This window comes from Salmo salar, chromosome 08, assembly GCF_965601325.2.
Source record: "Salmo salar chromosome 08, fSalSal1, whole genome shotgun sequence".
Classification (NCBI taxonomy): domain Eukaryota; kingdom Metazoa; phylum Chordata; class Actinopteri; order Salmoniformes; family Salmonidae; genus Salmo; species Salmo salar.
The window spans coordinates 9,715,704-9,787,792 of NC_138298.1; the positions used below are offsets into that span (position 1 = coordinate 9,715,704).

General features: G+C 42.1%; 3 protein-coding genes across 6 annotated transcripts; 2 read left to right on the forward strand and 1 right to left on the reverse strand.

Annotated features, from left to right (window-relative positions):
• Positions 1 to 8,175: 8,175 nt before the first annotated feature.
• On the forward strand, positions 8,176 to 16,923 carry LOC106609950 (N-acyl-aromatic-L-amino acid amidohydrolase (carboxylate-forming) B). Of its 3 annotated transcripts, none has more exons than XM_014209015.3 (7): positions 8,176 to 8,333; positions 8,989 to 9,218; positions 9,899 to 10,094; positions 11,491 to 11,584; positions 11,731 to 11,838; positions 13,596 to 13,711; positions 16,498 to 16,923. In XM_014209015.3, exons 2-7 carry the CDS (start codon positions 8,992 to 8,994, stop codon positions 16,693 to 16,695), a joined length of 939 nt encoding a protein of 312 aa, XP_014064490.1. In that variant the 5' UTR covers positions 8,176 to 8,333; positions 8,989 to 8,991; the 3' UTR covers positions 16,696 to 16,923. The 3 variants fall into 3 exon arrangements, with proteins under 3 accessions (XP_014064490.1, XP_045578620.1, XP_045578621.1); XM_045722664.2 differs by having other exon boundaries at positions 8,189 to 8,333; positions 8,992 to 9,218; XM_045722665.2 differs by lacking the exon at positions 8,176 to 8,333 and adding an exon at positions 8,428 to 8,726.
• On the reverse strand, positions 16,790 to 28,630 carry LOC106609951 (claudin domain-containing protein 1). Of its 2 annotated transcripts, XR_001329804.3 has the most exons (6): positions 28,495 to 28,630; positions 27,383 to 27,968; positions 26,746 to 26,853; positions 20,322 to 20,459; positions 19,703 to 20,033; positions 16,790 to 17,349 (listed from the first exon to the last, which is right to left on the reverse strand). XR_001329804.3 is itself a non-coding variant. In XM_014209016.3 (5 exons), the coding sequence occupies exons 2-5, from the start codon at positions 27,666 to 27,668 to the stop codon at positions 19,813 to 19,815; spliced, it is 753 nt and encodes a 250-aa protein (XP_014064491.1). In that variant the 5' UTR covers positions 27,669 to 27,968; positions 28,495 to 28,630; the 3' UTR covers positions 17,608 to 19,812. The 2 variants fall into 2 exon arrangements, 1 of the variants encoding a protein (XP_014064491.1); XM_014209016.3 differs by lacking the exon at positions 16,790 to 17,349 and having other exon boundaries at positions 17,608 to 20,033.
• A 22,876-nt stretch (positions 28,631 to 51,506) lies between these two features.
• LOC106609985 (uncharacterized) lies at positions 51,507 to 53,497 on the forward strand. Its single transcript, XM_082978365.1, has 3 exons — positions 51,507 to 51,802; positions 52,312 to 52,731; positions 52,936 to 53,497. The coding sequence occupies exons 1-2, from the start codon at positions 51,773 to 51,775 to the stop codon at positions 52,678 to 52,680; spliced, it is 399 nt and encodes a 132-aa protein (XP_082834491.1). The 5' UTR covers positions 51,507 to 51,772; the 3' UTR covers positions 52,681 to 52,731; positions 52,936 to 53,497.
• Positions 53,498 to 72,089: the final 18,592 nt, after the last annotated feature.

Consider the following 72,089-nt stretch of genomic DNA (forward strand, 5'->3'; position numbering starts at 1 on the left):
CTTGTGAGGTGTCTGTTTCTCAAACTAGACACTCTAATGTACTTGTCCTCTTGCTCAGTTGTGCACCGGGGCCTCCCAATCATCTTTCTATTCTGGTTAGAGCCAGTTTGCGCTGTTCTGTGAAGGGAGTAGTACACAGCCTTGTATGAGATCTTCAGTTTCTTGGTGATTTCTCGCATGGAATAATCTTTATTTCTCAGAACAAGAATAGACTGACAAGTTTCAGAAGAAAGTTCTTTGTTTCTGGACATTTTGAGCCTGTAATCAAACCCACAAATGCTGATGCTCCAGATACTCAATTAGTCTAAAGAAGGCCAGTTTTATTTCTTCTTTAATCAGGACAACAGTTTTCAGCTGTGCTAACATAATTGCAAAAGGGTTTTCTAATGATAAATTTGCATTTTAAAATGATAAACTTGGATTAGGTAACATAATGTGCCATTGGAACACAGGAGTGATGGTTGCTGATAACGGGCCTCCGTACACCAATGTAGATATTCCATTAAAAAGTTTTGAACGGTAGTGTATATATATTATAATAAATGTCACCATTCCATTTTATTGGTCCCCAGAAAACACTTTGATCTTTGCAGCTCTACTGCCCCCATATGGTTTAAAGTAGCATCACTACAAAAGAGTGCACAGTATCAATCCAGTATATCTTCTTATCTCTCCAAATCTGGGCTGCAGCCAAACACGTGGTGAGCAGGCATTTGCCAGTGTGGCTGAAGTGACTTTACTCAGCAGGCTAGGAGAACTAACACAGCAGGTTAGGAGAACTAACACAGCAGGCTACGAGAACTAACACAGCAGGTTAGGAGAACTAACACAGCAGGTTAGGAGAACTAACACAGCAGGTTAGGAGAACTAACACAGCAGGTTAGGAGAACTAACACAGCAGGCTACGAGAACTAACATAGCAGGTTTGGAGAACTAACACAGCAGGTTAGGAGAACTAACACAACAGGCTAGGAGAACTAACGCAGCAGGCTAGGAGAACTAACGCAGCAGGCTAGGAGAACTAACGCAGCAGGTTAGGAGAACTAACGCAGCAGGTTAGGAGAACTAACGCAGCAGGTTAGGAGAAATAACGCAGCAGGCTAGGAGAACTAACGCAGTAGGTTATGACAACTAACGCAGCAGGTAAGGAGAATGAGGTTAAGGTTAGGAAAAGGGTTAGTTTTAGTCTTAGCTGAAATGCTACAGTTGTCCCCAACTCAACAACTACATGGAGCTATACTCCATCAAGCCACAACTGTAGAAGCCATCAGTTCCGAGAAACCATCAGTATCATAACACCCCAACATTTTGGGGCAGTGCCCCAAATATTTTTTGGGGTTGTATTCTTTTATAGACTGACTTGCATTGCCTTGTGATTAGTCAACTAATGCACAATTAGTAGCCTATGTCTTTCTCATCAGAGTGCTGCAGGTTGTGTGTGTGAGGCACCGTCCTCAACCGCAGGGCTCTCCAGAGGGTGGTGGGGTCAGCCCAACGCATCATCGGAGGAACACTGCCTGTCCTCCGGGACATCTACAGCACCCGGTGTCACAGGAAGGTCAATAAGTTCATCAAGGACCTCAGCCACCAGAGGCACGGCCTGTTCACTGAGTCACCCACGGCACGCCCTGTTCACCCCGCTACCATCTAGAAGGAGGAGACAGTACTGGTACATCAAAGCTGGGACTGAGAGACTGAAAAACAGCTTCTATCGCCCAGTACCCTGCCCTGAACCTTGGTCACTGTTACTAGCCGACTACCACCCAGTACTCTACCCTGATAAGCTTGCTGCCAGCTCTTAGCAAACTGTTGGAAAAAATGGTGTTTGACCAATACAAATATATTTCTCTGTAAACAAATTAACAACAGACTTTCAGCATGCTTATAGAGAAGGGCACTCAACATGTACTGCACTGACACAAATTACATGATTGGTTGAAAGAAATCGATAATAATAAGATTGTGGGAGCTGTACTGTTAGATTTCAGTGCCACCATTTGATATTATTGACCATAACCTGTTGTTGAAAAAACTTATGTGCTATGGCTTTTCAACCTTTGCCATAATGTGGATTGAGAGCTACAGTTGAAGTCAGAAGTTTACATACACTTAGGTTGGAGTCATTAAAACTTGTTTTTCAACCACTCCTCAAATTTCTTGATAACAAACTATAGTTTTGGCAAGTCGGTTAGGACATCTACTTTGTGCATGACACAAGTAATTTTTCCAACAATTGTTTACAAACAGATTATTTCACTTATAATTCACTGTATCACAATTCCAGTGGGTCAGAAGTTTACATACACTAAGTTGACTGTGACTTTAAACAGCTTGGAAAATTCCAGAAAATTATGTCATGGCTTTAGGCTAATTGACATCATTTGAGTCAATTGGAGGTGTACCTGTGGATGTATTTCAAGGCCTACCTTCAAACTCAGTGCCTCTTTGCTTGACATCATGGGGAAAAAAAGAAATTAGCCAAGACCACACGTCTGGTTCATCCTTGGGAGCAATTTCCAAACGCCTGACGGTACCACGTTCATCTGTACAAACAATAGCACGCAAGTATAAACACCATGGGACCACGCAGCCGTCATACCGCTCATGAAGGAAACGCGTTCTGTCTCCAAGAGATGAACGTACTGGTGCAAACCGAAGAACACTATCCCAACCGTGAAGCACGGGGGTGGCAGCATCAGGTTGTGGGTGTGCTTTGCTGCAGGAGGGACTGGTGCACTTCACAAAATAGATGGCATTATGAGGCAGGAAAATTATGTGGATATATTGAAGCAACATCTCAAGACATCAGTCAGGAAGTTAAAGCTTGGTCGCAAATGGGTCTTCCAAATGGACAATGACCCCAAGCATACTTCCAAAGTTGTGTCAAAATGTCTTAAGGACAACAAAGTCAAGGTATTGGAGTGGCCATCACAAAGCCCTGACCTCAATCCTATAGAAAATATGTGGGCAGAGCTGAAAAAGTGTGTGCAAGCAAGGAGGCCTACAAACCTGATTCAGTTACACCAGCTCTGTCAGGAGGAATGTGCCAAAATTCACCCAACTTATAGTGGGAAGCTTGTGGAAGGCTACCTGAAACCTTTGACCCAAGTTAAACAATTTAAAGGCAATGCTACCAAATACTATTTGAGTGTATGTAAACTTCTGACCCACTGCGAATGTGATGAAAGAAATACAAGCTGAAATAAATCATTCTCTCTACTATTATTCTGACATTTCCCATTCTTAAAATGAAGTGGTGATCCTAACTGACCTAAAACAGGGAATTATTACTAGGATTAAATGTCAGGAATTGTGAAAATCTGAGTTTAAATATATTTAGCTAAGGTGTATGTAAACTTCCGACTTCAACTGTATCTATGTAATAGAACTCAAAGGGTTTTCTTTAATGGAAGCTTCTCCAATGTCAAACATGTAAAGTGTGGTGTACCGCAGGACAGCTCTGTAGGCCTCTACTCTTTTCTATGTTTAGCAATAACCTGCCACTGGCATTAAACAAAGCATGTGTGGCCATGTATGCTGATGATTCAACCATATGTACATCGTCGACCAAAGCTAATAAAGTCACTGAAACCCTTAACAAAGTGTTGCAGTCTGTTTTGGAATGAGTGGCCAGTAATAAGCTGGTCCAGAACATCTCTAAAACTAAGAGCATTGTATTTGGTACAAATCATTCCTTAAAACCTCTTGCATCCAGACGTTCTGCTAGCGGAACCCCTAGCCAACAGCCAATGGGATCGCATGGCGCGAAATACAAAAACAACTAAAATACCACAATTCAATTTTCTCAAACATACGACTATTTTACACCATTTGAAAGATAAACCTCTCCTGAATCCAACCACGTTGTCCGATTTCAAAAAGGCTTTACAGTCGAAAGCAAAACATTAGATTATGTTAGGATACAACCACAGCAAAAAACAACAACACAGCCATTTTCTTAGCAAGGACAGCCATTTTCAAAGCAAGGTTAGCCATCCAAAAGCACAAAACCAGCTAAAATTATGCACTAACCTTTGACGATCTTTATCAGATGACACTCCTAGGACATTATGTTAGACAATACATGCATTTTTTGTTCCATCAAGTTCATATTTATATTAAAAAAAAAACATTTTACATTGGCGCGTGACGTTCAGAAAATGTATTCACCCCAAAATTTCCGGTGAATTTACAAAAATACTCATCATAAACGTTGACAAAATACATAACAATTATTTTAAGAATTATAGATACAGTACTCTTTTATGCACCCGCTGTGTCAGATTTCAAAATAACTTTACGTAGAAAGCACATTGTTCAATATTCTGAGTACTGAGCACCATGCTATTCAGTTAGCCGTCCAGCCACGGCATCCCCAAAATGCTGAAATATGTTCAAAATATTATCTTACCTTTGCTGATCTTCGGCTGAATGCACTCGGAAGGTCTCCCACTTCCACAAGAAATGTTCATTTGTTCGATAAAGTCCATAATTTATGTCGAAATAAATCCTTTTTGATGGCGCGTCCAGATCCCCATTCCAAAATGTATCTATCCACCGTCAACGAAAAGGTATAAAGTTCCATCAGCGTTTGTAGTAACATGTCAAACCATGTTCACAATCAATCTTTAGGGTGTTATAATCGTAGAATTGCGATACTATTCCAACCGGACAATAGCAGATTCATTACAAAATAAAAATAAAAATGGCTAATCCTTCGTGAGCGCGCGCGAGGTAAGGCAATGACCCCAGCCCGACCACATACTCTTCCGGGTTTATTCAATCAAATTGTATTCTAGAAGCCTCAAACAAGGTTCTAATGACTGTTGACATCTAGTGGAAGCCTTAGGAAGTGCAATTTGACATCACAGACACTGTATTTTAGATAGAACTTCATTTGAAATGACTACAACCCTCTGAGGTCCAACTTCCTGGTTGGATTTTTCTCAGGTTTTTGCCTGCTATATGAGTTCTGTTATACTCACAGACATCATTCAAACAGTTTTAGAAACTTCAGAGTGTTTTCTATCCAAATCTACTAATATGCATATCCTACGTTCTGAGTCTGAGTAGGAGGCAGTTTAATTCGGGTACGTTTTTCATCCGGCCATGAAAATACTGCCCCCCATAGTGAAGAGGTTTTAAGTGGTAGACCTCAGCTGAATCTGGTAATGAATGGTGTGGCTGTTGAACAAGTTGAGGAGACTACATTTCTTGATGTTATCTTAGATTGTAAACTGTCATGGTCAAAACATATAGATTCAATGGTTGTAAAGATGGGGAGAGGTCCGGCCGTAATAAAGAGATGCTCTGCTTTTTTGACACCACACTCCAAAAAGCAAGTTCTGCAGGCTCTAGTTTTGTCTAATCTTGATTAGTGTCCTTTCATGTGGTCCAGTGCTGCAAGGAAAAACCTAGTTAAGATGCAGCTGGCCCAGAACAGAGCGGCATGTTTTGCTCTTATTTGTAGTCAGAGGGCTGATATAAATACCATGCATGCCAGTCTCTCTTGGCTAAGAGTTGAGGAGAGACTGACTGCATCACTTTTCTTTTTAGAAGAAACATTAATGTTTTGAAAATCCCAAATTGTTTGCATAGTCAACTTACACACAGCTCTGAAACTCACATTTATCCCACCAGACATGCCACCAGGGGTCTTTTCACAGTCTCCAAATCCAGAACAAATTCAAGAAAGCGTACAGTTTTATATAGAGCCCTTATTGCATGGAACTTCCATCTCATATTGCTAAAATAAACAGCAAACCTGGTTTAAAAAACCCCCCAGATAAAGCAACTGTCATGACTTCTGCCAAAGTCGGCTCCTCTCCTTGTTCGGGCGGCGTTCGGCTATCGACGTCACCGGCTTTCGAGCCACCGACGCTCCATTTTTCATTGATCCATTTGTTTTGTCTTGTTTTGCACACCTGGTTTGCATTTCCCAATCACAATGCATGTATTTATTCCTCTGTTCCCCCTCATGTCTTTGTGTGATATTGTTTTTTGACATTTTTTGATGTGCCAGACTGGTGTTCATATATTCCGTGTTTTGTCACGAGGTATGTTTATTTGTTTGAACATAATTATTGTGACTGTTTGCACGTTTTGCACTTTTGCCAATTGGCTGGAGGTTTTGACACAGTGGCGTCCGTCTGTTGGTTTCTCCTGCCTTAATAAAGTGTGCGCCTGTTCACAACTCTCTGCTCTTCTGCACCTGACTCCGCTACCAGTAGCACACCGTTGACAGCAACACCTCGTGGCACAATGCCTCTCCCCTATTTGACCTAGATAGTTTGTGTGTATGCATTGATACGTGTGCCTTTTTAAAACATTTATGTAGTTTTGTCCTTGAGCTGTTCTTGTCTATTGATGTTCTGTATTATGTCATTCTGTATTATGTTTCATGTTTTGTGTGGACCCCAGAAAGAGTAGCTGCTGCTTTTGCAACAGCTAATTGGGATCCTAATAAAATACCAAATACCAAATCTGTTCTGTAATGTAATGAAATGTTTTAATTGTATATAGTGTATATTCCAGACTCTGAAATGGCTCCTTCTGATATTTCTTTCTTTTTACCTTTTGGATTATGTGTGTATTTCTTTGTATTGGTCGGTATTATTACTGCACTGTTGGAGCTAGAAACATGAGCATTTCACTGCACCTGCGATAACATCTGCAAATCTGTGTATGCAACCATTAAACGTTGATTTGTGTGTGTGTGTTTGTCCAGACCAATTTGATTCACGGAAGTCACATGCCTGCCGGGCATGACGCACGTCTACAAAGAAAGCAGAGTGCTTTCCATGAGGCAACCAAAGTTTCAATGGGGCAACCACACTTCTTCACTTTCCATGGGGCAACCACAGAATAAGAAGAAGAAGAAGAAGAAGAAGAAGAAATCTCCACCACTCTGGTACATGTGGTGCCACCTCAGCTCCTAATCTCTCCTGTCCTGTTTGAGTCCTATGTGTGATTGACTAACCCAACAGGATTAGTGGGCTAATTACAGCTTTGGAGGAAGAGTGAGAGAGAGGGGTGGAGACAAAAGGAAGATAGAAAAGGAGGACAAAACAGGCAAAGAGGGAGGGCAATGAGGAAGAAAATGAAGAAAGCATTAGAGGTACAACACACCCACTTTAGAATGCTATTAGTTGACACAGGGAAAGTATATGTTTTGGTAGCACTTTATTGTACGGTACAGATATTACGAAGTATTTACTCAAAATGACACTAAAAAGCTAATTACACAGTAACAAACTATGAATTACAAGCACCACTAGACACCAATTGTGTTGATAAAGATGTGTTGATTGCTGAATTTGCATTTTGCTCTGGGACCGTTGTTGGGAGTTTCCTCCCTAGCCGCAGTCGTCCAAGAAACTGCTCTTTCTCATCCATTCCTTCCTTTCCCACACCCCCCCCACAAACCTTCTCTTTCACATCCATTCCTTCTTTTCCCGCACCCCCCCACAAACCTTCTCTTTCTCATCCATTCCTTCCTTTCCCGCACCCCCCAACAAACCTTCTCTTTCTCATCCATTCCTTCCTTTCCCGCACCGCCCCACAAACCTCTTTCTCATCCATTCCGTCCTTTCCCACACCCCCCCACAAACCTTCTCTTTCTCATCCATTCCTTCCTTTCCCACCCCCCCCCCACAAACCTTCTCTTTCTCATCCATTCCTTTCTTTCCCACACCCCCCACAAATCTTCTCTTTCTCGTCCATCGCTTCCTTTCCCCCACCCCCAACAAACCTTCTCCTTCTCATCCATTCCTTCCTTTCCCGCACCCCCCCACAAACCTTCTCTTTCTCATCCATTCCTTCCTTTCCCACACCCCCCCACAAACCTTCTCTTTCTCATCCATTCCTTCCTTTCCCACACCCCCCACAAACCTTCTCTTTCTCATCCATTCCTTCCTTTCCCACACCCCCCACAAACCTTCTCTTTCTCATCCATACCTTCCTTTCCCCCACCCCCCACAAACCTTGCACCTAACAACTTATGAAAAATGAATGAATGATGGCTAAGATCACGACCAATGTCTTACCCCTCTCTTTCTCTATCTCTCAGATCAAAGAAAGTTCAGTCTGTGAAAATTGGGGGTTTGTGCTTGTTTGTGTGTGTGTGTGGTGTGTCTGGTGTGTGTGTGTCGGGTCTTTCTTGCCTCTGGCATTGAAAGGTCCTGGTGTAGGTTACAGATTGTGAAATTTGGCTCACACGTGTTCGGGCTAGTAAAAATGTTCAAAGGTTGCTGACTGCTCAGCATGACTTCGTCAGACAGGACCAGGGAGACTGTAGTCCCAGCCAGGGAAGGAACTTTCACCTACACCGCAAGGTAAGACTGCTAGCCTTACACTTTTCCGAGTGGCTGGAAAACACATACTGGTATATCAGCTGTTACATTTCCTGCTAGCCTGTTTCTCTGGAATGTTGATTTCCCCTGCTTTCTGACACAGTGAAGACAAACAAAGTGGGTCTGTTTATATGACAGAGTGTTAAAGTTCAGTATACGTTATTGTGACATGGTGAGGTTGGATCCCGGTGAGGAGAAGAGACCAGACGACAAATCAGTGGTTAAGGATAAACATAAATACCTTACTGATTAACAGTAGCCACAGGATCACACTTGAAGAAAAAAAGTCTTGAAAACTCACTCAGGAAACAAACGCACAGGTTAAGAATTCAAGCCTCTGCAAAGGACAACAGAAAACACACCAGTTAGATTTGGGTATGTCATTTTAGGAGAAAATTTAAAAAAAGGGTCAGACCCTTAAACTAAATCAGAGGTGGTGAAAAGTGCTGAGGCAAATGCCTGCTCACCACGTGTTTGCCGGCAGCCCTGGAAATGAGTGATGTGATAGAGAGCTCAAAGATTACTATGTGGATACACTTTGGCTATTATTTTACTATATGTGTCTCTCCCTTTAACCCCCCCCCCCTCTCTCTCTCTCTCTCTCTCTCTCTCTCTCTCTCTCTCTCTCTCTCTCCAGCAGATGGAGCCAGTCTCTCTCCCAGCTCTGTCCCGTGTCGCCCTCTGCGGCGGTACCCATGGCAACGAGATGTCGGGCGTGTACCTGGTGAGGGAGCTGCAGAGGCAGAAGCTGGAGAAGGCAGGGTCAGCGACCTTGACCACTATCATATCCAACCCGCGTGCTGTCCAAGTGTGCAAAAGATACACCGACATGGACCTCAACCGCTGTTTCACTGACGCCATACTCAGGTAAACGTTGCCATAAGCACAAATGAAACTGTACATGCAATCAGTGTGATCCATAAAGGGATTGTTCACCTCATCTCCAAATGTATCATATCTGTACTATTCAGGTGTGAACTGTATGAATCAGAAATGAGATCTTACAACTATGTAAAGAAGCCAATAATTACACAATGCGTTGTAAAGAGACATAGAAGCATACACAATATAGCTTTAATGTAATATATCCATCCACCGTGGAGTCCGTAAATTAACAATGTGGTCATGGCAACATTTCCAGATAACTTTGGATATTGTTTTGGAACATTCTGAACCTTGCAGCCTGGCCTGGTATGTACCTGACCACCAAGGCCACTACTTATCTGAACAGTCTATTCCAGTTTTTGCATAAATGGGACTATATCATAATTCATATTCATTCTTGGTACTTAATTGATACTCCAGATTTACTCAACCCTACAGAGCTAAGGGATGGCATCCCAAAGAGTTGGTGGCATTTACTTCCTCATCTCAGTCTCTCACCAGAAAAGATGAGTAGTTTGCATTCTCCCATGCCAAGGCGATACACCTTTCTTCTTGTATGCACACTCGTTCACTCTCTCTTTCTCCCTTTCCCACTCTCTCTTTCTTTTTCTCCCTTCTCTCTCACTCTCTCCATATCCCTCCCCCTCTCTCTCCCTCCCTAGTTCACCTGTGACGGACGCCACCCCGTACGAGGTGAGGCGAGCCCAGGAGCTGAACACACTACTTGGGCCCAAGGGCAACGTGGGGGCCATGGACCTGGTGTGTGACCTCCACAACACCACAGCCAACATGGGCCTCAGCCTCATCTCCTACTCTGTCCAAGACTGGGTCATCATGCACATCTATAGACAAATCCAGGTGACCACAGGTTCAGTTCAATTCAATAAAATAAAGGAAAATAATTAAGGACAAGGGAAACTGATCCAAGACCTGAACTTCGAAACATCGTCCCCTTGTCCTTAGTACTGCCAGCCCCCAATGTGGGCCATCGAATATGCTCTCTAGGGTCAAAAGTGTATCTTATTCTGTTTTGGTGTGAGAGCATTAGATTAAAATGTCCTGTGTGGCTCAGTTGGTAGAGCATGGTGTTTGCAATGCCAGTGTTGTGGGTTCAATTCCCATGGTGGACCAGTATGGAGAAAAATGTCTGAAATGTATGCATTCACTACTGTAATTCTCTCTGGATAAGAACGACTGCTAAATGACTAAAATGTTTTAAAAAAAATCTGCTTTAAAGGGGAAGTGGATGGTTCATCGGACTGTTGCTGTCATTGAGACAACATGCTGGTTGGAAGCATTGCTGTCTGGAAGGGGAAGAAAATGATTCTGTCTGTTGCTGTCTCTAACCATGTTTCCATCCACAGTTTTTATGCGAGTAAAGTCACACTGTGTGAACAAAAATCATGACAGCTGTGATGGAAAAAGGAAGTTTCAGTACAACTTAGAAATGCCGGCAGATCATTTGTTCCTTCAATATGATGGGATCTGATGGGATCACCTTTATTGATATATTAACCATCATGTCTAAGTAAGATTGGAGTCACACGGTGATATGGTGTGTGGTCCTCCCACTACGACTCGGAAAACTATGCAGATGATGAACTTCACAGGGTGGTGAAAGTGCACCGTGATGAGCTTGATGCTCCTTTCCAATAAATATAGAGTCTTTATCTAGTGACGTGATGATCGATGCTTGACTGCCATTTGACAAATAAAAAATATTCTCGCTCTTATCCATTATAATCTCATATAATGTAGACTAGCCTACAGTTTGTATCTGTATCTGCGAGCTGTTGTGCAGTGCTGTTGGCTAGAGCGCAAGTGCCAAGAACAGAGTAGGTACATTTGCTATTTTACAGATAGTTTTGTCACAAAAAAAACTATCTGTAGAGTTGAAAATGTGATGGAAACACTTTGCGAAAAAGTAAAATTTGTCTGCGCTATGTCATCACACACAAATTTCTATCTGCAACAAGTCTGTTTGGTGGAAAATTGGCATAGTTTCTTTATGCGGATTTTAGAATATTCGTATGAAAATCTGTTGCCAATTGGATGGAAATTTAGCTACAGATACAATGCTGGTTGGACTTTAATAATCTGATTGGAGTGTATAATTTCAACATGACTCGATTGCTGTCTTAAAGGGGAAGTGCATGCACCATCTGACCCAGTTTCTATGAGGAGAAGGGCATCATCTGACTGCTATAATCTGGGTTCTACTGGAGTGTAAAGTGTTAATGTGTTGTGTTCTCAGAGGAAGATAACCTCAGCGCCCGTGAGGTTTATCCTGCTGGATCTACCCCTAGCTGATGCCTACTCTCAGGACTCCCTGGGCAAGCATGGCTTCAGTAAGTGTTTGTGCTTGTGCTTGTGCCGTGTGTTCATTGGAAACACACCATGCAATCTTCTTCCTGTCATAAGAAACCACTGTATTTTCAGTATGTTTTCCCATTTACATGACAAATGTATTCATTCTGATGGTGTCACTCCACAGCGATAGAGGTGGGACCTCAACCCCATGGTGTGGTCAGAGCTGACATCTTCAACATCATGAAGGAGGCGGTCGACCAGACACTAGATTGGGTCCAGTGCTTTAACTCAGGTACTTGAACTCCCATCAAAGATAAACATTGCTGACCCCTCACATCCTCTACACACAGAATACATAACCCTCGATCATCGCTACCAAGTCTACTGCCTTGGTCAACAACAAGAATAGCTTAAACATAATTCATACCTACAAGCATCTAGCTCCCCTGTACCAGGAACAGATCAATGAGATTTTCTTTATGTATATGGGCCAACCATTCAACACTATTTTGTTGGTCTTCACTGCATTTATGGTTATTGTATTTTGCGTATTTTTTCCTATCTTTTGTACTGTAACTGTCCTGTGCTCTTTTATATAATGTATATGTACAGTACCAGTCAAAGGTTTGGACATACCTACTCATTCAAGGGTTTTTCTTCATTTTTACTATTTTCTACATTGTAGAATAATAGTGAAGACATCAAAACTATGAAATAACACATATGGAATCATGTAGTAACCACATAAGTGTTAAACAAATCAAAATATATTTGAGATTTGAGATTCTTCAATGTAGCCACCCTTTACCCTGATGACAGCTTTGCACAATCTTGGCATTCTCTCAACCAGCTTCATGAGGTAGTCACCTGGAATGCATTTCAATTAACAGGTGTGCCTTGTTAAAAGTAAATTTGTGGAATTTCTTCCCTTCTTAATGCGTTTGAGCCAATCAGTTGTGTTGTGACAAGGTAGGGGTGGTATACAGAAGGTAGCCCTATTTGGTAAAATACCAAGCCCATATTATGGCAAGAACAGCTCAAATAAGCAAAGAGAAAGAACAGTCTGCCACAGGAAAGGAAGACCCAGAGTTACCTCTGCTGCAGAGGATAAGTTCATTAGAGTTAACTGCACCTATAAATGCTTCACGGAGTTCAAGTAACAGACACATCTCAACATCAACTATTCAGAGGAGACTGCGTGAATCAGGCCTTCATGGTCGAATTGCTGCAAAGAAATCACTACTAAAGGACACCAATAAGAAGAAGAGACTTGGTGGGCTAAGAAACATGAGCAATGGACATTAGACTGGTGGAAATCTGTCCTTTGGTCTGATGAGTCCAAATTTGACATTTTTGTTTCCAACCGCCGTGTCTTTGTGAGACGCCGAGTAAGTGACCGTATGATCTCCGTGTGGTTCCCACTGTGAAGCATGGAGGAGGAGGTGTGATTGTGTGGGGGTGCTTTGCTCTTGACACTGTCACTTATTTATTTAGAATTCAAGGCACACTTAACCAGCATGGCTACCACAGCATTCTGCAGCGATACACCATCCCATCTGGTTTGCTCTTAGTGGGACTATCATTGGTTTTTCAACAGGACAATGACCCAAAACACACCTCCAGGCTGTGTAAGGGCTATTTGACCAAGAAGGAGAGTGTTGGAGTGCTGCATCAAATAACCTGTCCTCCACAATCACCTGACCTCAACCCAATTGAGATGGTTTGGGATGAGTTGGACCGCAGAGTGAAGGAAAAGCAGCCAACAAGTGCTCAGCATATGTGGGAACTCCTTCAAGACTGTTGGAAAAGCATTCCTCATGAAGCTGGTTGAGAGAATGCCAAGAGTGTGCAAAGATGTCATCAAGGCAAAGGGTTGCTACTTTGAAGAAACCAAAATATAAAATATATATTTTGATTTGATTAACACTTTTTTTGGTTACTTCATGATTCCATATTAAGACAAGTTTCCCAACCAAGAGAAATTACATTTTAGATTCTATTCTAGTCATTAACCAATTACAAACCTTCTCGTATCTTTATCTCTACCAGGAAGTGCCTTTGAAGGTGGCGAGGTGGACGATGTGTACTCCTTTGTGAAGAGTGTATACTATCCAAGAGACCCAGAGACCAATCAAATCACTGCTGCCATACATCCCCAACTACAGGTTCAGGAACATTCTGTCCTTGTATATAATTTAATCCAGCTTCAGTCGGTTAAAGTCCTGTACATGAACCCTTCAATGCATAGCTGCGGGAAGTAGGGGTGCCTGGGGTGCTGCAGCACCCTCTGATAAATTGAAATCATTTAGCCATAATTAAGCAACCAACAAAAACAATATATTACTCCTGTCTGGACAGACATAAATTAAATTATTCAAAATATTAAATCAGAGAGCATAATTTAGCTACAGAGGATAAATAGCTTCTAAAAAAATAGCTGTGGATTAAGTTTTATCACAAGCACCTACAGTTGGGAGGTATGCAATTTGGGCAGCATGCGAGCCAAGTATAAAACAACTTTTGGAGGCCATACTGTAGATATAATCCATAGAAGGATTTTGGAACCTCTAACCATGGCACTTTGACTGTTAAACACATAGGTACACCAGCAATGACTGCCAGTCCTGACATGAATGGGAACTGTCATTTTTGGATTATATTTCTATGGTTGGTTACAGCTGCCAGTTTGCCTTTCACAAATTTCAAAATATAATCTTGAGAAAAACATAGGTCTACCGTTCGAAAAGAAAATGCCTACTGTTGAAAAATTCCTAACAATTTTTGAGTGATTCTGAGTGAACAGCACTGTTTTTCAAAGTAGCTAATCTTGAGATATTGGCACGAGCTCATCAGCCATCACCAGTGAGAAGCCTCTGCTTCATCTTCATCTTTGGGTGAATCAGTGTCACTGGGAAGTTTATTTTGTAGCCTACTGTAGCCTATACTATATACTGTATACAGTATACTACATATCAGGGTTTCCGATTATGAGAATTTGGCGCCGGACAAGTAATTGGGAAGATTTTTATTTATCGGACATTTGAGAAATTTACCGGTCATTCATATGCATTGGGTGCTTAACGCATTAGATCGTCTACCCACGCAGCCAGCGCCATCAATAAACGATGGATATTGGCCAAATGAGCCACATTACATGTACTTAAAAACGGCCTATAACAAATTACAAAAACACTAGTCCTTGTGTTTCCATGTTTAGCAAAATGCTAAACTTTATAGCATGTTGTTTTATAGCATGTATATTTATTTAACTTTCCTAAAACAATAATTGTCCACCTCACGGTTCAGCTGTCAGAGATTTGTGCACTAAATGCATCAGAGCATTGCATAGGCTTAGGTGTCCACTGTATGATATAACATAAAAAAAAACTAGTTTAAACCTTCACAGTAGATTTGAACAGTCTATATCGCAGAAATGACCAAGAAAGGCTAGTGCCTACCATACTCAACACATGACAGCAATAGGCTGATTTAGCCAACATAAATGTCTCAACAGAATGAAACAAAACACATTTAGCATATTTTAAAGAACTGGTTTAGATTAATACATAAGCCTACAATAATAACGATGATATACAATAATGATAAAAGAAATTCTTATAAATACAATTTCTTTTATAAAGTTCCAAAATTGCATCCTACCTGAATAGTGCGTTGCACAGTAGCCTGAATTTGGACATTTGTGGGGTATTAAAGAAATATTCTGCTAATGTATTCTATCATGAAAATTATTTAGAATTGCATTAAATGCATTTATAAAAGGCAATTTTTTTCAGATCCTGCTAAAAAATAGCCCCATGTGTGGACATCCTAAAACTGTCTGCTCAACAGTATGCTGGTACACAAATGTGATTATAGGTGCATGAAATGCTTTATTATGAAGGGGACCCCCCCATTCCAGCACCCCCAACTAAAAATATCTTCCCACAGTTAAGCTTCATTGGTACATAGGTCTGTAGGGAATTATTGAAATGTAACGCTATGAACTTCAGGACACTGCCATACACCCACAATGACAGGTAGGCGACGGGGTACAACGTTCTTTACATATTTAACTGATTCCCCCTCAGGAGACTGAAAAGATTTGGCATGGGTCCTCAGATCCTCAAAAGGTTTTACAGCTGCACCATCGAGAGCATCCTGACGGGTTGCATCACTGCCTGGTATGGCAACTGCTCGGGCTCCGACCGAAAGGCAGTACAGAGGGTAGTGTGTACGGCCCAATACATCACCGGGGCCAAGCTTCCTGCCATCCAGGATCTTAATACCAGGCGGTGTCAGAGGAAGGCTCTAAAAATTGTTAAAGACTCCAGCACCCCTAGTCATTGACGGTTCTCTCTGTTACCGCACGGCAAGCGGTACCGGAGTGCCAAATCTAGGTCCAAGAGGCTTCTAAACAGCTTCTACACCCAAGCCATAAGACTCCTGAACAGCTAATCAAATGGCAACCCAGACTATTTGCACACACCCCCCCCCACACACTGCTGCTACTCTCTGTTATTATCTATGCATAGCCACTTTAATAACCCTACCTGCATGTACGTAATTATCTTAATTACCTCGACACCGGTGCCCCCGTACATTGACACATTGACTCTGTACACTGTATATAGCCCCGCTATTGTTATTTACTGCTGCTCCTTAATTATTTGTTTTTCTTATCTTTTACTTTTTTTGTATTTTCTTAAAACTGCATTGTGCTGGTTAAGGGCTTGTAAGTAAGCATTTGACTGTAAGGTCTACACCTGTTGTATTCAGTGCATGTGACAAATAACATTTGATTTGATTATGGTCTATAGATGACCAAACTATCAACTGCAACAGCTTGTTAGGGTAAGAGTAAGGGAACAGTGAGCATTTGGTTAGTGAAAATTAGCATAGACCTAGTCATTATCAAAATGCAAAGCATGCTGATGTGAATCTTTCTCTCCAGGACCGTGACTTCTGCCTTCTCCATCCAGGAGATCCCATGTTCCTGATGTTTTCTGGGGAGATAGTTAAGTACGAAGGGGAAGAAGTCCTCCATCCCTTCTTTGTGAACGAGTGTGCATACTATGAGAAGAGTATTGCCTTCCACCTGGCACGAAAGATGACAGTCACTATACCCCCCTTGCAAGTGAAGAGAGATTGATGAAGGGAGAGGGGGAGGAAGAGAGAATTTAAAGAGTGGGAGAATTAAAGGGAAAACACACACAGAACCTTAAGAAGCACTAACTAGTCTAACCTGATTTTCATATGATTTTTAATTCCATTGTTTTTTATCATCACCAAATAACCTCAGGAATACTGTATGTGAAATTATGCACAGTTCAATGCAATAATCTAGTATGTCAATTAAACATTTACATTTTTTGTTTAATTAGTTGTCTTCATAGTGATGTAATGTCGCTTTCACTGCTCCATTTTCTAGCAGTGAAAGCGTAATTTTCTAGGTAGATGACACCTTTGAGATACTTTAATACAGGAAACGGTATGAATACAGAATGACGTCATGCAGAAATGAGCTCGAGTTTGCCATGAAGTTGGATGATTGATAGGTGGTTGTAGAATGGATCTTGGCAGGCATCGTCAGAGGTGGTGTAGCAGCATCGAGAGGAACCCTGGATGATTAAAGGAGCTTAATGGTTTGCAGTGGTTGAAAGGGCATTATGGTTCAGGATGGTTGATGGGAAGTGATGGTTCGGGAGGATGACTGCTTGGTCGTCAAGGTATCGTCAGATGAAGACTGAGTGTTTGGGGTGGGAGTCCTGGAGGCATCTTCTTCTTGGTGCAGAGTTAATGTATCCTGGAAAAAAACAAGAAGAGCAGAGAGGAGAGGAGACAGGGGTGGTGGAGGGATTTGAAATGCTACAGATCACGAATATATACAGCCAGTGGGTTGGCGAATGAAGTTGTAAATTGTTTGATTGTCAGAAGGGAAAGAGATGTAAATTGTTTCAGGTGTGGTCTTTCCTCCTGAACTTTAGATATGTTACACACAACACCATTTTACTATCTAAAACACACTCCCACACACATACAATATTAACACTCAGACAGAAGGTCAGCATAGGTGAACTTTACTCTTACAGAAACAGGTATGTAGTGTGCTTTAGGTATAGTCACATAAAAACACTTCCAAAAGCCACAAGTTGTTTCAACACATTTAGACACCCTTCATAAAATGTGTCCCAGTAAACAATATCTGTTGAGTGCTCATTTACCAAGTGTACTTGGAGTTAGTGCCAGTTGTCTTGTCATTGGTAGTTTAAAGCTGGCTTCAAACACTGTAGGCTTCAGAAAAGATAAGTATTGGAACTAAATTTACTTCAACATAACCAAAAAAATATCATGAGCATAAAGAGGAAGATCAAAACACAGGTTAGCTATAGTGGTGTCAAAACAACCCAGGATAACGTCTTTACATTCAAATAAATGTCAATAAATATGGATGACAATGGCAAAGAAGTGGTTACATTCCAAAAGGTGACATTCAATCAACATATGACACAAAATTAAACTGAACATTCTCATCAGCTGAAATAAAAAAAGGGAAATGTAGGCAAACGGGGTCAAAAGTCACTAAAACGCTCTATAGATAACATAACACAAAACTTTAAAAGCAAAAAAAAAAAACAACAAACCATTTAGTTTAGGAAAAACTAGAAAAAAAGGCTAGGATTGCAAAAAGCGTTCATTCATAAATGGTAGAGATGGCAACAGAAGCAAAGGCAAAATATGACTCCAACCGTTGTTAACTTGAATAAAAAAAGCATCGCTAAAGATTCACATACAAACAGGTTTCAAGAAAAACAAACGCACCTCACCTTCTCATAATCAACCACAGGTGTTGTTAAACATTATACACATACAGTACGTGCTGCTGGGGACAAATTCATCTTAAAGTAAAATCAAATTAAACACTTGCCTCTAGGACAGTGAGAAGCTCTTAGGATATGTTTATACAGGCGAAGTCTCGTTTGTGGTTATATTGGCTAGTGTGAGCTGTTGAACAGTTGTGCTTCAGGAGGAGAGATTGTTTAGGCCACCCCGGGGGGTGTAGTTAAGGTGTCGAAGGTTTAGTCACCCTAAAATCTGTCAATCAGGTATAGTAATGGGGAAGATTGTCATGACGACAACAATGTAAAGGCGTAGTTGTTACAGAGTGAATCATTGGGCCACCCTGTGCTCTTCATGCCTCGTTCTGGCGAGGCCACGGAGTGCAGGTTTTGTCCCAGCCCAGCACTAAATCACTTGAGTTGTGTTCAGTAGGGCAAAACGTTGTGGAGCCTTCAGAAACTCTGACATGACGAGTAAGAAATCTCAGCTCTAATTATCACATTTCTATTAGCAATGTTTCAGTACGTTGCACCCCTCTGAACGTGACCCAGATTCTACTTACCAACAGGATGTTTAACAGCTTCGGTGCTGGGCTAAGACAGACGCAAACACACGTAGGCCTTTCAAGAGCAGAGGAGTATCCTAGGAAGCAAGCTAAAACTACTCAGGGTTTCACAAAATGAACCAACCGTCTTTATTTTATTACTTCTCATGAATGCTGACTTTGGTGTGCTTATCAATGCACAAGCACTTTCTACCCACTCCTATCAATATTTTTTTTACTTATTAAGTTATACAAAAGTGTTACATTGAGTGACGCTTAAAATGCATTCTGTCATTACTAAATGTGTAAATAATTTATTTTAGACAAACAAAACATTTGATTAAATTAAATAATATTTTTTTATATTGAATCATTAATCTTCCTCAAATGAAAGGGATGACGACGCAATCTTTGATAGAAAGGTATCGGATTTCATTGGTCCTCAACTCACGGCTCAGTAATTTTATTCAGGGTAAGTGGCGTTAGCTGCAAGTTAGCCCGCCCCGGAGCATGTTAGTTCTGATGGATTCGTTGCCATAGAAATGAACTTGGCTAAAAGGTGAGCCCCTTTCGTATGACTGGTACCCCGAATTGAACTCCGAGTTGACCAAAGTCCCCTTGCTAACTACTCAAACCTGCTTCGTAGGATACCCCTCAGGAGTATAGATCATTGTTGTGTAGACTGCCATTTAGGATTAGTTTAGGGTCACATTCAGTTAAACATGCCGTTTGTAAAATGTTTAGAAACGTAGCCATTTCATAGAAACAATCTCACCTTTTTCAAATTGGAGTCTGCATGTTACTGGAAACACTCTACATCTTCCATTTCAAAACGTTATGCTCTTACTGAATGCAACCCTGACGTATAAAAGAAACCCAGTCTATTTAGGCCACCCGGTAGGCCGTCATGCGGGTGTAGTTCTGGCGGTGGCTCCGGGCGGCCCACAGGAAGAGAGCGGCCGCCATCATCTGCAGTGGCGAGGAGATGAGGGCCAGGTAGAGGGACCAGCCCAGGGAGCCGTCCACACCGTCGGGAAGCACCGACACCCTGTGGAGGAGATCCATGCCAGCCAGGAAGCAGCACACTGTGCCTAGGGAACACAGACCTGGATGGGAAAGACAACAATGAATGTAACTTTATGCAATTGTACATTTTACTTAATTGAAAACCCTTCTGCTTTGGCAAAACGTTCATGTGCATTTCATGCCAATAAAGCACAATTGAATTTCATTGAGAGAAATCGAGATGTGGAAGGCGGCATGAATCATGAATCCCTTAGCTTTCATTCATACCTTTACATGTTGTTGGGTGTAAAGTTTGTGTGTGTGTTCGTGTGTGGTGGGAGGGTTAAGGGAGTTGAGAGGCACTGTGATTATCCATGTAGTTCTCAAACCTGCCAGCAGGTGAAGCACTCCAACGCCCAGGGTGGGGGTGATGCTGCGGCAGAGGCAGGCGCAAACGCCGATGAGTCCGCTGAGGAACACAAAGGCTAGGGACACCAGAGGCAGCAGGAACTGGCACATCCACAGGTCTGCTCAGACACCGAGAGAAACCAACTTAGAGATGTCAGAAAAGTGCAGTACAAATAAAGTTATTTTTATAGTTTCGTAGACGGATAAACACTATCTGAAGAAAGAGCTTTATAATGCCAAACCAATGTTTCTTTATTATGAACGTGTGGCTGTGTGTCTCTGTGCGTGTTTGCCAGAGAGAGAAAGGGAAAGAGATGAGGTCACATGACTGTCAGTAACAATAAAAAACAACAGTGGAAATCACATTTCCAAACCTCATCTCTATTAAACACAAGCTTAGTTTGAACCAAGGTTATTATAGTAAATGAAAACAAATCTGGATTTTTTTCCCCCCCGTAAACTTAAGTAAAATCATTAACAAACCTGTTTAAAAACAAAAAAACTAAATGTTTAGTTTGTTTTTCCTCTCTAAATATTTGGAGAAAAAAAATCTAACAGGGTTTTCAAGCTTCTGAATCTGGCGGGCCACACAGATTGGGTTTGAGTGGTAAGGTTCAAGCAACCGACTGTAGACGAAAGTCCAGGAGTGAAGTCGGCAGAGGTGCAACTGCAGAACAGGGGATTCAAATCAAATTGATGAGACCTCTCTAACTAATTCATTGTAAATGTTAAGCCTATGTTTTCTGTTTGTGAGTGTGATATGGGGGTTTAGAAAAGTTTATTTCAACATTAATAAAGAATTTTTTTTTATAAACAATGGTGGCTATGTTGACACTGCCATCATGTTGATCTGAGCCTTGCTGTTTGAAAACCACTAATGTCACAGATGCACCTCCCCAGACTTCTCTCAAAGACTTTCGTCAACAGTCGGCTTTGTTAGCCTTACTACTCGATCACATCCAATGAAAGAAGCGTGATGCATGACTTTGCTCTAACACAGAGTAGCTGTGCATGTGCACAGGTGTGCTTCGCACTTCTACAACGTGGTAGCTACAGGGCTAAACAGCTGAGAAGTTGAGCCTGGCGCTTTAATGCTGCTGCTTGTTGAGGAAATTTACCCAGTACTACCGTTTACTTCGTGCATCTACACCATCTCACCTGACCACATCATCACCTGACCCATCACCTGATGCATTACTGCCCCACAGTGGCAAGACGTGACATCTCAAAATAAACAAACTATACAACACATAAATGTATCCTAGCCTCCAACGCATAGGCTACTTTCTGTCCCTAAAACTAAAACTGATTCTAAATAACATAAAAATGAAAAACACATGTTTTCATAAAACAAACTAAATAAAAACTAGTGAACCTTGTTTGAACTACAGTGTGTTTATACATTGTGTGTATGTACAGTGCCTTCAGAAAATATTCAGACCCCTTGACCTTTTCCACATTTTGTTAGGTTACATCCTTAATAAAATGTTGGCTAATTAATTAAAAAATATATCACATTTACATAAGTATTCAGACCCTTTACTCAGTACTTTGTTGAAGCACCTTTGGCATCAATTACAGGCTCTGGTCTTCTTTGGTATGACGCTACAAGCTTAGTTTCTCCCATTCTTCTCTGCAGATCCTCTCAAGCTCTGTCACATTGGATGGGGAGCGTTGCTGCAGGTCTCTCCAGAGATGTTTGATCAGGCTCTATCCAGGTTCTGGCTGAGCCACTCAAGGACATTTAGAGACTTGTCCCGAAGCCACTCCTGTGTTGTCTTGGCTGTGTGCTTAGAGTCGCTGTCCTGTTGGAAGGTGAACCATCGCCCCAGTCTGAGGTCCTGAGTGCTCTGGAGCAGGTTTTCATCAAGGATCTCTCTGTGCATTGCTCTGTTCATCTTTCCCTCGATCCTGACAAGTCTCCCAGTCCCTGCTGCTGAAAAACACCCCCACAGCATGATGCTGCCACCAACAGGCTTCACCGTAGGGATGGTGCCAGGTTTCCTCCAGACGTGATGCTTGGCATTCAGGCCAAAGAGTTCAATCTTGGTTTCATCACAGCAGAGAAGCTTGCTCTTCATGTTCTGAGAGTCTTCAGGTGCATTTTGGCAAACTCCAAGTGGGCCGTCATGTGCCTTTTACTGAAGAGTGCCTTCCGTCTGGCCACTCCACCATAAAGGTCTGATTGGTGGTGTGCTGCAGAGATGGTTGTTCTTCTGGAAGGTTCTCCCATCTCCACAGAGTAACTCTGTCAGAGTGACCATCAGGTTCTTGGTCACCTCCCTGACCAAGGCCCTTGTCCCCCGATTACTCAGTTTGGCCGGGCGGCCAGCTCTAGGAAGAGTCTTGGTGGTTCCAAACTTCTTCCATTTAAGAAAGGCTACGGTGTTCTTGGGGACCTTCAATGCTGCAGGAATATTTTTGGTACCCTTGCCCAGATCTGTGCCTCGACATAATCCTGTCTCTGAGCTCTATTCCTTCGACAATTCCTTCGACCTCATGGCTTGGTTTTTGCTCTGACATGCACTGTCAGCTGTGGGACCTTATCTAATCAAATTTTATTGGTCACATACACGTTTAGCAGATGTTAATGCAGTGGCTTGGGTGGTTGATGTCCTTGATCTGTTTGGCCTTCCTGTGATAACGGGTGCTGTAGGTGTCCTGGAGGGCAGTTAGTTTGCCACCGGGGATGCGTTCTGCAGACTGCACCACCCTCTGGAGAGCCCTGCGGTTGTGAGCGGTTCAGTTGCCGTACCAGGCAGTGATACATAGGGTTGCACATTTTGGGGAATATTCAGAGGTGGAAACTTTCAGTGGGAATTAATGGGAATATATGGGAATTAACGGAAATATATGCAAATTAATACCATTTAAATGTAGATGTTTTTTTGCATTGGGTATACCATATCATATGGAGACAGAAACATAAACCTTTTACCTTATCATAAGTAGATATAATTGCAAATGATTAAATCCTTCCAATAAAAAAAATATATAATAATTTTGTTACGAATTGAACTTTAATTAAATGAGTTGACTCTTCACATGGGACAATCCACATGGTCCCGTGTGGCTCAGTTGGTAGAGCATGGTGTTTGCAATGCCAGGGTTGTGGGTTCGATTCCCATGGGGGACCAGTACGAAGAAAAAAAATTTAAAGAAAAAAAAAGATGAGATGTATGCGTTCACTACTGTAAGTCGCTCTGGATAAGAGCGTCTGCTAAATGACTAAAATGTAAATGATTTCAATGAACAACAAAAGAAAGGGAATATTGAATGATCCCCAATGATCCATTGCATCTCCCAAAAACATTTTCAACATACATCTGTAAAATGATAGTCTAGAAACTAAAGCTTTGGTTTTCTTCCTCTCTGGCTTCCATGTCTGGATCTCCTCAATGTCCACCTCTTGAACATCAGACTCATCTTCACTGTCACATTCCAACCTTGTTGAGGATGGCTCATTGTCAGGCTCAAAAAGCCTCAAATTTGCCAGGATGGCCACCAATTTCTCAACCCTTGTATTGGTCAGCCTGTTGCGTGCTTTGGTGTGTGTGTTCCCAAAAAAGGACCAATTGCGCTCTGAGGCGGCTGATGTTGGTGGGATTTGGAGGATGATGGAGGCAACAGGGGAAAGAGCCTCAGATCTACAAAGTCCCTTCCACCAGGTTGCTGATGAGATATGTTGGCATGACTGCCATTTTACATCTCCATGCCAAAGCCCTTGCTTGGAAGTGTACTTCACCAGACTGCCAAGAACCTCGCCCTCATCCTGTCCAAGGTGGCGAGACACGGTAGTGATGACACCACAGGCCTTGTTGATCTGTGCACCAGACAGGATGCTTGTGCCAGCATACTCGAGGTCCAACATGTACACTGCGGCGTGTATGGGCTTCAGACAGAAGTCTTCACGCTTTTTGATGTATTTCAGAACTGCAGTTTCCTCTGCTTGGAGCAACAGTGAAGTGGGATTTCTTCTCTTACATCTGCAAGCAGAGTCTGAACATCAGACAGGATGGCATTGTCTCCCTCAATCCGTGCAATGGCTACAGCTATAGGTTTCTGGAGTTTCAGGCTGCTTACCACTCTCTCCCAAAATACATAATTCAGGAGTATCCTCTTGGTGGGGCTGTCCATATCGGCAGACTGTGACATGGCCATTTCTTGGAGAGAATCCTTCCCCTACAGGAGACAGTCAAACATGACACCACCACCCCAACGGGTGTTGCTGGGCAGCTTCAATGTGGTGCTCTTATTCTTCTCACTTTGCTTGGTGAGGTAGATTGCTGCTATAACTTGATGATCCTTCACATACCTAACCATTTCCTTGGCTCTCTTGTAGAGTGTATCCATTGTTTTCAGTGCCATGATGTCCTTGAGGAGCAGATTCAATGCATGAGCAGCACAGCCAATGGGTGTGATGTGAGGGTAGGACTCCTCCACTTTAGACCAAGCAGCCTTCATGTTCGCAGCATTGTCTGTCACTAGTGCAAATACCTTCTGTGGTCCAAGGTCATTGATGACTGCCTTCAGCTCATCTGCAATGTAGAGATCGGTGTGTCTGTTGTCTCTTGTGTCTGTGCTCTTGTAAAATACTGGTTGAGGGGTGGAGATGATGTAGTTAATTATTCCTTGCCCACGAACATTCGACCACCCATCAGAGATGATTGCAATAGTCTGCTTTCTCTATGATTTGCTTGACCTTCACTTGAACTTTGCATCCAGCAGTGTGAGTAGATAAAGCATGTCTGGTTGGAGCGGTGTATGCTGGGCGAAGAACATTCAGAAATCTCTTCCAATACATATTGCCTGTGAGCATCAGAAGTGAACCAGTTGCATACACAGCTCGAGCAAGACATTCATCAGCATTTCTCTGACTACATTCCTCCATTGAGTCAAAAACACTTCTGATTCCAGGAGGACCATCAGCTGTTGCTATCGATAAGGTATCTGATTCATAATTTTCACCTCGAATAGAAGTAGAGGGACTTTTGTCAGAGGTTGATTGTTGTGAGTGCTGAGGGAACTTTATGCACTTGGCCAGATGATTCTGCATCTTTGTTGCATTCTTCACATATGATTTGGCACAGTATTTGCAAATGTACACAGCTTTTCCTTCTACATTAGCTGCAGTGAAATGTCTCCACACATCAGATAGTGCCCGTGGCATTTTCCTGTAAAGATTAGAAAAAAAGGACTAAAAAAAATAAATATAGAATTCCATGTACAGATAAATAGTTAAGCAGTTAGATTAAACAACTCCTTTGTTAGATAAATGTTTTAAAATGAAACATGTATGGAAACAGGTGAAATAACACTCAGTTTTAGCTTGCTTGAGCCTGCTAACTAGCAGAAATTGTTAACAAGTTAGAAATGATTTAAACACACTTTGATGTAGGCTATTATTTACTAGTTAACAAAAAATAATGTATGTCATATAAAATATATTCTCCCCACACAGTATTGTAATCAAAACTTACCAGAGAGCATGTAGTCCTTGGCTCAGACAGTGTAGTAGTGTGGGCTCAATAGCATCTCATTAGTGAGGAAGATCTTGAGAATCAGCTGTACATGTGATGGAAGAATGCACTGTGCATGCAGAGGGTTGCAATTCCATTGAATTGGGGATAGTTTAACCAATATATGCCACAAGACCTAGAATTGCCTTATGTGTATCCCACAAAAAAGGTTCACTGTTATAAGCTAACATTTTTGATGAATTTAAGCAAAATTCATCAAATTCCCGGGCTTAACTTCCCATGGAAAGTTTCGGAAATTTAACGGAAAGTTACCGACCCTTTGCAACCCTAGTGATATAGCCCTACAGGATGATCTCAATTGTGCATCTGTAAACGTTTGTGAGGGATTTAGGTGACAAGCTGTTGCGCCTTCTTCACCACAATGTCTGTATTGGGTGGACCATTTCAGTATGTCTATGATGTGTACGTGGAGGAACTTAAAACTTTCCACCTTCCCCACTACTGTCCCGTCGATGTGGATAGGGGAGTGCTGAGTTATATAGACAGGTGTGGGCCTTTCCAAATCATGCCCAATCAATTGAATTTACCACAGGTGGACTCCGATCAAGTTGTAGAATCATCTCAAGGATGATCAATGGAAACAGGATGCACCTGAGCTCAATTTCAAGTCTCGTAGCAAAGGGTCGGAATTCTTATGCAAATATGGTATTTCTGTTTTTTATTTTAATACATTTGCAAAAAATTCAAAATACCTTTTTCACTTTGTTATTATGGGGTATTGTGTGTAGATTGCTGAGGATTTTTTATTTAAATACATTTTAGAATAAGGCTGTAACGTAACAACATTTGGAAAAAGTCAAGGGGTCTGAATACTTTCCAAAGGCACTGTATGTATGTGTGTGAGTGGCTGCAAGGCAAGACTCACATGTCCGAAGCAGGTCCTCCCCAGTGTTGTGATTCCCTGGTTCTTTGTACTTGGGTAAAAACTGCTGAGGCAGAGTGAAGCTCACACACTGCGTCACCATCTTAGGATCTGAGAGAACAAGAGACAGACAGACAGAGCGTTAGGCCGGGATTCAATCTGATGTGGGTTGTCGACATTGCAGCTTTTAAAGGCAATGTTCACATGTTCGCATTCATGGTTAAACACCGCAGATGTCCGCTCAATCAGAAATTGCCTTTAAAAGCTGCATTGTCGACAACCTGTGATCATACTGAACCCCAAACTCATTGGCAGTAAGCACCAAATATTTATACTAATAGCAAACCCAGTGTTGCTTCTCTGTGGGTATCAGAAAAAAGGAGGCTTTGCTTTATAATACAATATTAACATGGTGTATAACACTGATGGGCACAGCGATGTATAACTGGTGCACCTGTGTATCCAGTACACCCTTTCTGTACCAACACCTGCAATGAATGCTGTAAAATATATATATAATATATATATATATATATATATATATATATATTCATCATAATATGCCATTTAGCAGATGCTTTAAACAAATGCAATTGAGTCATGTGTTCGGTGACCCACTCTAGCGTGTGTAGGTTCTTACCAGGCTCTTTGAACCAGTGTGACTGGCCCGGCGCCTGCACACACCTCCACCACAGCCCCAGTGTGCCGTTGAGGCGGAACAGAGTGTCGCTGTAAGCCTTTTCATCAAACTCCCCGTTGATGAAGTCCTCGCGCAGCTCCGAAGCGTTGCTGGCCTCATGGTTGCCGGGCGGACTTCGGTACTGGTACCAGTGCTGTGTTCCCACGGCAACGGAGAGATAGACTGTGGCCAGCAGACTCAGAACAGAACCAATGACCAGGGCCGTAGCATAGCGGTTATCCACCATGGTTTGCAATTCAAGAGCGTCTGTTAGCGGGTAAAAATCTATTCACTCTAACTGCATTTGTTAGTGTGTCTACTCATGCCCTCCTATGAAGGGAAGTTGAAAAGTAGGGGATAAGGGCACTCACTATAAGAGGTCAGATAGTCAGTGAGCACTTAACGGCCTTGCAGTAATGTCCTTAACACTGACAGTGCAGTTCCTGAGCATGATGGTTGTTTCAGTGCTTCCAAGCCTGTTCTCTGTGCCTTCCTTGTAGTCCAGGTCCTCACAACCACTCCCTCACCAAGCAGGCCAGCTTCACTGCTTTGAAGGAGAACAAAACAAAAGAAAATGCATTTGCAAACTGTCATTCAACTAAATTTTTATTCAGATCTTAGACTGGCACATTTTGGCTCTGATAGCAAGATCCTGTAACGTTAACAAGCAGCAAAGTTACCGGTAAGCACAGACGAAAGGGGGTTAGCTAGCTGTCAGTATCTTGTTAAGGCGAATGCAAGTAAATAAGCATTTGGTAATAATTATTAAGAAATGACATGCATCTAACTAGCTCACTAAACAGAAAGCTATTTCCCTGCTATGAGAAAATAATCAAAGTGGCAAGAATTACACATATTGCATTTTATCTACCGACTGTCATCAAACGCTAATAACGCTAACTGGTGCAAAACCGCCACGACAGAGTGGCATGTTTCTTGAAAAAAATATATATTTGTTGTGAATGAAGAAAGCCTCCATGCATTTAAATCGATCAATGTAATGGCTTTCAGATTAATTTAAACGATACTAACGTTTATAGCAAATACTATGAACATGTAACTATTCAACTCACTCGATAGTGTTCCTTTTCTGTATGATTTAGGGGTTTTCACTAGTTACCACAGCCACAAAGTCACAAGGCTATGGTAAAAATTAATGAAAACAAAAATCGTATTTTTGGTCTTAATTTAAGGTGAGGCATACGGTTGGCAGTGTGGTTAGGTTTAAAATAAGATTTTATGAATATTGTAGAAATAGAGGGGTTTATGACTTTGTGGCTGTGGTAACTATTGAGGGGTGTGGCTTTTTTTGTCAAAGCGGCATCATCAGACAGCGTCTTGTGTAACACTACCATATGGGCTTTGTAGTTTTTGGCTACACATTCGCCTTTCAATACACTGAGGTGGTTCTATGAATGGCCAACGAATGGCGTCTCTTTGTAGGCACTAACACAGCCATGGTTCGATTGGCAAAGCCTATATGGAAATTAATAGCGTGTTAACACAGGCCTTCAGGCTCCCAAGTGGCACAGCGGTCTAATGCACTGCATCTCAGTGCAAGAGGAGTCACAATAGTATCTGGTTCGAATCCAGGCTGTATCATATACGGCCGTGATTAAGAGTACCATAGGGTGGTGCACGATTGCCCCAGTGTTGTCAGGAATATCTTATACTTTGTTCTATGACATAATATTCATCATCTAACATCAATTTTGAATTTTTAAGCATTTATGTAATCAATAAAAGCACACAAAGTCTTCATAATTCATTAAGTTCCTGTTAACTGACTGATATTTTCTCACAGAACAAAACGTATAAGATCTCCTAAGCCTGTGTTAAATAACCTCAGACCTTAACATCAGCATTTATCCCAAAACCCTATGCTTTCCCAATAGGAATGGCTGAACGAACCATAACTCATTTCTGTTTTTTAGGACTACAAACGGGAAAGCGCTATAGCTGTCAGTTAATAACATATGTATTTGTTATTTCCTGTTCATAACATTTTGATATCACTATCTAGTAGTTTCATGCTGTTAGTCCACAATATGATTCTGACATTCTTCAAAACAAGACAATTTCTAAGGAGGGGAGACTGAAGTGGACGCTGACCTAGAGTTGCCTCCCTCCTCCCGTTGTGACACAAACTCGCAGCGGACGCAGAGTACTTCTTGACTCCGAAGTGCCAAAAACGTAAACTCGTCGGAACAAGGAAATCTGTCCCCCTGGAGTCGATGTCCGCACCTGTCAGAACAGAAACTACAAGGTTATGTTAATATTCTAGGTTGCATTAGTATTTTTGTACAAGCAAGCAGTAAATTAACTAGAGACAGATATTTGGCGCCATGTAAATCTTGATGTCTGTTGCATGAGAGCATAATGTGCCTTTGTATAAATTCTCTCATCTGTGATTTGTCATGAACATCCAGGAGGACAGACTTTTCTATAAAATGCTGTGGCTCCCTAGCTGATGTTATTATTCGTGTAATCACCAGAGCCATTTGCTTTTCTTGTTAGAGGCTAATTGTAACGGTCGTCGTATATACTGGACCAAGGTGCAGCGGGTTGAGTGCTCATTTTATCTTTTATTTAGAACACTTAATTAAGAAAACAAGAAAACGTACGAACGAACAGTATTGCAGGCTAACACAGCAGTGCAACAACAACTTCCCACAAGGGACATGTGAAAACAGGGCTACCTAAGTATGACTCCCAATCAGCAACAACGATGTACAGCTGTTCCTGATTGAGAGCCATACCAGGCCAACACAAAGAAACACACAACATAGACAGATCATAGAAATACAAAACATAGAACATAACCAAAACCCCGGAATACTCTAAACAAACACCCCTCTGCATAAACACATATCCCAACAAACCCCGAACCACATAAAACAAACACCCCCCTGCCACATCCTGACCAAACTACAATAACAAATAACCCCCTTTACTGGTCAGGACGTGACAGTACCCCCCCCAAAGGTGCAGACCCCGGATGCACCTTACACAAAAAATAAACACAAAAATAAACCCCCCCAAACTAAAGGGAGGGAAGGGAGGGTGGCTGCCGTCACCGACGGTTCCCGTGCTACACCCCCCCTCCCCAATCCTCCTACTGTGGAGGTGGCTCAGGCTCTGGCCTTAGTCCCCCACCTAACCTGTCCACCCCCGCTGAATACCTCGGGCTGAAGCGCGTCGCTGTAGACCTCGGGCTGAAGCGCTTCGCTGTACACCTCGGGCAGAAGGGAGACTCTGTGAGCTCCGGACTGTAGGGCGACTCTGGGAGCTCCGGACTGTAGGGCGACTCTGGGAGCTCCGGACTGTAGGGCGACTCTGGGAGCTCCGGACTGTAGGGCGACTCTGGGAGCTCCGGACTGTAGGGCGACTCTGGCTGCGCCTGTTCCGGACTGTAGGGCGACTCTGGCTGCGCCAGTTCCGGACTGTAGGGCGACTCTGGCTGCGCCAGTTCCGGACTGTAGGGCGACTCTGGCTGCGCCAGTTCCGGACTGTAGGGCGACTCTGGCTGCGCCAGTTCCGGACTGTAGGGCGACTCTGGCTGCGCCAGTTCCGGACTGTAGGGCGACTCTGGTTGCGCCGGTTCCGGACTGTAGGGCGACTCTCTCGGTTCTGGACTGTAGAGCGACTCAAGCTGTGCCGGTTCCGGACTGTAGGGCGACTCTGGCTGCGCCGGTTCCGGACTGTAGGGCGACTCTGGCTGCGCCGGTTCTGGACTGTAGGCCGTCTCACTAGGTTCCGGACTGTAGGCCGTCTCACTCGGTTCCGGACTGTAGGCCGTCTCACTCGGTTCCGGACTGTAGGCCATCTCACTGGGTCCCAGACTGTAGACCGTCTCACTCAGTTCTGGACTGTAGGCCGTCTCACTCGGTTTGGGACTGTGGGCCATCTCTAGACGGGGCACTGTCGCCCGACACTCTGGACGGGGCACTGTCGCTGGACACTCTGGACGGGGCACTGTTGCCGGACACTCTGGACGGGGCACTGTTGCCGGAAGCTCTGGACGAGGCACTATTGCCGGACACTCTGGACGGGGTACTGTCGTCGGAAGCTCTGGACAGGGACTGCGCACTGGAAGCCTGGTGCGTGGGGCTGGTACTGGAGGTACCAGACTGGAGACATGCACCCCAAGTCTAGTGCGAGGAGCAGGAACAGGACGAGTTGGACTGGGCTGACGCACAGGAGGCCTGGTGCGTGGGGCTGGTACTGGAGATGCCAGACTGGATACACGCACCCCAAGGCTAGTGCAAGGAGCGGGAACAGGATACACTGGGCCGTGAAGGCGCACTGACGGTCTCGAGTGCAGTACTGGCACCACCCTTACTGGCTGGATGCCCGCTTCCCACTGGCAAATGTGGGGCGCTGGCACCGCGCACACCGGCCTATGAATGCTCAGCCTCGACGCCGTGCGCATCACCCCATAGCACCGGCCTGACCAGTAACATGCTGCCTCCGGTAAGCACGGGGAGTTGGCTTGGGGCTTAACCCTGGCCCAGCCAAACTACCCGTGTGCCCCACCAAAAAATGTCTTGGAGCTGCCTCTCAGGCTTAAATGCCAACTGTGTACCAATATAACAGTCCCGATCCACTCCAGCCTTCCTCCATGGCCCAGCCCCAGCTAAAATCTCCTCCCAGGTCCACGACTCCCGATAGCCTTTCTCCAGCTCCTTACCCCGCTGCTTGGTCCATTGTTGGTGGGAAGTTCTGTAACGGTCGTCGTATATACTGGACCAAGGCGCAGCGGGTTGAGTGCTCATTTTATCTTTTATTTAGAACACTTAATTAACAAATAAACCCCTTCACTGGTCAGGACGTGACACTAATGTTAGCTAGCTAACATTGAACCTGGTTGCTTAGCTCCCAGCACTGTGGCATTGTTGGCACTGTTCATTGTTGTTTAACTAGAAGAAAAAGAATCGCACACCTATTAAGGCGAGGTGCTGGCTAGCGGAGTAGAAAACTTGAAAATAAGGGAGAGCCGCACACTCTAGGAGCTCAGATGCAAAAATGTAATATCCAACGTTTCGACAGCCAAGCTGTCTTCATCAGGGTATGATCACAAACACTGCGAGATGACTCGTTTATATAGTGTCAAAAGACACACAGGTGTCTGTAATCATGGCCAAGTCTGGCCTAATATCATTGGTTAATTCTCAAATATAAAAATGGCATACAAAGAACAGCATACAAAAAACAAATGGATATCATACGATCATAGATTCATTTTAAACTACACAAGCTTACAAACAATTACAATGGCAAAGTGATGTACCACCCCAAGATATTCCTGAACAACGTCTATTTGCGCCCCTACTGGATGGAAATTACAAGTGTAATGGCTGTGCTCAATGCAATGGCACTTATAAATGTAGATCCTTCAAACACCCACAAACAGGGAAATCGATCCCAATCAAAGGTGTTATTACGTGCTCCACTAAGGCAGTTATTTATCTTATAACTTGTCCTTGTGGTAAAAATTATGTGGGTAAAACAAAGCGTGAATTAAAAGTTCGTATCTCAGAGCATCGTAGCACCATTAGGTGCAAAAACTTGACTTACCCAGTTGCGGCCCACTTTTTGGAAGCAAACCACTCGATTTAGTCTCTGCGCTATCTTTAATTTAAAGACCCTTGCACCCTTCGGTCTAAACATAGACTTTGATCTGAAGCCATTCTTGTGATTATTGTGACTTTGCCATTGTAATTGCGGCTCTCCCTTATTTTCATTGTTGTTTAACTAGCTAACGTTAGCTGGCTGGCTCGTTAGCTAACGTTACATGACGTGTGTACAACACCCGTTGAATATGGCTGGTGTCAGTAAACGTCTGCAAAAAACTGTAAGGAAATTGTTGCCAGTAGAGCTAGTTAGGCTGTTTTCATGTTATCCAGAGGTAAACAAATCATCGGCCAGAGTGTCAAGTGTGCCCTCCGAGAGCGAGATGAGATGGGTTGGGCTAAAGCTTAAGAGGGTGTGAATGATGCTGAATGGGTGTAGACAAAGAAGAGCTCTTCAGTAGATACCAAAACGTTCAAAGGCCATTTTCTCAAAAGTGACTTTACAAGTTGATCAACTTTCAAAGCAGAATTACTTTCACATTGTTCTTTAAATGCAGTGTATGATATACCATTTTGTAGCTCAGAGTCTCTACTTTTATCCAATGTAAAAAACACAATTTCAAATTTTGCTACATAAGACCGAATCCAGGTGGTGAGTCAGAAATAGGTTGCATAAATGATGCAATACGCCAGGGAGATATGTATACTGTAGCTAAGAAAGTAATACTTAGTGTATGTTGTGTAGTAAGCTGTTAGTAGCCCATGTGTCTCACTCTAAGAATTTGGTCCCTCTCCACCTCAGAACTTAGCCTACTGTTCTGACTTGGTGCTGCACATGTAGCCTATAGCCTGTTTTAGAGAAATGTCATCATCGAATATTGTAAGAGCTTTCATTGTCTGCTTATATGGCCCCTTTATTTATCCTACGATTCTGACCATGTTCTGAATTCTGTCACTGTACATTTCAAAAGTGCTGAACAAATAGTTATATTGACTACATCCATTCTAGCTCGCTCATTAATGTCTTCATCGAAATGACGGATTGCCTCTTATACTCTCGTCGTCCCCTTATGCCATAGTTTGTACATCTCATTTGTCAGTAGAAACCACATTTGTTTAAGCAAGTCAGCCATATCAGCTATGTTTTTTAAAAAGGCAGTAAATGGGGCTGAATGAACTGTTTCGCTGCCAGACAAGGCTCCGCTGATAGTCATGTTTAGAGGTGGTAAGGATTCACTCCATGGTGCTGAAAATACATCTCTGCTGCTCAGCTTTATGTAGGCTCTAACAGTTTGTGGGTACCGTTTGTCACCGTTATAAGGCAATTCATGTATTGTTTAGTGTTATGTGGTGGCTTTGCTGGAATGCGTCTTGCCCCACCAAGATTTACATGCTAACATCGCCACTGACAATCATACATCACTCCAGTATTTACACAAAACATTTCTTTACAACATTCAAGTGCTAATTGTATTTATTCCACTGCTGAAGAAGCATGACTCCAATCATCATATCTGCTCACATTTCAAACATCCAGCCTGACAAAATATAAATGTGTATTATTCCATGACTCACAGTTAAGTCAATTACTGCCTATACATATTTACAAATGGGTTTCCATTCGGTTTTGATGTTTAATATTTACATTTCATGTAACATTTAGTAATAAGAATTATCTATGCAACCAACTGATTTTATCTTCTTCTCACAATTATTGTTTACAAACAATGGAGTAAAATAAGCTTATATTTTGGATTGGACATTGCATCCTATTCTTACTCTTCTAATCAATGGCATCAACATATTGCAAAACCAATCAAATGACTTGCAAAACCAATGAACAATTATGTGCAAAAGCAACACATATCTTGGTCTATCTTAGCATGAAAAACAGTATACTTTCAGTATGTATCTTCCACTATGTCCTTTTTAAGTAAGTCTAGTATATCTTTTCAACCCATCCAGTGCATTTTAGTTTTTTTTTAAATCGACAATATGTCAAAGGATTCAACTGAAAACTGAAGCAAACAAATGGATCAAACAAAGACAAACAGATCAATCCCACTTTTCAAGCCTGCTGAAGGTGTGGTGGTCTATGGTAAACTACAGTGGTAAACACCCCTATGGTAAACTACAGTGGTAAACACCCCTATGGTAGGCTACAGTGGTAAACACCACCCTATGGTAGGCTACAGTGGTAAACACCCCTACGGTAGGCTACAGTGGTAAACACCCCTACGGTAGGCTACAGTGGTAAACACCCCTACGGTAGGCTACAGTGGTAAACACCACCCTACGGTAGGCTACAGTGGTAAAGACCCCTATGGTAGGCTACAGTGGTAAACACTCCTACGGTAGGCTACAGTGGTAAACACTACCCTACGGTAGGCTACAGTGGTAAAGACCCCTATGGTAGGCTACAGTGGTAAACACTCCTACGGTAGGCTACAGTGGTAAACACCACCCTACGGTAGGCTACAGAGGTAAACACCACCCTATGGTAGACTACAGTGGTAAACACCACCCTATGTTAGGCTACAGTGGTAAACACCACCCTATGGTAGGCTACAGTGGTAAACACCACCCTACGGTAGGCTACAGAGGTAAAGACCACTATGGTAGACTACAGTGGTAAACACCACCCTATGGTAGGCTACAGTGGTAAACACCACCCTATGGTAGGCTATAGTGGTAAACACCACCCTATGGTAGGCTATAGTGGTAAATACCCCTATGGTAGGCTACAGTGGTAAACACCCCTATGGTAGGCTACAGTGGTAAACACCCCTATGGTAGACTACAGTGGTAAACACCCCTACGGTAGGCTACAGTGGTAAACACCACCCTATGGTAGGCTACAGTGGTAAACACCACCCTATGGTAGGCTACAGTGGAAAACACCACCCTATGGTAGGCTACAGTGGTAAACACCACCCTATGGTAGGCTATAGTGGTAAACACCCCTATGGTAGGCTACAGTGGTAAACACCCCTATGGTAGACTACAGTGGTAAACACCCCTACGGTAGACTACAGTGGTAAACACCCCTATGGTAGGCTACAGTGGTAAATACCCCTATGGTAGGCTACAGTGGTAAACACCCCTACGGTAGACTACAGTGGTAAACACCCCTATGGTAGGCTACAGTGGTAAACACCACCCTACGGTAGGCTACAGTGGTAAACACCACCCTACGGTAGACTACAGTGGTAAACACCACCCTATGGTAGGCTACAGTGGAAAACACCACCCTATGGTAGGCTACAGTGGTAAACACCACCCTATGGTAGGCTATAGTGGTAAACACCACCCTATGGTAGGCTATAGTGGTAAATACCCCTATGGTAGGCTACAGTGGTAAACACCCCTATGGTAGGCTACAGTGGTAAACACCCCTATGGTAGACTACAGTGGTAAACACCCCTACGGTAGGCTACAGTGGTAAACACCACCCTATGGTAGGCTACAGTGGTAAACACCACCCTATGGTAGGCTACAGTGGAAAACACCACCCTATGGTAGGCTACAGTGGTAAACACCACCCTATGGTAGGCTATAGTGGTAAACACCCCTATGGTAGGCTACAGTGGTAAACACCCCTATGGTAGACTACAGTGGTAAACACCCCTACGGTAGACTACAGTGGTAAACACCCCTATGGTAGGCTACAGTGGTAAATACCCCTATGGTAGGCTGGAGTGGTAAACACCCCTACGGTAGACTACAGTGGTAAACACCCCTATGGTAGGCTACAGTGGTAAACACCACCCTACGGTAGGCTACAGTGGTAAACACCACCCTACGGTAGGCTACAGTGGTAAACACCACCCTATGGTAGGCTACAGTGGTAAAGACCCCTATGGTAGGCTACAGTGGTAAACACCCCTATGGTAGGCTACAGTGGTAAACACCACCCTACGGTAGGCTACAGTGGTAAACACCACCCTATGGTAGGCTACAGTGGTAAACACCACCCTATGGTAGGCTACAGTGGTAAAGACCCCTATGGTAGGCTACAGTGCTAAACACCACCCTACGGTAGGCTACAGTGGTAAACACCACCCTACGGTAGGCTACAGTGGTAAACACTACCCTATGGTAGGCTACAGTGGTAAAGACCCCTACGGTAGGCTACAGTGGTAAACACCACCTTACGGTAGGCTACAGTGGTAAACACCACCTTACGGTAGGCTACAGTGGTAAAGACCCCTATGGTAGGCTACAGTGGTAAACACCACCCTACGGCAGGCTACAGTGGTAATCTGATAAAAGATTTTATATGTTTAAAGAAAATTATTAAATAATTATACCCTGAAACGTAACTAATTAGTTGTTTATGTAGCATGTATAATGAATAATTAAAGTATTAAACATAAGTCCAACTAGGTTGGACTGGGAGGGAGATAAATGTGTGTGTATGTGTGTGTCTAATAAAATACCGAGAACAATTACCCGACCTGGCTAGAACTCTAAGTAATTTATGATAGGACAGGGAGTAATTTTCAAGGTTTCTCTAATCTCGGGGGAATGGAACGGACAGCGCTGGGTAGTGATACACAGTGGTGAGAACTCTGGAGAAGCACACAACTCACCTACTGTTCATGTGTATGTATGTGCATAGGATATCTACTGTTTGTGTGGATGTATGTGCGTAGGTAGGAAGTGAACTATAAAATGGATGTCTTTGTATAATGAACTTCAGAGTACCCTCGTGAATAAACATTTTGACTATTGTAAGCTGGGACTCTCATCTGTTTCATTCAACCAGAATCTTACAAACTCTGGGTTGCAGACTGAGTAGATCAATTGAAGTTTATGAACATTGATAACGAAATTCACATAACATAATCTCCACCCCTATTGTAGGCTACAGTGGTAAACACCAAAAACAATACAGAAAGGAAACGGAACGTGACGTTCTGGGCTGCTCGCAGGCAGCTACACAAAAACAAGATCCCACAATACCAGGTGGGAAAAGGGCTGCCTAAGTATGGTCCCCAATCAGAGACAACGATAGACAGCTGCCTCTGATTGGGGACCATACTTAGGCAGCCCTTTTCCCACCTGGTATTGTGGGATCTTGTTTTTGTGTAGCTGCCTGTGCGAGCAGCCCAGAACGTCACATTCCGTTTCCTTTCTGTATTGTTTTTGGTTTCACTTCGATTAAAGGATGTGGAATTTCATGCACGTTGCGCCTTGGCTTATTTACGACAGGGAGTTTGAAGATAGTGAACGTGACAGAAGATCCCACCAAAAATGGACCAAGCAGCGTGGCCAGGATGAGTGGACATGGGAGGAGATCATGAGTGGAGCAGGGTCCTGGATGCGGAGTGGAGAGTATTGCCGTTCAAGGGAGGAGATGGAGGCAGCAAGAGAGGAATGGCGACGATACGAGGAATTAGCACAACAACGGAAGCCCGAGAGGGGGGGGACACATGGGGAGAGTCAGGGTTTAGACCTGAGCCAACTCCCCGTGCTTACCGTGGGGAGCGTGTGACCGGTCAGGCACCATGTTATGCGGCGATACGCACTGTATCTCCAGTGCGCATTCACAGCCCGGTGCGCTCGTTGCCGGCTCCGACACCCGAAATAGATTCGCCACCGAGGATGGCGGATCCACGAGCAGAGCGGGGTCTACGTCCCGCACCGGAGCTGCCCCCGAGGCTAGATGCCCACCCGGACCCTCCCCTATTGAGTCAGGTTTTGCGGCTGGAGTCCGCACCTTTGGGGGGGGGTACTGTCACGCCCTGACCGTAGAGAGCCTTTTTATTTCTCTATTTGGTTAGCTCAGGGTGTGATTTGGGTGGGCATTCTAGATGATGTATTTCTATGTTGGCCTGATATGGTTCCCAATCAGAGGCAGCTGTCTTTCATTGTCTCTGATTGGGGATCATATTTAGGCAGCCTTTTCCCACTGGGTTTTTGTGGGATCTTGTTTTTTGGGTAGTTGCCTGTGAGCACGCCATTCACTTCACGTTTTGTTTGTGCTTTATTGTTTTTTGTTGTTTTGACGGTGTTCATTTTTGAATAAAGGAAACATTTCCGCCTACCTTGGTCTCCTTCTTATGACGAACGTGACAAGCAGGCTACAGGGGTAAACACCACTCCTGTCTCTACCAGGGGCAGGCTTGAGGTAATCTCCCACAGCTCTGCATAAGTAATGTTCTGTGGCCTTGCCGTTCCATTTATTGACAGCCCCTGCAATACAAAAAAGAAACACATTTAGTAAAACACTCAAAGTAATGGATATGGATCATCTATGGCCTCAGTTATACCCGGTACTTAAATGCGACTTCTGTCATCCGATCACTCCAAGGTGCATTAAGTCTGGATGCACAAAAGTCATATTGTGCTCGCAATAAGTTCAGATCTGCCAGGAAATGCATTGTGTTCAGAAATGCATTGTGTTTGCTCTAATATAAATAAACATAGATGATGGAACATATTCCCTTTTGCTTACGTGATGAACAGTTAATCATCACTGGTTCATGGACACACAGGACAGGGACATAGACTCAATACGACAGTGCTACAGTAGGTGAAAGCATTACGGTATTTATTTTCACCTGTCAAGTTCTTTCAGATCAGCATGAGCAGAGAACAGTAACTGGTGATAGTGAGCCACTTCAGACTATTGAGACGCACCCAAAACCTTGGGTAAGGTGCCATACTGTACCTCGAATTTGAGCTTGAGTCCGCCGATGTTCCTGCAGGAGTGGAGACAATCCATGCCCATGCGCCTCAAAAGCACTACACTGCTGTCCAGGTGGCTCTGCATCCCTCCCAGCATGCACTGTAGCAGCTCTGACAGGGGGAAGGACATCAGAATCGTGATCCTTAGGCACCAAACAGAAGAAACTGGACTTCAACAAGGCGGGACTACATGGACACGTCCCATAACAAAACGCCCATTGTCACTTTCCATAGGAAAATGCTTTCCATTTCTCAAATGAGCACAAGCCAGAGGTCAGAAAGTAGTGTGAACCGCTCTAATCGTGTGACATAATACTTTATCGTAGTGTTGGGGGTGTTACCTGAGCGTAGCTCCTGTAACTCTGCATCACTCAGTAGTCCCACACACAGCAGTAGAGCCCGGCTCACACAGAGCTGCTGCTCCAGAGGGGGTTGGCCCAGGCCAAGCACAGCGACCTTAGCACCTGAACACACACGCACAGTAAACAACATTGTCATAAATACACATGTACTGTATCATCACAACACTAAAGACTTTGTTTTACACTCACCTGTATAAGTAGTGGCCTCTCCCTGTCCTGAGCCAGGTAGCCCAGAAGAATCCTCAAAACATGAGTCTGGGAAGGAAGTTGAAGACTTCAGTTATATCAGAGGCTTGTTCAATTCTATCGATGATAGATTGACTAGACTCATAGTACAGAATTGATAGAAGAATTTGAATGTTTAAAGGTAATGACTAAAGTATTCCACCCAAAACTTTATAACTGTGTGAAATGTGTTAGAATCATAAGAATATAATCTGAGAATGTGTGTAGCTCTGTTAGAATTCTAGAACTAGGGCATTATCTTATTTTGTCGATATGCAAGCAGGGTGCAGTTGTAAAACAGATAACAGAAAACCATTAGAGGTTTTCAAACCCAGGGGCCCCAACGGGGGAGGAGAAGTGAAAAACTGGAAGAATGTGACAAGATTGATAGTTTTTTCTCTATTCTGTGGTCAGTGGAAAAATACTGTTTGTTTGAACAGGGAGTAGCCTAACATAAGGATTTGTGTGTGTATAAAAGACTGGCTCTGCTTTTGGGGGGCAGAGCGCTCTCTGAATAAAGTGTTGATCTATTGCAGACTGGGACTTCTTCATTAACCAGAGCCTTACAACCTCTGGGAATTGGTCAAAGCTATAAAATAATTCAGTTAGAACATTGGGATAAAAATTTGTGACAAGAATGAACGACTGTCCAGTTCACCATCCGTTCACCCTCTCACCTCCTACCTGTATTAGAGCAGCAGCAGTTTATGGGTGACGACAAACTGGGCTTTTTTGTTTTTCCTGATCCCAGACCTCTGTCAGGCCTACAGGAAAAAGAAGACTTACATTACGAGAGAAATAAATGGGTCATGGTAGCCTCCACATTAATGTAGAAGTGTTTAGAAACATATTCCATTCTTATTTACAATTAAAGTGACTCCAAAATCACACAATACATTATTTACCATTCATTTTAATGGGGACAAAATACAACCAAAACAAACAGCATATGCACTCAACAAGTTTGTGGGTCACAATCTTGACGTAATCAGGGACCAAATACTAAACCTTTGACTACACATACTTGATTTTGTCCCAATACTTTTGGTCCCCTAAAATGGGGGGACTATAGTGTGTACAAAAAGTGCTGTAATATATAAACGGTTCACCTGATATGAAGGACAATACCCTCAAATTTAAGCTGACAGTCTGCACTTTAACCTCATAGTCATTGTATAATTTCAAATCGAAAGGGCTGGAGTACAGAGCCAAAACAACACTGTCCCAATACATTTGGTGCTCACTGTAAACAGAGTGCACAGGTTGACTGTGATTGGATGGGCAGATCTAACCCCTACCCCCTAGTCACTTCACTTTATGTATATGTGAAAATGGATAGGTATAAGTAAAAAGGGAATAGCTCCACATAGCTATCCCTTTCAGATCTACACAGTGCCTAGAGGTTGTTTCTGGAAAGGACCTACTGTACAATGCTAAGCACAGTGGGTGTGTGAGTCTGGAACGCATGAGCAGACCCTTTCAACACAAATTAGGATCTGTGGATAAGTGCAGATGATTGACAACTGCGGAAATGGCCTCCTACCTCCAAAAATGGGAACAAACATGATTTTGACTTCCAGATCTCTTATCACCTTGAGTGGGTGGTAGTGTTTCAAACACTACATTTACAGAAAAGCTTTTGAATGGATGGAATAGTTGAAACAAAGCACACCAATGCCATGACTACTGTATATGTGATAACCTTTGTATGCTTGCAATGCGCAATGTATTTATGTATGGTGTTCTTACCTGAGGGAAGACACTGGATTTATGTATGGTGACCTTACCTGAGGGAAGACACTGGATTTATGTATGGTGACCTTACCTGAGGGAAGACACTGGATTTATGTATGGTGACCTTACCTGAGGGAAGACACTGGATTTATGTATGGTGTTCTTACCTGAGGGAAGACACTGGATTTATGTATGGTGTTCTTACCTGAGGGAAGACACTGGATTTATGTATGGTGTTCTTACCTGAGGGAAGACACTGGATTTATGTATGGTGTTCTTACCTGAGGGAAGACACTGGATTTATGTATGGTGTTCTTACCTGAGGGAAGACACTGGATTTATGTATGGTGTTCTTACCTGAGGGAAGACACTGGATTTATGTATGGTGTTCTTACCTGAGGGAAGACACTGGATTTATGTATGGTGACCTTACCTGAGGGAAGACACTGGATTTATGTATGGTGTTTTTACCTGAGGGAAGACACTGGTTTGGTTTTGTTTTGATATATGTAGAATATACAGTTGAAGTCGGAAGTTTACATACACTTAGGTTGGAGTCATTAAAACTCGTTTTTCAACCACTCCACACATTTATTGTTAACAAACTATAGTTTTGGCAAGTCGGTTAGGACATCTACCTTGTGCATGACACAAGTCATTTTTCCAACAATTGTTTACAGACAGATTATTTAACTTATAATTCACTGTATCACAATTCCAGTGGGTCAGAAGTTTACATACACTAAGCTGACTGTGCCTTTAAATAGCTTGGGAAATTCCAGAAAATGATGTCATGGCTTTAGAAGCTTCTGATAGGCTAATTGACATCATTTCAGTCAATTGGAGGTGTGTCTGTGGATGTATTTCAAGGCCTACCTTCAAACTCAGTGCCTCTTTGCTTGACACCATGAGAAAATCAAAAGAAATCAACCAAGACCTTAGAAAAAAATTGTAGAACTCCACAAGTCTGGTTCATCCTTGGGAGCAAATTCCAAATGCCTGAAGGTACCACGTTCATCTGTACAAACAATAGTACGCAAGTATAAACACCATGGGATCACGCAGCCGTCATACCGCTCAGGAAGGAAATGCATTCTGTCTCCTAGAGATGAACGTACTTTGGTGTGAAAAGTGCAAATCAATCCCAGAACAACAGCAAAGGACCTTGTGAAGATGCTGGAGGAAACAGGTACAAAAGTATCCATATCCACAGTAAAACGATTCCTATATCGACATAACCTGAAAAGCTGCTCAGAAAGGAAGAAACCACTGCTCCAAAACCGCCATAAAAAGCCAGACTACGGTTTGCAACTGCACATGGGTACAAAGATGGTACTTTTTGGAGAAATGTCCTCTGGTCTGATGAAACAAAAATAGAACTGTTTGGCCATAATGACCATCGTTATGTTTGGAGGAAAAAGGGGGACGCTTGCAAGCCGAAGAACACCATCCCAACCGTGAAGGACGGGGGTGGCAGAATCATGTTGTGGGGGTGCTTTGCTGCAGGAGGCCTACAAACCTGACTCAGTTACACCAGCTCTCTCAGAAGGAATGGGCCAAAATTCACCTGACTTATTGTGGGAAGCTTGTGGAAAGCTACCCGAAACGTTTGAGCGAAGTTAAACAATTTAAAGGCAATGCTACCAAATACTAAATGAGTGTATGTAAACTTCTGACCCACTGGGAATGTGATGAAATAGATAAAATCTGAAATAAATCATTCTCTCTACTATTACTCTGATATTTCACATTCTTAAAATAATGTGGTGATCCTAACTGACCTAAGACAGGAAATATTTACAGGACAAATATCCCTACTTGAAAACTGACCTGGACTGTGTGTTTTGCAAATGGAATAAGTGGACAAACAAAGAAGAAAAGTACAGATATCCGGTCACAGGAACATTTGATAAGACTAAGTGTGATGTGATAAGTGACATAGTCAAGGGAGGGCAAGCCATTAAGAAGAAGAGTAATAAGGTTACCATACTGTCAGCCACTATATTGGGACTATTTCGGACTGAGGGACAGACGTTTTATGCTCAAAGTCAGTTGAAACAGTTGAGGAGTCAATGGGTGGCGGAACAAGGGAAAAAGAGAGACCCAGGATGTGGTCCCCTTCACCCTACAGCTCCTCCACCTTATGAAGATAAAGAAGGAGGTGTGGAAGTGAGAGAAGGTTTATACCCTTCAATAGCTACTGGTACAAAGGTAATTATTAAGGGGGAACTAATGAAAGAAGATGAAGAAGGAGAAGAGGGTGAGAGTCTACAAACTGAAAAAAAATAGAACGAGATGGAGAAAAAAGTTTCAGTAATTGGCGAATTGCGGAATTCGGGTCCATCGGGTCCTCGTCAACCCCTCTAGGAAACCCAAGCAAAGACAAAGACAGGAAGATTCCGCATAGGGCCAGCAGTTCATATAAGAGCAGTAGTGGACCCTGGGATCCGGAGAAGGACTGGGAAACAGGTAGTAAGAAAAGTATCTCATAAAAACCAGTGAGAACTGGCAGACATATGATGGAAGAACAAAGTTTGGAATGAGTAAAAGAATACTGGGTTTTCGAAGAACAATGGAAAGACTTAAGGCGTAAAGTCCGCGAACACCGAAAACAACTGAGGGAACTACAGGATGACAATTCTGAGGAAAACAGGAGACAATATGGCAAACTGAGAGGTGAGCCTGACATGGTGATGATGAACACTCCTGCTCCTACATCGCCCCAAGTGGACCTGCGCCATAACCACAGCCCATAGTGCCTTTTGTACAATTTCCCCCTCAGACCTATAGGAACCCACAACCATGGGGCCCACCATCACCCAGAATGCCACCTATGCAATGCTGGGGGTGTGGACAATTTGGACACATGAGGAACCAATGACCACACAATCCTCAATATCAAGGATGGGCTACAACACCTGGAGTGAACCGAAGAGGGAGAGGAAATTTCAGAGGAGGAAACAGAGGAAGATACCAATAACAAGGTGGATACCAGCAGCAACCCCAAACCTATGGAGGACCTTCCCAGCAGGCACAAGGAGGTTACCAGCCTGGTCCTGGACACCAAGGAGGACGCGGATGAATTAGTCCACAGAGAGGGGGAAGAGGATGTGTCTGGCCACAAGGAAATCAGAACATCAACAGTTCCTATTTTCCGGACGATCAGCAATGAAGAGGCCCAGATCATTTCCTCCAGTGTCCCCAGTACATATTCGAAGATGGGAAAAAGGACCCAATAATCAAACTTTGGGTACATAGAAGAACCATCCCATTCTTAATTGACACTGGAGCCCACTGTTCGTGCATCAGTCTGACCTCTCTGACACTGCCCTGACTGATGCTGACTTGGAGCTTTTCGTTGACGGTTCTGCATATATAGATCAAACTAAAGGGAAGAAACATGCAGGGTTTGGTATTGTGACAATTGATAGAACCACTCACATACAACAACCATTACCAGATACTTTCTCAGCTCAACAGGCTGAACTTTTGGCAGTATCCACTCCCTGTAAGATGGGAGAAGGGAAAAGGGCTACAATTTCCTCTGATTCTGCAACAGGGGTTTGCCTCTCCTGGTGTTTTGTCTGGAGGAGTAGGGGTTTTCACAATGCTTGTGGAAGTCCTATTTGTAATAGAACTATGGTTTTAGATCTCTTGGAGGCTATGATGCTGCCCTCTGCTTTGGCTATTGTGAAGGTTGCTGCTCACACTGGGGGGAAAGATTTTGTGAGTATGGGTAATACCATTGCAGACGAGGCTGCTAAATTGGCTGCCTCAAAGTGTCATAGCCACTCCATGTTCTTCTCTGCTACTGTTGGGAAAGACACTGATGATTTTGCATCTAAACAGGCTTTGGATGGTGGTTCTCATTTGGTATGGCAACAGCGGGGTTGTAAACTTGACCCCGTTTCTAACATTTGGAGACAGACTGTCTGGTAGACCGTATTTGCCAGCTTGTCTTATCGCCTCTGTTTGCCAAGTGGCCCCATGGTATGGCCCATTTGTCAAGGGGGGATATGATAGAGGCAATTTCTTTGGATTGGTTTTGTCCAAATTTGACTCAGCATGTGAAACAGTTTCTGTTTCGATGTGCTACGTGCATGCAATTTAACATTGCCAAAGGAACACCTCTGAAACTAGGTCATTTCTTTATGCCAAGAGGACCATACTGTTTAGTCCTTATTGACAGGTTCATCAGGTGGGTGGAGGCATTTCCCACCACACACTGTGATGCTAAGACAGTAGCAAAGCTACTAGTGAGGGAGATAATACCTAGATTTGGTGTTCCTGAGGTTTTATCTGCAGACAATGGTACCCACTTCACTGGTGATGTAGTGAAGCAGGTAGCCATACTGATGGGAGTGGACCAGAAGTTTGTGTCCATCTACCACCCCCAGAGTAATGGGGTTACTGAGAGAGCTAACCAATCCATTAAACAAGGGTTAGCTAAGGCATGCCACTCCACCAATAAATCTTGGGTGGATTGTTTACCACTGGTGTTAATGAAAATGTGCAGTAGTATTAATTAAGGCCTGGGGTGTACACAACATTAAATGTTGACAAGAATGCCATGATTACTGTATATATGTGATAACCTTTGTATGCTTGCAATGTGTAATGATGGAAAAGTACTGGGTAAATGGAGATGTACTCCTTTCGTTCTCAGGCTGAGAATTGTCTGCACCTGCTGACAGTCACACAGCCTCAAGGCCGAGATAGTAGAGTGAGAAACCACAGTCTAGACATGTTTTTCTCATCTTAGATACTTTGTATCTAATCCAATGCAACAATGTTAAGATACGATTGACGGTAGGTGTTATAAAGAGTGTTGTCTCCTGTTTCGCCACACAGATCTTTACTATAGACTACTGAGGTACTCTGTCAGTGAATCTCTTTCTGAAATTGCATTTTATTACTAAAGAGTTTTACACCAAGGTTCCTGTGTCTGTGTCACAGGAACCTTGGAAACTAAAGGAAACTTACATCACCCCATGCAAAGGACCACCCAACACAATAAACCAGGTTTATCTACGTATCTACGTGCTCTGTTGCACTTAAAATCTGTGTACCTGAGTTTTTTTCGAATGTATTATGATAAAGGGGTTTCTCCATCGTGAAGAAAATGTAATGCTTATAAACATTATGTTGGCTACTACCACATGTCTATATCTGTCAGTATCAAAAAAAGAACAACAAATAATTTTACTAGGTTGCTCTGTAAGAGCTGTTTATGACTAAACCCGGGTTAGGGTCAATTCTGCATTTGAAATGAGATGTGTCCAATACAAATTCAATCATTACATTGGTATTAAATGCAAATTCGCAGCTTTTATCAGAAGTGATGTGATGCATTGGTCTGTATTGTCCAGTCTGTATGTTGGTCTGATGCAGGTCTTGTCTCTGATAACTCTTCTTCTTTCTCCTGATCCGAAAGTGTCCTCTAAGGTGGATGGCAATCAGGTCGGGGGATTCTGTGCTCTCTCTAAGCACGCATAATGATTAGCCTACTTTATTAAACTAAATATCCAAAATAAAGATTCTTCATCCACACATTATTTGGCTCACAAGTATTTTGTAGGCTACATTCTGGTGTTTGTAAAAATAAATGTTTTGAAAAGAACGTCAAATATTAATTATCAAGACTGTTTGTGTTCAATAAATACCTCTGTGAAAAAGTTTTTGTTATAGAGTTTGACTTTACTTTCACTTTATGGTACCTTATCTTCTCTCTGCAGAGACTTGCGGTGAGGTCTGAGGCCAGCTAGGCACTTCACTTTCTGGTCCCCATCTCTCTCTCACACACACACACACACACACACACACACACACACACACACACACACACACACACACACACACACACACACACACACACACACACACACACACACACACACACACACTCATAAAGTATATTTTTGATGCAGTGTTTATCAGCCTGGTCTCATAGATTAGCCATAACATAGTAAATGTAAATCCGGGACACTCAAATTAGTATGATATGTTATGTTAGGTATGGTTAGATAAGACGGATGGTTAGTTAAGGCAAAAACGTAGTGTGGGTAGGGTGGTTGGGTAGATGTATAACATTAATGTCTAGCAACCCAAAGGTCACGAGTTCAAATCTCATCACTGACAATGTTAGCATTTTAGCTAATTAGCAAATGTTCATCTACTTACTACTTTTAGCTAGTTTGAAACTACTTAGCATGTTAGCTAACCCTTCCCCTAACCTTAACCCTTTTAGCTAACCCTTCCGTTAACCCAAACAGTAACCCTTTTAGCTAACCTTTCCCCTAACCCTAACCTTAACCCTTTAAACTAACTCCTAAATTTAACCATGACATTAACCCCATAATGCCATCATAGACCATGAGCAAAAAGCAGATGGGGACTTTTGACAGTCAAAGATCAAATCCAGAGCCCATAGGCAAGGTCTCACCATCCCAGTCATCCTGATTGTCCCTCATAATACGGAACAGCACACGTAGATCAGATTGGTAAAGTTAGATGGTCTGTGGCCAGCCTGGAGGTTGAGTTCCATCTGGTTGGCGCGGCCCTCAGTGGAGTCAGTTGTTATTAGATAAATTACTTGTATTAAGCCTATTTTTAGGTTAATATAAGCAAAATTACTGGCCAATGACATTCAATAAGGAAATTATCACTCAATATAAGATATTTAGGCTTGCTTAAATTAAACTTTTTGCGGTGTAAAGAGCAATTTGCAGAAGTGATGTAATGCATTGGTCTGTATTGTCCGGTCTGTATGTTGGTCTGATACCGGTCTTGTCTCTGATAACCCTCTTTTTTCTCCTGATCAGAAAGTGTCCTTTAAAGGGGATGGCAATCAGGTCGGGGGATTCTGTGCTCTCTTATTTGTTTCACAAATGGTTTGAAGCCTATGTTCTGGTGTTTGTAAAAATACATGTTTTGAAAAGAATGTCAATCAATCAATCAAATGTATTTATAAAGCCCTTTTTGCATCAGCCAATGTCACAAAGTGCTATACAGAAACCCAGCCTAAAACCCCAAAAAGCAAGCACTGCAGATGTAGAAGCACGGTGGCTAGGAAAAACTACAGCTTTATTACTGCCACTTTTAGTGAGTTTGGTACACATCCAGTGGATATGGAGGCATTTATTATGTTCAACATAGGAGGGCCAAGCACAGGAAGCAGCTCTTTCAGTAGTTTAGTTGGAATAGGATCCAGTATGCAGCTTGAAGGTTTAGAGGCCATGACTATTTTCATCAATGAGATATAGTATTAAAAGTCTTGAGTGTCTCCCTTGATCCTAGGTCCTGGCAGTATTGTGCAGACTTAGGACAACTGGGCTTTGGAGAAATACGCTGATTTAAAGGGTCCATAATTTGCTTTCTAATGATCATAATCTTTTTGTCAAAGAGGTTCATGAATTTATCACTGCTTAAGTGAAAGCCATCCTCTCTTGGGGAATGCTGCTTTTTAGTTAGCTTTGCGACAGCATTCCCCAAAATCTATTCTCCTCAATTAAGTTGGAAAAATAGGATGATCGAGCAGCAGTGAGGGCTCTTCGATACTGCACGGTACTGTCTTTCCAAGCTAATCGGAAGACTTCCAGTTTGGTGTAGCGCCATTTCCGTTCCAATTTTCTGGAAGCTTGCTTCAGGGCTCGGGTATTTTCCGTATACCAGGGAGCTGGTTTCTTATGACAAATGTTTTTTGTTTTTATGGGTGCAACTGCATCTAGGGTATTACGGAAGGTTAAATTTAGTTTCTTAGTTAGGTGGTTAACCGATTTTTGTACTCTGACGTCCTTGTGTAGGTGGAGGGTGTCTGGAAGGGCATCTAGGAATCTTTAGGTTGTCTGAGAATTTATAGCACGGCTTTTGATGCTCCTTGGTTGGGGTCTGAGCAGATTATTTGTTGCGACTGCAAACGTAATAAATTGGTGGTCCGATAGTCCAGGATTATGAGGAAAAACATTAAGATCCACAATATTTATTCCACGGGACAAAACTAGGTCCAGAGTATGACTGTAGCAGTGAGTAGGTCCGGAGACATGTTGGACAAAACCCACTGAGTCGATGATGGCTCCGAAAGCCTTTTGGAGTGGGTCTGTGGACTTTTCCATGTGAATATTAAAGTCACCAAAAATGTGAATATTATCTGCCATGACTACAAGGTCCGATAGGAATACAGGGAACTCAGTGAGGAACGCTGTATATGGCCCAGGAGGCCTGTAAACAGTAGCTATAAAAAGTGATTGAGTAGGCTGCATAGATTTCATGACTAGAAGCTAAAAAGACGAAAATGCTGTCATTTTTTGGGTGGTAAATTGAAATTTGCGATCGTAAATGTTAGCAACACCTCCGCCTTTGCCGGATGCACGGGGGATATGGTCACTAGTGTAACCAGGAGGTGAGGCCTCATTTAACACAGTGAATTCATCAGACATATGCCATGTTTCTGTCAGGCCAATCACATCAAGATATTGATCAGTTATTAGTTCATTGACTATAACTGCCTTGGAAGTGAGGTATCTAACATTAAGTAGCCATATTTTGAGATGTGAGATATCACGATCTCTTTCAATAATGACAGGAATGGAGGAGGTCCTTATTCCAGTGAGATTGCTAAAGCGAACACCGCCATGTTTAGTTTTGCTTAACCTAGATCGAGGCACAGACACGGTCTCAATGGGGATAGCTGAGCTGACTACACTGACTGTGCTAATGTCAGACTCCACTAAGCTGTCCCAAAAGTACTTAGAACCATGACTATTTATGCACAATAAATACATTTGTTAAAAGTTATTGTTTTAGAGTTTCACTTTATGGGCTTTATGGGTACCTAGGGTTCATCTCTAGGAATTTACTTAATTGATTGGAATTGATTGGAGCGTCTGTAAATAGCAAAATACCCAATACAGTACAACGTTTGTAGTGTGTGGAGTTAGAGCAATATAATAATATGATACCCTAGCTACTATCACGAGGATGGTGTTCCCTAAATAAACGTTTATGTGGGATTTCATGCTGTTACCACTGTTTGACAAATAATGCAGAACAGACAATTAGGCATACTCGGTACTGAGTACCGAGTCGAGGTTAGGACTCGTGTTACCCCAGACACTTGTTGATGACAGTTTTGATCTAATAGGAAATAAACTTACCAATTATATTAGTGTTACCATTCATTTGAATGACGTTTAAAACACTATTGTATAAACATAGTTCAAACTAAACTTGAGTTTTCAAAGAAATTAGGGTTGGACATGTGGTGGTTTCCACTGTTGTTTTATTAGCAATTGTTACTAACAGTCATGTAACCTCTTCATCTCTTTCCCTTGCATGCTCAGGCAGACACACACGTACTGCACACACACACAGGTCAAGGTCTCGGCACGTATTTGTGCCACATTATCATGCTGATGCATTAAACTGTTGTGAATCACTCCCAATAAGGAGGTTTTTATTGCTGCTCTGCTCCTGATGTAGGTTGTTGTCGGAAAGTTATAACTCTCTGACTGTTGTCTATCTGATGGCACTGGTACCAGGAGTCATGACAGTTCGCGTAAACCACCTGACAAATACGATCATGCTGGCTGTAATCCAGACAGGGGAACGTTGGGCAAATGTGAATAAACTTTGAATTTGGGTATCTAGGGACTTCCCTCTGGCTTCTGCAGCTTTTGGACCTCCCCTACAGAGATAGTATAAATACAGTTAAAGGTGAAGGAGGAACATATACGGTTGAGGAGTATTCTTCACAAAACCTCTGCAAAATGGCAACACCAAATCTACAACGGCCAATGGTAAGGCTATTAGGTGTTTTTTCTATACAATATTATAGTTTTCTTCATGCAATAGTACTTCCACAATATAATATCATAAATGTTAAAGCTGTAGTTGTTGGTAACATAGTATTGATTAGACTTTTTTTTTTAAGAGACACTGTATGTATTGGTCATCAATGTTGAAAATGTGAAGGGCATTTTTTGTGCCCAAAAGTAAAATGTGTGTGAGGGAGTAATATTTTATCATTGACATTGTTGTTTAGCAATGTATAAACTATGTTCATCTGCATGACTGACTGTAACAGAAACTGAAAGCAGGCATAGTGCAGTGCATGAAATACACAAATCTGCGGCACACATTTGCAAAAGTGTTGTTAATTGATGTTGTGTGTCAGAAAATAATGAAGAGGATTAACAACCTTGACTTTCTTGATGATATAGCCTATATTTATGCCACATGTCTCTCCTCTCACACACACACTCTCTATCTCTCTCCACCCCCTCCTCTCTCTCTCTCTCTGTCCCAGGCCTTACCTGTTAGACTCCAGCATTGCCTCAGTGGAGACCCTCCGATCCCTGTTCTGTACGATCTAACATTCCTGAACGCAACTCACGCCTCTCTGCTTGCTGTCAAAGACCCTGAATCGACCCGAGCCTCCCATTTCACTGTCACCGTGCTCAACGGATCAGATGGCAAAAGAGTCCCATTGGTCCTCAAGAGCACAGACACCATCGGCAAACTTCAGAAGAGTTTCCTACAGAAGCGGCCTGACCTGACGGGAAGCCTGAACCTCGCCTACAACGGCAAGCCCGTCCAAGGGCACCAAAGCCTGGGAGAGCTAGGGGTGAAGGATGGGGCTACTTTCATCACCTTTCAGAGGTGTCATGGAGGGTAGACGTGGAGCAATAGATGTGGAGGAGGGCTGTTTCCATTCGTCTATCCCTTGGTATGAAATAATATACAAAAATATATGTTAATGAATTTGTGATATATAAAGAATATTTGCATTAGCCATATCAGGTGTTCTTTTTGCACAATATAGTAGATTCTTTATTGATTAGAATACAAACCAAAATGATGTTGTAGCCTACTGAGGGATAATTCACAGTGAATAATGTCAAACCATTTCTGTCCTTTCTTTATGTTAAAGTAACTGTCCAGTGTTTCCATGCTTGTATGAAATATGACCTATCATTACTTGCAATATGAGTGAAATAGTTTTCCTTCCAAAAATAGTAATTAAGTATGTTAAAAAGTAGCTTTTCTCTGTTGGAATGGTGTGGGCGTACACCAACAACAGAATGGAGTTGGTGTTAATGCGAGTAGATCGCTGATTGGCCAACTCATCCTCCTCAGGGTGATCATTTCTATGAGGAAGTAGCAAGTGCTTTTTTAAACAGCCTGTTTGAGACAAGCTTGAGGTGGGGGTTTTAAAGTGTTTTTTATCCAATTTCTGCTTTGGCCACAAATACAAGTATAGGATAAATCAACAACATTATCTGGATATGAATTCAGAGAATATGAACTTTTAAAAGTGTGATTTTCACTGGGCAGTTACTTTAACTCCACCAGGCACAGCCAGAAGAGGACCACCCCTCAGAGCCTGGTTCCGCTCTAAGTTTCTCCCTGTCTTTCTATGGAGTTTTTCATAGCCACTGTGACATCTGCTGATTTAAAAAGGGCTTTATAAATACATTTGATTGATTGACTGATTTAACTGTCTTGTTTTGCTCTTGCCTGGTACTAGCTAATGAAGTGAACTATAAGCCAATCATTGTGACCAATCAGTTAGTTCACCACGTTAAATGTACCGTTTGTGAGGTTTTATTGGTCATTTTGATATGCCATTGTTGTTTAACAGTAGGTAACGACTGTATCTGAAATAGCTTAGTACAAATTTCTTACTTTATTGTAACAAAAAATATTTTTTCACTTTAATTATGTTTTCAATAACAACCAAAAAGGCTATCCAATGAGGATGACGAACAAAATAAATAATGTTTAAACATATTTGTTTTTCATTTATATGCATATATGGGCATTGTATTCACCCTTCGTTAAATGAACACTTAAATATTTCAAGTATATGCCATCTGTGTTTGATGATATTTTCATGATGATACGTTGGCCAATAACTACTTCAGAAGATAAATTAACCACACTTGTTGCCTCATCGACCTGAGCTAGCATAGGTATTGCACAGAATCTAATAATCTGTTGATACTCACTTGTTTGGTTGTAACCTGTTCTAGTAGCAGTAGAAGGATTAAATAATTAAATAAAGGTAAAATAAAACAACAGATGACAGTACACGAACAAGATGTTTTACTTTCAACAACAGATGTGGAAATAACCTGACAAAGAGGATGGTCTTGGCTATATTCCAGGAAATGGCTTGGCCAAAAGTACCAAAAAGAAAGTGTGGTGTGCCTTAATGGACATGTAGGGGATTCCCTTTGCCTTAGATTTCCCCCTGCAGATTACAGGTATACAATAAATCCTTATCTTCAAAAGGAACAGAACGAGAAACATATGTTTGAGAAGAGTAGTTTTCAGATACTGACTCCACCAGTAATAATGACAAATGCACTCCAATGGCCAAAGGTAAAGGTGCTGGGGTTTAACATTTCAGATGATACTGTCTGCAGTTTGGCTCCATGCAGCACAGGCGAAGCCTACTTCTGCGACGCCTTTCATAGATTTTGAAACTATAGCGGTTGCTACGTTAATGTGGATTTTCACACTGTTACCATTGTTTGACAAATAATGCAGCACAGAGACATTTAAGCCTACTTAGTATTGAGTCGCGGTTTCGACTAGTGTTACCCCAGACACTTCTCGATAACAGTTTTGATCGAATAGGAATACGCTTAGCAATTACATTAGTGTTGACTTTTAAAACACTAACGTATAGACATTGTTCAACCTAAACTTTCAAAGAAATAAGGGCTGGAAATGCAGTTGTTTCCACTGTGGTTTAATTATTGTTACTGGAAGTCATGTGACCTCTTCATCGCTTTCACTTTCTCAGGCAACCACGCACGCACACACGCACGCACTCACGCACACACACAGTCAAGGTCCTTGCACGTATGTGCTACACATTATCATACTGATGCATTAAACTGTTGCATATCACTCCCAATAATCCTTCTCAACAGTTCTGCATTGTTTTGGAGGTTTGGATTGAATTTAATTTCTTAACTCACAACAACTTGGCAGTAATGTTTCTCTTGTTGATCTGTTCCTGGTTCAGGTTGTTGCCAGACCGTTACTAATTTATGGTTGTTGCCTATCTGATGGGACTAGTACCAGGACTCCGGACAGTCCTCGTGGAAACCACCTAACAAATGGGATCATGCTGGCTTACATTCCAGGTAGGGGAATGGTGGCAAAACAGGCAAAAAACATTGAAAATTGGGACCCAGAGTCTTCCCCTGGCTTCAGCAACTTTTGGACCTCCCTAAGAGATTCACAGTATAAGTAACAGCCACACACAAGCACAGTCACACACACTCAAAGGTTTAGGATTATTCTTCACAAACCCACAGCAAAATGGCAACGGCACAGCTGCAATCGTTAATGGTAAAGCATTTATTTTTATTTGTATACAGTAGTATCTGTAGTTTTCTACATGCACCAGTACTTCCACAATGTAATGCCACAGATTTTGAAGCTGTCATGGTTGGTAACTTGGTATTGTTGATATGTATTGGTCATCAATTATAAAAAATGTTGTGCCTAAAATACATTTGCAAAAGTAAAATGTGTGGAGGGAGTATCTTTTATAATTCACAGTTATTTAGTATGGTATCGACTCTATTGATAAGTTACTGACTTCAACAGGAAATGGAACTAAAGTGCATTGGAAGAAAGAAACAAATCTTCAGCACATTCCATTTTTTATCACACACATCTCACACAGTGTCCCATTGGTCTTTAAGAGGACAGACAACCATCGGCAAATTTCAGAGGAGTTTCTTACTGAAGCGGCCTTTAAAAAAAAAAATATTAAAAAAATAAATATACTTCACCTTTATTTAACCAGGTAGGCCAGTTGAGAACAAGTTCTCATTTACAACTGCGACCTGGCCAAGATAAAGCAAAGCAGTGCGACAAAAACAACAACACAGAGGTACACATGGGATAAACAAACGTACAGTCAATAACACAATAGAAAAATCTATGTACAGTGTGTGCAAATGTAGTAAGATTAGGGAGGTAAGGCAATAAATAGGCCATAGTTGCGAAATAATTACAATTTAGCATTAACACTGGAGTGATAGATGTGCAGATGATGATGTGCAAGTAGAGATATTGGGGTGCAAAGAGCAAAAATGGTGTCGTCTGCATAGAGGTGGATCAGGGAATCACCAGCAGCAAGAGCGACATCATTGATATATACAGAGAAAAGAGTCGGCCCGAGAATTGAACCCTGTGGCACTCCCATAGAGAATGCCAGAGGTCTGGACAACAGGCCCTCCGATTTGACACACTGAACTCTATCTGAGAAGTAGTTGGTGAACCAGGCGAGGCAGTCCTTTGAGAAATCAAGGCTATTGAGTCTGCCGATAAGAATGCAGTGATTGACAGAGTCGAAAGCCTTATCAGGTCGATGAAGACGGCTGCACAGTACTGTCTTTTATCGATAGCGGTTATGATATCATTTAGGACCTTGAGAGTGGCTGAGGTGCACCCATGAGAAGCTTGGAAACCAGATTGCATAGCGGAGAAGGTACGGTGGGATTCGAAATGGTCGGTGATCTGTTTGTTAAGGCGATGAGGGAGGTCCATGGGAAGCTCCCAGGCTGCGAACCCATCTTTAACCTCCTCCGATAATCCGTGAAGGAACGTGTTGAAAAGAGATTCCATGTTCCAGGCACTCTCAGTGGCCAATGTGCGAAAATCTACCCCATAGTCTGCCACACTGCTGGAGTTTTGACACAGTTGGAGTAGCTTCCGAGCAGCCTCTCTACCGGACAACAGAAAATCGAACACCTTCCTAACCTCCACCACAAATTCCTCCAGACTGAGGCAAATGGTGGAATGTTGCTCCCACACTGCTGACACCCAGGCGAGAGCCCTCCCGGACATCAGCGTTATAAGATACGCTATCTTCAAGCGATCCGAGGGAAACTAAGAGGGCTGCAGCTCGAAGACGAGGAAGCACTGGGAGAGAAACGCTCGGTAGGTTCCTGGATCTCCAGCTTAGCGCTCCGGAGGAGGTAAGCGGGGTCCTCGGGAAGCCAGGATAGGCTGGGGAGAAGTGCCGCTGGTAGCGGGGTTACTGAGAGTCTGGGGGGTTACCGTAGAGGCTTGCTGCCTAGTAGAATATACGCGGAATTGCTCCAGCAGTGCACTGAAAGTGCTGTCTTGGCATTCTGTCAAGTTCTGCAGTCCTTCCATAAGACTTTGAAGTAACTTTTTGTGTCTTCCAATGGTGGCTCCTTTGGAGGAGACAACATTGCGGAGCTGGTCCGAGTCTGCTGGGTCAGCCATGGCCAGTTCGTACTATCATGGCTAAGGCTAAGACCCAGATGCAGACACAGGAGAAGGATAGTACGAGTCTCAGAGTCTTTATAGTACAAGGGGCAGGCAAAAGGTAAGTCAAGGCAGGCAAATAGTCTTAATCGAAATCAGAGTCAGGCAGGTACAGGACGGCAGGCAATTGGTATTTCAAGGCAGGCATAGAGTCGTAATCCAAATCAGAGTCAGGCAGGTACAGGATGGCAGGCAGGGTCATGGTCAGGAAATGCAGAATGGTCAGAATTTGTAAGACTAGGAATAAAAACAAAAACTAGAGAACAGGAACATGCTGGTAGGACTTGACGGGACAAGACAAACTGGCAACAGACAAACAGAAAACGCAGGTATAAATGCACAGGGGATAATAGGAGAAGATGGGAGACACTTGGTGGGGGATGTAGACAAGCACAAAGACAGGTGAAACAGATCAGGGTGTGACAGCTTCTTGTTATGCCACACAGGAGTGATGGTTGCTGATAATGGGTCTCTGTACGCATATGTAGATATTCCATAAAAAAAAAATCAGCCGTTTCCAGCTACAATAGTCATTTATAACATTAACAATGTCTACACTGTATTTCTGATCAATTTGATATTATTTTAATGGACAAATAAATTGCTTTTCTTTTAAAAAGAAGGACATTTCTAAGTGACCCCAAACTTTTGACGGTAGTGTATATATTGAAATGTTATTTGTACGTTATCTGCATATGTGGACATTGTATTCACCCTTAAATAAACATCACATTTTATGAAGTATACGCCATCTGTGTCTGGTTACATTTTCATGACAAAACGATAACTACTTCTAAAAATACCTTAAACACACTTATTGCCACATTGACCTGAGCTAGGGGACACGCCAAAAACATGCCACTTCGATACAGCTACTTCTGGAAGTGACTTTTCGTAGCAGGTTAGGAGAGCATTTTCGTTAACCCTAACCCTAACCATTTTCCTAACCTTAATGTAATTGTCCTAACCTGCTATGTTAATTATCCTAACCTGCTGCTTAAGTTCTCCTAACCGGCTACGAAAAAGTAACTTTCGGTCATAGCTGAATCGAAGTGATATTCACAAGTTTGGTTGTCACCTGTTGTTCTAGCAGCAGTAGAAGGACAGTCTTCCTGGAAATCACATGACAAAGAGAATGGTGCTACTCCAGGAAATGGTTTGGCCAAAAGTACCAAAAAGAAAGTGTGGTGTTCCATAAAGGACATGGCTTGGATTTCCCAATGCAGATTAAAGGTATATAAGGGTGTTTACATTCAAAGGAACAGAAAGAGAAAATATATGGTTGAGAAGAGTAGATTTCACATACTGACTCCACCAGCAATAATGGCAAAAGCACTCCAATGGCCAAAGGTAAAGGTGCTGGGGTTTGATATTTGAGGTGATAATGTCTGCCGTTTGCTCCAAGCAGCACAGAAGGAGACTGCTTCTACAATGCCCATTATAGATTTTGAATCTATAGTGGTTACTATTGATTAATATGCTCTTAGAGGAAATATTAAACATACTGCCACAACACCATAATCACATAACATTCTGCAACTGGTCGTTGAGAACAGCACCGTTTCCGTTGAATTAATGTTTTACACTGTCGAGTCCTGCTGAATGGGGCTCTGGGCCATACCGACTGTTGCACAAGTGCACTAATTGAAGGGTCCTCACTAGTTACCACAATCACAAAATCATAAACCCCACCCATTTCTAAAATATCTCTTAAAATGTGATTTTAAACCTAACCCTAACCCTAACCTTAACCGCACTGCTAACCTTATGCCCAACTCGTTTTACCCCAGACACTTGTCGATGACAGTTTTGATCGAGTAGGAAAGAGGCTTACCATTTACATTATTGTTACCAATCATTTGAATGACTTTTAAAACAGTAATGTATAAACATAGTTCAAACTAAACTTGAGTTTTCAAAGAAATGATGGTTGGAAATGTTGTGGGTTGCACTGTTGTTTTATTAGCCATTGTTACTAACAGTCATGTGACCTCTTCATCTCTTTCACTTTCTCTCTCAAGCAAACACACACGGTCTCTTACTTTATTGTGAAAAAATATATATATATTTGTGCAATAGAATTATGTTTTCAATGACAAGCAATAGGGCTAGCCAATCAGGAGGATGATAAACAAAATAAATTATGTTTAACATATATTTTTTAATTTTATCTGCATATGTGGACATTCACTCTTAAATAAACACCTATATATTTAAAGTGTATGCCATCTGTTTGGTGACATTTTCATGAGAAAACATTAGCCAATAACTGGTTCAGAAAATAAATGATCCACACTTGCTGCCACATCGACCTGCCACATCGACCTGTTGATGCTCACTCGTTTGGTTGTCACCTGTTCTAGTAGCAGTAGAAGTACAGTCTTCTTGGAAATCACATGACAAAGAAGATGGCGCTGGCTATACTCCAGGAAATGGTATGGCAAAAAGTACCTGAAAGAAAGTGTGGTGTTCCTTAAATGGACATGTAGGGGATTCTCTTTGGCTTAGATTTCCCCCTGTAGATGACAAGTATAAGGGAGTTCACCTAGTTTTCAGATACTGACTCCACCAGTAATAATGACAAATGCACTCCAATGGCCAAAGGTAAAGGTGCTGGGGTTTAACATTTAAGACGATATTGTCTGCAGTTTGGCTCCATGCAGCACAAGCCTATTTCAGCAATGCCTTTCACAGATTTTGAAACTGTAGTGGTTTCTATTGATTAATATGCTATTAGAGGAAATATTAACACACACTACCACAACACCATAATCACATAACATTCTTCAACTAGTCATTCAGAACAGCACCGTTTACGTTGAATTAACATTTCACACCTTGCACACCGTACAGTCCTGCTGAACAGTGGGGGTTCTAGACCATTTCAACTGGGGGGGCCAAGCTGGGGCCAGTTGTACTGTTAGAGGGGCCAGTTACATTAGACGTTATTGTTGTCATATCGTTTTCTTCACTGCATTGCAGGCATTAGCAGGCAAAAGACCATGTTCATAATCATCATCGTTGCCACTGTCTAATAACGGATGTAAAAAAAGAACGATAGCAAAAATTTGTTGTCATAGGGGCACTGGCCCCCCCTGGCCCCCCCTCCCAGAACCGCTAGTGCTGCTGAATGGGGCTCTGGGCTAACAGACCATCCCGCAAGTGCACTAATTAAAGGGTTGTCACTAGTTACCACAGCCACAAAGTTTGATTTTAAACCTAACCTTAACCCTGCCCTTAACCACACTGCTAACTTCATGCCTAACCCTAACCTTAAATTAAGATAAAAAAACAAGTGTTTGTTTACACACATTTTTACGATATTGCCAGTTTGGACTTTGTGGCTATGGTAACTAGTGACGACCCAATTTCACATGTAGAAGCCTACATAAAGTTTGCCAAGTCTTAGGCTACTAGTTTACAAGTTTACCTTTAGAGATATGTATGTCTTTAAATGTATGTCTTTAAATGTAGACTATTTCAGTTAACGTAATCGACAGAGAAAATATAACCAGAAAATCCCATCAATCAGAGAAGACGGAAAATTAATGGACTTCCAGGTCATTTGCAATTCAGAATGTTATTGTTTTTTGTTTCAAGTAAATGATGCAACACCACTGCACTGGTAAGCAAGTTTTTGCCTTCTACAAAAGGCTTCTGTAGGCTTACTGCAATTTTCCTGAAGGTGTCAACCTCTGAGCATAAATTATTCCATCATGTTTCATCTGTCATCTCAATGTTTCAATGTTTGTTGTGCTAAAACACCTGCATTGCTTGCTGTTATGGGTTTTAGGCTGGGTTTCTGTACATTTGATTGAAATTTGATTGATTGTTTTGGTGATCTGGCCATTGCTTTTTCCACCTTGACAGAAGCGTGATGGGCAATAATTTGAGACATCAGGTAGACCATTTTTTTTTGTTATTATCAGATAAAATACTCAAATAATAAGATCTCTTAACCACGCCGTCTACCCGTCTTGAAGGTACACATCTATATTAGCCCAAGGCCGAAGATGGCGATATTGAATCGTGTCCTCTTAACATGCAAAGGGAATGTATGCAGCCTGCTATACACTTGCATCCCCCGTGGATCGGTTTGTACAACATCATTCTCCATTCAGGCTGAAAAGGCTCAATGTCCTCCTTCACTCGATTTAATGGCGAGAAGGCGTAAAAAAATGTGGAAAATGTGCACATTTTCTTGATGCTAGCCCTGGGTATTGCCGCAGTATGCTTTTTCACCCTTGTCTTATTGGTTGAACGCGATTCACCTTAGCGACTGCCCAAGCAACCGTCCAACAACACTGTAGGCCTTTTGGATCTAATCAAAAGTACTACGAAAATATACTCTATTTGGAAAGGGTGCAATTGCTGCCGGAACTGCAACTTCAACGATGATGGTAGGAGTGGTTTTGCCAAATGGAATCATGATAGTTTTAGCCTTAAATAATTTTAAAATATTGGAATTAGTTGAAGAAGAATATTTAGTCGGCTTTAGCCGACTAGAGCATACAGGTCGCAGTGGTGGGTGGTATATGGGGCTTTGGTGACAAAACGGATGGCACTGTGATAGACTGCATCCAGTTTGCTGAGTAGAGTGTTGGAGGCTATTTTGTAAATGACACCACCGAAGTCGAGGATCGGTAGGATGGTCAGTTTTACGAGGGTATGTTTGGCGACATGAGTGAAGGAGGCTTGGTTGCGAAATAGGAAGCCGATTCTAGATTTAATTTTGGATTGGAGATGTTTAACATGAGTCTGGAAGGAGAGTTTACAGTCTAACCAGACACCTAGTTATTTGTAGTTGTCCACATATTCTAAGTCAGAACCGTCCAGAGTAGTGATGCTAGTCAGGCAAGGGGGTGTAGGCAGCGAATGGTTGAAAAGCATGCATTTAGTTTTACTAGCGTTTAAGAGCAGTTGGAGGCCACAGAAGGAGTGTTGTATGGCATTGAAGCTTGTTTGGAGGTTTGTTAACACAATGTCCAAAGAAGGGCCAGATGTATACAGAATGGTGTTGTCTGCGTAAAGGTGGATCAGGGAATCACCCGCAGCAAGAGCGACATCATTGATATATACAGAGAAAAGAGTCGGCCCGAGAATTGAACCCTGCGGTACCCCCATAGAGACTGCCAGAGGTCCGGACAACAGGCCCTCCGATTTGACAGACTGAACTCTGTCTGAGAAGTAGTTGGTGAACCAGGCGAGGCAGTCATTTGAGAAACCAAGGCTGTTGAGTCTGCCGATAAGAATACGGTGATTGACGGAGTCGAAAGCCTTGGCCAGGTCGATGAAGACGGTTGCACAGTATAATCTTTTATCGATGGCGGTTATGATATCGTTTAATACCTTGAGCGTGGCTGAGGTGCACCCGTGACCAGCTCGGAAACCGGATTGCACAGCGGAGAAGGTACGGTGGGATTTGAAATGGTCAGTGATCTGTTTATTAACTTGGCTTTCGAAGACTTTAGAAAGGCAGGGCAGGATGGATATAGGTCTATAACAGTTTGGGTCTAGAGTGTCACCCCTTTTGAAGAGGGGGCAATTCTATAGGTTTTTGAGTGTCTATTTGAAATATTTATTTGTTATTAGTGAAAGACAACCAGAGAAACATGAAGCATGGGGTTTCAATATGATCACAAAAATGATTGTCCATCATTTATTTTATTAGTCATCTTAGGGATCCTACTTGAAAACGTCACAGAGAAGCAATTTCCGGTTTTGCTCTTCACTAAACAGTCAATAGACATGAAATCATAAAATTACAGTGAAACTGTATAGGACCTCACTAAATACTTTAGAATATCAACCTAAATGTTAAAAGTGGTGGAGTTGACCTTAAAAGTATTTGATCTCATGGATCTTCAGTCGTTGCTTTGTCTATCAATTTGAGTGGCGGGGTGGCAGTTTTTGTTTCCCAAACGCAGACTTTAAATGTATAGCTTTAAATGTACAGCATCCTTGCACTTGGGAATACGAAACGTGCTCATAAATATATAGTGTTTTGTTGTTACTATTATTGTAGGGAACACAGCATCCTTGTTTGTCCTTGTTATTTTTGGAACGTCACCCTCCCGCTCGTCACAACAAGGTATAGGTATGACAGGTAGGTCTTTGATTCAGAGAGACAGGTGTGGATCTGGGGAGAGCCACCTTAACGTCTCGTACTATAGGGCAACGTCACATTTGTTGTCATGCGCTTCCATGATATGGGTTGTCCCCACACATGGACTCTGGATTTCCACACCTGCAGCACCGTGCTTGCCGCCCAAACATGAATGGAACAAAAGTATAGGGGCTCAGCTTCAAACCAACCCCTTATCATCAGGCAACTTGATCTGAACGTCTTAACCTGAAAGAACTCTTAACATCAGACAACTGAATATATTAATCATTGTAGGAAATTGAGTTTCCGCTATATTACACTGATCTATTCTTTAGATTTCTTGTGAAAAAATAAGCTAGTAGTGGTCGGGTTAGAGTCCAGTTTGAAGCTAGGTCAGGGTGGATGTGGGAAGATAAGCAGGCCATGTGCATGTGGAACGGAGGGAGATGTAGAAGGGGCTTCCTTTCAACATCAGCAAGCCTGGTGGAAAAGAGTAAACAGTGTACGTGAGTGAAAGATACATATACACAACTACTCATTGACTTCCAAGTGTTGATTCATATCGACCTTGTCATTTATTGGCCAGAGAAAAGTTAAATTCACCAGCTACAGCTGAAATGTTATATAATGTATTTTATAACACACTCCATTGTTAAGAATGCCACGGATTAAGTGATGATTGCTTTTCCCACAGACAAAACTAACTCTGGGATGATGTCAATAATGAATGCTTTGTTTTAATTATTCCTCTTACATTAACAGTTTTGGGCTCCCGAGTGGCACAGCGGTCTAAGGCACTGCATCTCAGTGCTAGAGGTGCCACTACAGACCCTGGTTCAATTCCAGGCTGTATCACAACCTGCCGTGATTGGGAGTCCCATAGGGTGGCACACAACTGGCCCAGTGTTCTCCGGCTTAGGGTTTGGCTGGGGTAGGCCGTCATTGTAAATAAGAATTTGTTCTTAACTGACTTGCCTGGTTAAATAAAACAGTTAAGGTTGTCTTCAGTGTTTCTCCATTGTCATAGATGATGTCTCGTTCAAGAATGTGATCGTAAAGATACACCTCTCTTATTGTTACCAGACTGTCACCCTCCGTTTAATTATGTGCAAGGACTTTTGACAAGCCCTCTTGAGTCTTACACGCTTGTTGAGGCAGGGTGACTTTGAGGAATGTGTATTCATCTGATGTGAGTATTGCTGAAATTTGGCGTAACCAGAAACTCAAGGGAGCATGCAGATGTAATCATGCAGTTCATTTGATTTATTTTTCAACAGTTAAAAAACCCAAATATGAAGATGAGTAACCTGAACAAGGAGAGTATGAATAATTTAATCTTAGTTCAACAAAGGAATAATAGGACAATAAATTGTTTGTTGAATTAATCTAACAGTCAATGGGATGCTAAATACTCTGAAACTGACGTTTGTCAGACGATTTCATTTAATTCTATTCCATTCCTAATTGACCCTTTCAAATCCAGGAGTAGGGTCTATTGGTCAGTTTTAAATGCAGCTAGGCCTTCATTTTGATTTTTGGGTCACTTTGAAATGACAGGCTTTAATCTATTGTGTTACAGCCTCATTATCCAGAGTAACCGAAAGGTTTGAGTACATGTAAATCTACCCTCAATCAGATGTAGAACAATAAACAAATTATCTTGATATTGGCAAAAAAAAAAAAAAAACATTTCATTCAGTCATTCATTCATTTGCTCATTCATTTATCAATTCGGTTATTATGCTTTTTTCAGTTGGCTTCCCCATTGTCAAGACAACAGAAAACACAACACAAACCAGTATAGTCCCAGGTCTGGATAAAATAATATTTGATTGTTATTCTTTGACGGTTGACTTCTTCTCAAAGCCTTTTTTGTTACTGGTATGATCTAAGAGCAACAAACATGTCTGCGACTGTACTGTAATACAGTCATGAGCTCCTCTTACTGTCTTACTGTGTGCATGATTGTGTGTGTGTGACAACCATTAGATTGTTGTCAGGTCAGTTTCATGAGTCAAACACTTTATAATCTCCTACTGGCATTCTAACATGTTTCCAATAAAATCAATTCAAACTAAAACGTCCAGATTCATTGATTCCCATGTTTCATTTCCACAATGTCCACAGTGTCAATGTAAAGGTCACAAATACAGGATAGGCAGAAACTACATATTTATTTGTACAAACATATTGTTCATTGCAGTGGCTTTTTTAGTACCTAAAACTCTACCGTTCAGCATACGTAGTATAAATTAATTTCTTGACCATATATATATATATATATATATATATACAGTACCAGTCAAAGGTTTGGACACACCTACTCATTCAAGGGTTTTGCTTTATTTTTACTCCGTCTTCCATTCCTGTGGCAGTCCTCATGAGAGCCAGTTTCATCATAGCACTTGATGGTTTTTGCGACTGCACTTTCAAAGTTCTTGAAATGTTCCGCGTTGACTGACCTTCATGTCTTAAAGTAATGATGGACTGTCATTTCTCTTTGCTTATTTGTGCTGTTCTTTACATAATATGGTCTTGGTCTTTTACCAAATAGGGCTATCTTCTGTATACCACCCCTACCTTGTCACAACACAGCTGATTGGCTGAAACGCATTAAGGTAAGAAAGTCCACAAATGTACTTTTAATAAGGCACACCTGTTAATTGAAATGCATTCCAGGTGACTACCTCATGAAGGTGATTGAGAGAATGCCAAGAGTGTGCAAAGCTGTCAAGGCAAAGGGTGGCTACTTTGAAAAATCTCAATTTTAAAATATATTTTGATTTGTTTAACACTTTTCTGGTTACTAGATGATTCCATATGTGTCATTTAATAGTTTTTATGTCTTCACTGTCATTCTACAATGTAGAAAATAGTTCAAATAAAGAAAAACCTTTGAATGAGTAGGTGTTTCCAAACTTTTGACTGGTACTGTATATACATAAGATATTTCTGTATTTCATTTTCAATACACTAAAAACATGTTTTCACTTTATCATTATGGGGTATTGTGTGTAGATGGGTGAGAAAAAAAACATTTAATCCATTTTGAATTCAGACTGTAATACAACAATGTGGAATAAGTCAAGCTGTATGAATACTTTCTGAAGGCACTGTAGCGTACCATGAACAATTTTGTGCTTAGACCTTTATGTCAACCAAATTTCCTTGATTGTCATATGTTTATCTTTCTGCCTTGATGTGATACATGTGACACAAACTTTTTTTGTGTTCATGAGAGAGAGACTGACACTGATTTTGTCACATTAGTAACGCCTCTAATACATCAACACTATCAGAGAAACACATAGATACCAAATTGGTTGAGGTGTGTTCAAGGCCCTTTTCATGACTAGGAGATGAACAATGAAATATTTAACTTCTCAGGGCTACGTGGGATGCTACCGTCCCACCTGCGGGACACACTATTTAACAGCCAGTGAAATAGCATGGCGCGAAATACAAAACAGAAGAAATCTCATAATTTCATTTTCTCAAACAATCAACTATTTTACACCATTTTAAAGATAAACTTCTCGTTAATCTAATCACATTGTCCGATTTCAAAAAGGCTTTACGGCGAAAGCATAAAATTTGATTATGTTAGTACATAAACTTCACAAGAAAAACCATACAGCCATTTTCCAAGCAAGGACATGCACCACAAAAAACAAAAATACAGCTAAAATATTCACTAACCTTTGATGATCTTCATCAGATGGCACTCATAGGACTTCATGTTACACAATACATGTATGTTTTGCTCGATAAAGTTCATATTTATATCCAAAAACCCCATTTTACATTGGCCCGTGATGTTCAGAAAATGTATTTCCACCAAAACTTCCGGTGAATGTGCACATCAACTTACAAAAATACTCATCATAAACGTTGATAAAATTTACAACAGTTATTGAAAGAATTATAGATATACTTCTCCTTAATGCAACCGCTGTGTCAGATTTTAAAATAGCTTTATGGAGAAAGCACATTTTTCAATATTCTGTGTACATAGCTCGCCATCAAAGCAAGCTATACAGATACCTGCCAAGTTCTGGGGTCAACTAAACTCAGAATTAGTATTATAAATACCTCCGTTTTGTTTGTGCATTCAGATCACTATCAAAAGGCATAACGCGCGAGTGTAAATCCAGACACGAAAAGTCAAATAGTTCCATTACCATTCGTAGAAACATGTCAAACGTTGTTTACAATCAATCCTTAGGGTCTTTTTAATATAAAACGTTGATAATATTCCAACCGGACAATAGCATATTTGTCCTCAGGCAGTCCACTCATTGACTGAGCTCCTATTTTCTGCCCAGTAACAGGAGAAGGATTAAACACATTTCTAAAGGCTGTTGACAGCCAGTGGATGCCTTAGTAAGTGCAACGTGACCCCACAGAGAATGTAGTTTCGATAGGGATTCAAAAGAAGAACTACAATTCTCAGATTTCCCACTTCCTGTTTGGATTTTTCTCAGGTTTTTGCCTGCCATATGAGTTCTGTTATACTCACAGACATCATTAAAACAGTTTTAGAAACTTCAGAGTGTTTTCTATCCAAATCTACTAATAATATGCAAATATTTGACTCTGGGCCCGAGTATTAGGCAGTTTACTCTGGGCATGCTTTTCATCCGAAAATGAATGCCCCCTTAAAAAGTTATTCAGAATAGAAATGTATATCTGAAGGGAGTCATTTGCTGTGTCCCATTTTCATTGTCTCTTGATAACAGATTTCCCATCACAAATATCCAGCCCAAGACTGATACGTGGTAACATATTATAGTCACAGTCCAAAAATGTCATTCATTTCAAAAGATGAAAAATACCTCTTAATATTGATGAATTTAGACATACCTTTCTGAGATTACTGTCTAACCTTATTAAGACCATTGTCTAGATTGTTGTTGCCGTTCTAAACAAAGAATGTCCTGTTTAGCTTCAACCTATAAACTGTTCATTTATTTTTAACTTTAGTAACTTATAAGGGATGTCTTTCATGTCACGGATTGCTTTTTTTTCTTGATTAATACAGTAAAACTAATTACATTTTTGGTAATTCATTCAAAATATGGGTAATGCTGAATTACAAAACAATATTAAACATAAACAAATATCAAGGTAGTGCAGTAAGTAGAAGGATAACTACATTATCCTCAAGATGTTCAATATAGGCATATCCTCCATGGCAATTCATCTTTACATTGTACATTTTTGGACAATAAATACTAATGAATACTATACACTTACATTCGAATTATAAATACAATTAGATTGTCTGGTAAGTTGCACTATCACTGTTGTCATCAGTCTTAATAGTAGTGAAGCAGGTGTGACAATACAACCAGATAGATGAGTAGACTTGTCTTGTAGCTTATTCCACTGGAGGCAGAAGCTGAAGTTGTCGTCCCTGTAAGATCATAGAAGTTAACTCAAAGTATTCAGTGATACTCTTCAGTTGTAATGTCGTAGCTGAAATCCTCTGAAAGCTCAGTACTCTTCCAATGGTGCGCCTCCAAACTCTACTTAGCTCCTTCATTGCTACAGCCTTTAGAGTTTAAAGAACAACCTCAATGACATCAGTATGATGAAGGTTGAGGTGTAAAGGAAAATGTTTGTTAAAGACATGTTGGAAAAGGGTGTGTTGAGGTGTATCCTGTACTAATTATCATTTAAAGTATTTCTCTTGTCTTTAACAGGTCATTTCCTGTTTCCGGTCACAACTTGCAGACTTGTTTACGCTGCTGTGCGTTTTTGTTGCCGATCTTACTTTGCTACCTGACGGTTTTTACTTTTTCATTACCGTATATTTTTACTTTTTCCCTCACTCAACTTTTTTCACCCCGGTGGTTTTATCTGGACATGGTTTGTCAGGACTTCAAACAGCCGAGCTAAGTAACATTAACATGATGCCTTCTAATTGCAGTCGTTGTACTTATAATATACAGGAGAACGATCACCTTACGGCAAGGATAGCTGTGCTGCAAGCCCAGCTTCAGACGCAATCATTAGGCAAGGGTAATTTCAGTGTAGGAAAGGATGAAACAGCGTCTGTGCCACCAGCAAGTACAGATAGTAACGTTAGTATAAACCCCCTCGCACGGTCCCCGCAGCCGGACAACTTTCTCATGGCTTCTGGAGGGAAACGCTGTAGGAATGCTCAACCGGTGTCGCTTATTCAGCCGACAGAAACTTTCAACCGGTTCTCCCCATTAAGCGAGTCGGAGGCCGAAACTTCTCTGGTTTCTACTCCTCCCGCTGTGGGGTCTGAGACGCCGAAGGCTCCCACCATTAGCTCTGACAAATTGAAAACCCTAGTCATTGGCGACTCCATTACCCGCAGTATTAGACTTAAAACTAATCATCCAGCGATCATACACTGTTTACCAGGGGGCAGGGCTACCGACGTTAAGGCTAATCTAAAGACGGTGCTGGCTAAAGCTAAAACTGGCAAGTGTAGAGAGTATAGGGATATTGTTATCCACGTCGGCACCAATGATGTTAGGATGAAACAGTCAGAGGTCACCAAGCGCAACATAGCTTCAGCGTGTAAATCAGCTAGAAAGATGTGTCGGCATCGATTATTTGTCTCTGTTAGGGGGAGTGATGAGCTCTACAGCAGAGTCTCACAACTCAATCGCTGGTTGAAAACTGTGTTCTGCCCCTCCCAAAAGATAGAATTTGTAGATAATTGGCCCTCTTTCTGGGACTCACCCACAAACAGGACCAAGCCTGGCCTGTTGAGGAGTGACGGACTCCATCCTAGCTGGAGGGGTGCTCTCATCTTATCTACGAACATAGACAGGGCTCTAACTCCTCTAGCTCCACAATGAAATAGGGTGCAGGCCAGGCAGCAGGCTGTTAGCCAGCCTGCCAGCTTAGTGGAGTCTGCCACTAGCACAGTCAGCGTAGTCAGCTCAGCTTTCCCCATTGAGACCGTGTCTGTGCCTCGATCTAGGTTGGGCAAAATTAAAAATGGCGGTGTTCGCTTTAGCAATCTCACTAGTATAAAGACCTCCTCCATTCCTGCCATTATTGAAAGAGATTGTGATACCTCACATCTCAAAATGGGGTTACTTAATGTTAGATCCCTCACTTCCAAGGCAGTTATAGTCAATGAACTAATCACTGATCATAATCTTGATGTGATTGGCCTGACTGAAACATGGCTTAAGCCTGATGAATTTACTGTGTTAAATGAGGCCTCACCCCCTGGTTACACTAGTGACCATACCCCCCGTGCATCCGGCAAAGGCGGAGGTGTTGCTAACATTTACGATAGCAAATTTCAATTTACAAAAAAAAAACAATGACGTTTTCGTCTTTTGAGCTTCTAGTCATGAAATCTATGCAGCCTACTCACTCACTTTTTATAGGTACTGTTTACAGGCCTCCTGGGCCATATGCAGTGTTCCTCACTGAGTTCCCTAAATTCCTATCGGATCTTGTAGTCATAGCAGATAATATTCAAATTTTTGGTGACTTTAACATTCACATGGAAAAGTCCACAGACCCACTCCAAAAGGCTTTCGGAGCCATCATCGACTCAGTGGGTTTTGTCCAACATGTCTCTGGACCTACTCACTGCCAAAGTCATACTCTGGACCTAGTTTTGTCCCATGGAATAAATGTTGTGGATCTTAATGTTTTTCCTCATAATCCTGGATTATCGGACCACGATTTTATTGCGTTTGCAATTGCAACAAATAATCTGCTCAGACCCCAACCAAGGAGCATTAAAAGTCATGCTATAAATTCTCAGACAACCCAAAGATTCCTTGATGCCCTTCCAGACTCCCTCTGCCTACCCAAGGACGTCAGAGGACAAAAATCAGTTAACCACCTAACCGAGGAACTCAATTTAACCTTGCGCAATACCCTAGATGCAGTTGCACCCCTAAAAATTAAAAACATCTGTCATAAGAAACTAGCTCCCTGGTATACAGAAAATACACGAGCTTTGAAGCAAGCTTCCAGAAAATTGGAACGGAAATGCCGCCACACCAAACTGGAAGTCTTTCGACTAGCTTGGAAAGACAGTACTGTGCAGTATCGAAGAGCCCTCACTGCTGCTCGATCATCCTACTTTTCCAACTTAATTGAGGAAAATAAGAACAATCCGAAATTTCTTTTTGATACTGTCGCAAAGCTAACTAAAAAGCAGCATTCGCAAATGGAGGATGGCTTTCACTTCAGCAGTAATACATTTATGAACTTCTTTGAGGAAAAGCTCATGATCATTAGAAAGCAAATTACGGACTCCTCTTTAAATCTGGGTATTCCTCCAAAGCTCCATTGTCCTGAGTCTACACAACTCTGCCAGGACCTAGGATCAAGGGAGATACTAAAGTGTTTTAGTACTATATCTCTTGACACAATGATGAAAATAATCCAAACCCTCAAGCTGCATACTGGACCCTATTCCATCTAAACTACTGAAAGAGCTGCTTCCTGTGCTTGGCCCTCCTATGTTGAACATAATAAACGGCTCTCTATCCACCGGATGTGTACCAAGCTCACTAAAAGTGGCAGTAATAAAGCCTCTCTTGAAAAAGACGAATCTTGACCCAGAAATTATAAAAAACTATCGGCCTATATCGAATCTTCCATTCCTCTCAAAAAAATGTGAAAAAGCTGTTGCACAGCAACTC

What these genes read in the sequence shown, in the direction of transcription:
- LOC106609950 (XM_014209015.3), top strand. Translation starts at nt 8,992, where the DNA reads ATGGAGCCAGTCTCTCTCCCAGCTCTGTCCCGTGTCGCCCTCTGCGGC. An exon ending in ACATCTATAGACAAATCCAG is followed by an intron (nt 10,095 to 11,490) that starts GTGACCACAGGT and finishes TTGTGTTCTCAG; the next exon opens with AGGAAGATAACCTCAGCGCC. An exon ending in GGTCCAGTGCTTTAACTCAG is followed by an intron (nt 11,839 to 13,595) that starts GTACTTGAACTC and finishes TATCTCTACCAG; the next exon opens with GAAGTGCCTTTGAAGGTGGC.
- LOC106609951 (XM_014209016.3), bottom strand. Translation starts at nt 27,668, where the DNA reads ATGGTGGATAACCGCTATGCTACGGCCCTGGTCATTGGTTCTGTTCTG. An exon ending in ACACTGGTTCAAAGAGCCTG is followed by an intron (nt 26,854 to 27,382) that starts GTAAGAACCTAC and finishes TTGTTCTCTCAG; the next exon opens with ATCCTAAGATGGTGACGCAG. An exon ending in AGTGCTTCACCTGCTGGCAG is followed by an intron (nt 20,034 to 20,321) that starts GTTTGAGAACTA and finishes TTTCCCATCCAG; the next exon opens with GTCTGTGTTCCCTAGGCACA.
- LOC106609985 (XM_082978365.1), top strand. Translation starts at nt 51,773, where the DNA reads ATGGCAACACCAAATCTACAACGGCCAATG. An exon ending in CAAATCTACAACGGCCAATG is followed by an intron (nt 51,803 to 52,311) that starts GTAAGGCTATTA and finishes TCTCTGTCCCAG; the next exon opens with GCCTTACCTGTTAGACTCCA.